At 47.3% G+C, this 70,789-nt stretch overlaps 3 protein-coding genes and 1 pseudogene across 4 annotated transcripts in view; 3 read left to right on the forward strand and 1 right to left on the reverse strand.

Moving 5' to 3' along the window:
• Positions 1 to 16,616, forward strand: part of LOC136662457 (E3 ubiquitin-protein ligase Topors-like) — a 20,344-nt pseudogene extending 3,728 nt beyond the window's left edge.
• Positions 16,617 to 19,337: 2,721 nt separating this feature from the next.
• EIF4EBP1 (eukaryotic translation initiation factor 4E binding protein 1) lies at positions 19,338 to 34,854 on the forward strand. The gene is made up of 3 exons (XM_066639533.1): positions 19,338 to 19,569; positions 32,118 to 32,288; positions 33,850 to 34,854. Exons 1-3 carry the CDS (start codon positions 19,425 to 19,427, stop codon positions 33,879 to 33,881), a joined length of 348 nt encoding a protein of 115 aa, XP_066495630.1. The 5' UTR covers positions 19,338 to 19,424; the 3' UTR covers positions 33,882 to 34,854.
• Positions 34,855 to 52,956: 18,102 nt separating this feature from the next.
• NODAL (nodal growth differentiation factor) lies at positions 52,957 to 60,164 on the reverse strand. The gene is made up of 3 exons (XM_066639557.1): positions 60,047 to 60,164; positions 53,810 to 54,627; positions 52,957 to 53,109 (listed from the first exon to the last, which is right to left on the reverse strand). Exons 1-3 carry the CDS (start codon positions 60,159 to 60,161, stop codon positions 52,957 to 52,959), a joined length of 1,086 nt encoding a protein of 361 aa, XP_066495654.1. The 5' UTR covers positions 60,162 to 60,164.
• Positions 60,165 to 68,240: 8,076 nt separating this feature from the next.
• ASH2L (ASH2 like, histone lysine methyltransferase complex subunit) overlaps positions 68,241 to 70,789 on the forward strand; it is a 28,654-nt gene continuing 26,105 nt past the window's right edge. For both annotated transcript variants that reach the window (XM_066639341.1, XM_066639343.1), the window contains exon 1: positions 68,241 to 68,399. In XM_066639341.1, coding sequence (XP_066495438.1) covers positions 68,254 to 68,399 — 146 coding nt within the window. In that variant the 5' untranslated portion in view covers positions 68,241 to 68,253. The remainder of the gene's footprint in view (positions 68,400 to 70,789) is intronic.

The raw sequence follows: 70,789 nt of genomic DNA on the forward strand, positions 1-70,789 counted from the left end.
CATGAGGTCTACACGAGTTTGAGAGGCAGTTTTATAGGCCCTTTATTCCTACACGGGAACGGTTCCCCATGGACACTGTTCAAATTCCGTTTCCTATTTCATAGGGGGTTGTTGGTGTTCAGCCTATCGCCTAGTCTCTACGGTTTGCACTTACTACAAATTGGTGCTGCATCCACTGCAGCCAGTTTGGGGCTCCCCGAAGAGACAATTCAATGAATTGGAAGATGGCGGTCAAAGGTGTTTCAGGGCTACATATGTAAGTAGCTGACCTTCATTGGTGTGGCTGCCTTGCAGCAGTGACCCCTTGGCTGTGACTGTTTGCTAACAGAGCTTGTTGGGCCTTCATTGGTCAAGGCTGCATGGCAGCTATGCAGTAATGCTTCTTCACCATGTGCGGATGCATAGGTGGGGAGTGTAGGTTCTTATGGGTTCCTGTCAGGCCCACATTTCAATTCGGCCCAGGGGTTAGCATGTTTTGGGGCTCAGGTCACTAATCCTTGCCATGCTGTTTTACATTCTGGTCAGTATTCAAGGGAGTGTCACTCCTCAGATGTTATTGCCGCTTTACTGACTTTTTTTTTGTCTGTTTATTGGCAGTTTCCTGCCTTCTGTCCCTGGAGAGAGTCCTCATCCATGAATACTCTATCCGTGAATACCTGGAATACTTCCAGGCCCTTTTCTGGGCCTGGAAGAGGGCAAGCACAAGTCGCCTTGGCACCCAGCTCTGCTTGGGTGGAGTGGCTCAAGTCTCCTGGGCTGCCAAGCTTTGGGGGCAACTGCTGCCCACATTGTGGGAATACCTGGACATGCATCTACCTCCTCATGTCCCTCTGATCCATCTTGGGGAGAACAACCGGTGCCAGAGGAGCACCATCTCCCTGAGGCTGCGGGTCCACAGGGATTTAAATACCATCAGGCATTGAATCCCAGGAGTCATTTTCCTGTGGTCCAGCTTGCTTCTCCGTAGGGTCTGGAGGGGCGCTTGCAACCCAAGGAGAGTTGATCTGGGCAGGTGCAAGTTGAACTCCTACTTGGAGAACTCCTACTTGGGGAGGGTGTTTTCTCAACTTGGGGGGCACATTATTCATCCAGGTATTGGACGGTCCTCCATAGATGTGATGGGGTCCAATTGTCCAACAGGGGGACGGATATGTTTTCATAGCAGGGAATTTGGAGCTTGTTGCTCGAGTTTGGGGCGGTGGTGGGGGTTAAGCACTAGGCTAACACCCCCCCCCACATGGCGGGTTTAGTGCGGGATCCAAGTTTGGTGTCCACAGCAAAGTCAGGAGCTGGGCCAGTACTACTCACATGATGCTTATTTGGATCAGTGAGGCTGGCTGGCTAACCCCTTGACTGGACTATACTACAACTGCACCTGGTGTGTGCTGTTCAGCTGCCTTGACCCTTTGGGATTGGCTATGATGGGAGCACTTGGTCAATGACCAAGTGCAGCCTGGAGTCAAGCTGCCTTGACTCTTTGGGGTGAGCTATGAAGCGCAGCCTGGAGTCAAGTGGTTTTATACCCAGGGGGAATTTAAACAGGTTATTCCCTGTCCCCACCTTGGGACCCACACTTCAGGGGGGTAGAGTTATCCCTGCTGCATAAAATAATTATTAGTTATGGTGGTGGCACAACTACCTTTAGTTGCCGCCCCCTTTAGTCCTCATTGCTCGTGCGCTGGACAAAAGGCACAAAATTTGGAGCACTGGATTGGCTGACGCCAGTTTGGGGCTTGGCTGCTGAGAATGGCTGGGTGTGTTCTGCCCAACCATCTTCAGTTTTGAATCTTCCCCTCCCGGCCTCCCAATGGCTCAGTCTGGGCTTAGCTGGTCGTCCCTCTGGGGGCTGGGTAGGAATTTTTTTGCTGCCACCCTGATTGGCTTTTGGCTGGCAGTTTTTTCACCTACCTCAGACCAACATGAGATGGTGTTGCTTCCCCAGTTCCCATACCTGGCTTTTTCCTCTTTCAGACACTTTAGGCAGGTAGCGTGCAGTTGGGTAGGCAGGAGACATGTTTTTCGTTGTACATCTTGAGGTTGACAAGATCACAGGGTAAGCCAGAATCACTCAGATGATGCCTGCCCGGTCGGTGAGATTGGCTGGCTAACCCCTTGGCTGGATTAAGCTAGGGCCACCCCAGGTTTTGCCTGGGGGGGGGGGGTCTGTGCTGTCCAGCTGCCTCAACCCCCCTTGTGGGGGTTTGCTATGATAAGCTTGCTCAATCCCTGACGGAGTTTAGCTTTAGTTGGGATATAACTCCCATGTTTATGGGGGAGGTAGACAGATAGTTCTGTTTCCCCCAGGTTAGATACCTGCATGCTGGGGGGGTTGGAGTTTTTAGTTGACCCCTGCTGCAGTTTGCATTTAATCATTAATAAAAGTGTCCCTTTATCCAAAGCCTCTGTCTAGTGTGCTTCTTTCAGGGGTGCACAGGTAGAGTGACCCAGTCATCCCATTGCAGTCATCTTGTGTCTTTATTTGGGCAGTTCACAGGTAATCCAGGCACAATCGTTATTAGAGAATGGACAAGAGAAAATCAGGTGGGGAAAGAACAAGGGTGAAGGAGAGGAGGTAAGATAGAGCTGCTTCCTCACCCACCTCTCTCAAGCACTACTGAGCCCAATCCTATCCAACTTTCCAGCAGCAATGCAGTCCCGATAAGGGAACAAGTGTTCCCTTACCTTGCCAAGGCCTCCATGGATGCCCCCTCCCCAGTGCAGTGCACACTCTGTTGGCACAGCTGCATCAGTGCTGAAAAGCTGGTTAGGATTGGGTCCACCGTCTTGAAGGTGGCCCCAGGTTGTCACTTGGGGTTTGCCATTGATCTCAGCGCTTAGCAAACTCTTGAATGAAATAAAAGAAACATTCAGATGCAAATATTAACGTCACTGCCAACTGGTTATGGAACTGTTGGTTGCAAGCTCCCTAGAATGAGTGCTGTGGGAAGGCACCATCTACGAGGTAGCATGCATAGAGGGGATAAGACAAGCTGGAGGCCAGAGATGAACCCATGCAGGTGTGGGAATGAGCCAGAGGTAAGGCAATTCAGGGGTGGGGGGCTGCGCAGAGGGGCCAAGAAGTCAGGCTGAGCCCCAGGGCTTAGAGCAGGGGTGTCCAAAGTTTTTGGCAGGAGGGCCACATCAGCTCTCTGACACTATGTCAGGGGCTGGGGAAAAAAAAGAATTAATTTACATTTAAAATTTGAATAAATTTACATATGTTTACATAAGTGAATATATTAAAGATGAACTTGTATGAATGAATGAAGGCCTTGCAATAGCTCAAGGCCTATATAAGGCCTTGCACAAAGCAAGGCTGGCCTTTTCTTTGCTGCCGCTACTGCATCACAGACATGAAAAAGCAAGCAGTGGAGGGAGCCCTCATCCCACAGCTCACGCAAGAGGCCAAACAGTCGCCCTCACTCTGAGAGCATTTGCTTCGGGGCAGTGCGGGCTCCAACAAATCTCCAGAGGGCCAGAGGCTCATTGGAGACTGGGGGTTCCCTGAGGGCCGCATTGAGAGGCCTTGAGGGCCACAAGTGGCCCTAGGGCCGGGGTTTGGGCACCCCTGGCTTAGAGCATCCTGGTCTTGGTGCCACCACTGGCAAAGAAACTCTGCAGAGCTTTGATCCTAACATGAATACATTGCAAACCAACTGCTTAGTGTTAAACTTCCTTCCTGAAATTGCTCATTTTTGTAAGGTCTCAAGTGCAGTCACTGTTGGGGGAAAAAAACAAGCATGCAGACAAAAGGCTGAATTTCGGAAGATATACACAGAGCATATCTCGAGTGGGCTTTAAGTAAATGGAAAGAAATTGTGACAAAGCTTAATTGGAACCAAGGCTCGTCCCCAAAATTTTGTGCTTGGGGCCAGATCTCTGATTTGAAACATGGGATATCAGTCAGAGATCCAGTTCCCTTTAGGCATGTCCAGAATTCATTTCTCTCTCTACTGAATGTTATAGAGACTGAGAGCAGATGTAATATGAATGTGGGAGGCTGGCCAGGAAGCCGCAAACCCCTCTTCTCTCTATGAACTCATTAAGTAGTCTCAGAGCCCAATCCAATTGGGCTTTAGCATCAGTGCTAAGCCCCAGCACCAGTGCTAGTAAAGCACATTTACAGCACAGCGGGAACAGGAAGTGCTGGCAATGGGCCAGCGCTAGTTGGCGCTGGGGCCAGCGCTGAAGGACGCTGGCCTGCAGTAAGTGGCGGCGCAGTGCAGCTGTTTCAGACAAGGGGGAAGGTGTCCTGGAGCAGAGGGAAGGGCAGAACGAGAGGAGGGCTTGGGGCAGGAGGGGTGTGGATGGACAGAGGCCTCCTCTACTGGATCCTATCTTCTGTGTTGGGCTGCGAAGCCCGACATGGAGCTTCTCAAGAGTACACTGGTAAAATAGCCAGCACAGACTTGAGAAGCCCCATTGTGGGGCCTGGGGCTTCCCCCAAGGAGACCTCTGGTGGCTTTTGCCCACCCTCAGGATAGAGCGGTAGCCATTTTATTTATTTATTTATTCATTTATTCATTTATTTATTTATTTATTTATTTATACAGGTATTTATATACCTCCTTTCTTTGGTGGTCAGATTTCTCCTCAGACTTTAATCCAAGGCGGTTTACGTAGGCAGGCTGTTCTAAACCCCCGAAGGGGTTTTTACAATTGAATAGTTCTAGCTTTCCATAGAACTCCTCATTCCAGCTGGATTCCTTCCCGGTCTGGCCTCTCTCTGGCCCTTCGCCTCCCACGTTCCACTTGACGGCAACTCCTCTCTGCCACCGAGGGTCAGCTCATCAGTATATCAGAGTGTCGTCAGTTCTTGGGCACTTCCGGTTGTTTCGAACTGGCAGCCTCAGATCTTCAGGCATACAAGGCGGCAGCTCTACCAACTGCTGTTCCTCCGATTGCCGGGAAGCATACGATTGGGCTTCCCGGTTGCAATCCTATACACACTTACCTGGGAGTAAGTCCCATTGAAATCAGTGGGAAATCTGAGTAGACATGTATAGACTTGTGCTGTTTGCTTGTAGAACTTCTACTGTAGGACTAGGAGAAGGGAATTCTTGTTCCTTCTTGTACTCACCTGGACGTGGCAGTGGAGGCAGGAGGGATATCAGTGAACAACATGAAAGTGCATGGTTGTTGCTTGGCTAGCTAATGCTGGTGCAAGTGTGTGCTGCTGGCATCGGTGAAAGGGGATAGTCCATCAGCAAATGGGCACTTGCTTCCTGCCTCCACCACTTCCTGATACTTGCTGGTAAGAGCAAGAATTCCCTCCCCCCTTAAGTGTCCCACAGCAGTAACCAGCTGTTTCTTCCAGGTAACAAACTGCTTCTCCAAGCTGCCACTGTCTCAGGCAACATACTCTCTCTCTCTCTCTCTCTCTCTCTCTCTCTCTCTCTCTCTCTCTCTCTCTCTCTCTCTGCCTCAGTCTTCCCAACTGCAACATGGGGACAAAAATACCAATCTACCTTATAAGGCTGTTGTAAGGCTCACATAAAATAAGTATATAAATCACTCTAAAATGACAGAATGCATTTTCTTCCTTACCAAGTCAGATATCTGGGATTAGAAGTATTTTCCTTGACAGTGTATTTGATTTCTAGGTAGGTTTAAGTCTCTACTCACTTTTTAAAAGAGGACACTTACCATTTAGTTATATGCACATGAAATAGCCCCACCCCAAAAATAATAGGAAACTGCCTTCTGAAGATCATTTACCTATTTACTTCAGCACTATCAACACAGACTTGACATTCAGGCAAGAATTTTTCTCTGCCTTATGTGGAGATGTGGATGATTGAAACTGAAACCTTCTACATGAAAGGCAGATGCCCTACCATTAAACTACTGCCCTTCTCCTGACTTCAGTTTGTGCATGAGCTGGGAAATGTGGTCCATGGGCTAGGATTCACCCCAGAATTGAACCAAGAGCAGAGTAGATTTTGGTTGTTATTTTCAAATCATTTTGGATCACCTACGCAAAGCAGTGAATTAAACTGAGAAATATAAAACGTAACTTCCCTGCGTAGCTGGTCATATGTTAAACTGTACATCAGTGTAGCCTGTCATTTCTAGTTTGCACCTGGGCACAATTGTTCACACGTTTCACTCCAAGGCATGTACAAACAGCATCCGATGTTGGTTGAACTACAAAACTGAACCCGGGTACACTCATCCACATGTTAAGGCATACCTGAGTAAAGAGAGTTGTTATATAGATACAGACTTTTGTATCACATATAAAAAGCCCTATAAATGCTTTCTTTGCCCCAAAAGTCTTGGTTCCTGGAGAGACCAAAAAAAATGGTATTTTGCATCTGTTTCAGTGACTCTGCTTATCTTCAAGACAAATCTGATTTTCCTGACTTTAGAGTGAGGCTTGACAAGGCATTTCGTCACATTTTCTTACCTGCTTCTTGTAGTCATCTGGGGAGCTTCCTTTGGAGCTGGTGCAAAGGTCCCATGGTGTGTTTCTATCTATCTAGCATAGGACCGATTTAAAACAAAGCCGATCTCGCCTCGACTCTTGCTGAGCCCAAGAGACAAGCAGCCTGTTGGAGGCAAGGCAACAACGAGGTGGTGTTTTTCCTGCCCATGTGCGCCCACCACAGCACTGAACACAACAGAGAATGCAGCCCCCTTATAAAGAGCGGTGATGTCACTCTGGGAGCTTCAAAATGCATAAGAAGCAGCCCAAAGGGTGTGTGGCGATTCGGTTTTTTCCACTCTTTCTTTCATTCACAGAACATGATTTCTGCAATAAGCAAGAAATCACAGCTGCTCGCATCACTTAAAGAGGCACAGGGGCATGCAGATAATGCTCCATTATCGTCAATCTTTTCAATCATTTGGGAAGCTGTGGGAGGTGTACACATTAGGAGGCCGTTTCTCCTGCAAGGTTTTTAAGGAGTATTAACATTGTCCTTCTATGTGGTCAGTATGCAATATGGGTTGAATGCGGTCCATCCCACCCCAAGTGTTTGAATTACAGGGGGCCAGAGGAAGCTCAGGCTCCCTGACCTTTTGCTGTGAACAGCTGTACTTAGTGGCTAAGCTAGGAGGTGGGACAAGAACCCCTGGGGCCTGAAGGAGCGCATCAAATGCCACCTTCTTATCAGGTGATGTACCGGTCTTCACTGCTGCTGCTCCTCATCCTCTTGGGCCATGGATTTGAAAAGGAAATGGGGTGTAGGAGGAAGTATGGAAGAGAGGAGTCTCCTCTGCACTTCCATTCTTCCTTTTCAAATCCATGGTGCAGGAGAAAGATCTACAGAGGTGGTGGTTGGCCATCTGAAATGACTACTTCAGCCAGCTTCATGGATGGCCAGCCTTGGACATAATTTTGCTAACACTGGGGGAAGCCAGAGTGAGATGTATGGATTTCATTAAGCTTCTCCCTACCTTTTCTCCCTGATTTGAGCACCACCAGGTCCACCTGGAGCACCAGGCACATTTTTACCAGTCACATTAAAGTCCTGGACAATGATGGGGAATCACCTTCCTTCATGACATGACAATGGGTTGAGAGCTTTCATTCACAGCCCCAGGAAAGCAAAAGGTCAATGCCTAGAGACAGAAAGATATTCTTTCCAGTATAAACCATCAGAGTAACCAAAGCCATTTTCAGGGGGAAGCCATACTAAAATGAATCCAGATGGTCAGGGTCACCCACAAATGTCTAAAAATTGCATACCACTATCTGCCTGAGAACCTTATCCAGGAGGGGAAGATTTATGAACAGCCAATACCTTCAGAACTTAAGAAATAGGAAGTGCCCTGCTAGGTTAGGCCAAGCGCCCATCTAGTCAAGCTTCTTGTATATCATAAATGCCTCTGGGAGCACACAAGACAACAAGATACCTGTATCCTGTTGCCATTCCCTTGCTTCTGGCATTAGGCCACCTTTAAAACCTAGAGGTTGCAAATGGTCATCATGCAGCTTTTCCTCCATCAATCTGCCCAATCTCCTTTTAAGGACAGCTAAGCCAGGTGCCATCACCACATCCTGTGGCAAGGAGTTCCACAGATTAATTACATGCTGGGTAAAGAACTAGTATTCTTAATTCTGGGTAAGGAAATACTAGCTTCAGAAAACTTCCAAGGCCTCCCGGAAATGTCTTTAGGCATGGCCTCAGGATTGCTTCTTTGGGGGTGTCTGGGACCACAACCCCATCTTGCATGGTCTGGATTTAACCAGTCAACCTTCTCCTGCACAAGGTTATGAGTCAAGAGGGGCAAGCTTTGAGTAAACAAGCGGTGGGATGCAGTTCCTCAAGCATCACAGTCCTCAGGCCTCACCAGTTGAAATTCAGCTGGACCGCACAAGGCTCCTGCTATATCCCCTAACTGCTGAGATAGCAACATCCAGTTTGATAAGGTTCCAAGTGATTTTATCTTTGAAAGTGCAAATAAGCCCTAATAGGATCACCTCACAGATCAAAATGGAGATGTCCCAGAACCATTCTGAAGAGTTCTGCTCTGTGACACCATCAGCGTCAAGGTCTGGTCAATGTCACAGGCGTTGCAGAAATAATGTTCTGTTAAGAGATGCCGCTGTTCTAATCCAATCCACTGCTGCTGTTACATGTTCTGTGATTTACTCGATCCCTGACCTGTTATACCAGGGATGTCAAACTTGTTTCATACAGAGGGCCAAAGCTGGCAATCATGGCGCCTGCTGAGGGCATGGTAGTGACATCATTAAGCAGAGAGTGACATCATTAAACAGAAGCAATGCCATTAGGCAGAAAATGACATCATTAAGCAGAGAGTGACGTCATTAAGTGGAAAGTGACGTCACTAAGTGGAAAGTGACATTATTAAGCAGAGAGTGACATCATTTGCTCAATCCTGTTATTATACAAAGGGCCAAAGCTAGCATTCATGGCACCCACTGAGGGCCAGGCGTGACATCATTGAACAGAGAGTGACATCATTATGCAGAGTGATGCTTATATCATTAAAGCTGGCATTCATGGCGCCTGCTGAGGGCCGGAAGTGACATCATTGAGCAGAGAGTGACATCATTAAGCAGAGTGATGCTTAGATCATTAAAGCTGGCATTCATGGCACCTGCTGAGGGCTGGAAGTGACATCATTGAGCAGAGAGGGATGTCATTAAGCAGAAAGTGACATCATTAAGCAGACAATGACCACCAAAAAGCACTTTGTTCTCACACAGAAACTCATTGGGTGCGAATGACAGAAGAGAAACTGAGTCAATATACAAAAGAGCCCAATTATCACACAGAGAGGGCCCAATTATAATGGGAGGGCCAGATGAATGGCTTCTGGGGGGTCCACCTTCGGTCCATGGGCCTTATGTTGGACACCCCTGCGTTGTACGGTGGTAAGAGCAAGTTGCACCACTTGACAATGAACCAAGAATGCAGGATGCGGCCTAGTCAAAGATGGCACCTGAGAGCCTGGAGGGCGGGGGACGGAATGCAGACCACATGCCCATAAAAGGCAAGGGGAAGCCTCATGGGGGTGAGGGGCTGCTTGAAGCCATCAAAGGGACAGGCAGGCACTTGGAGCAGGGCTTCTCTGCTGGGCTTTGCACCAGGAGCGTTGGCTTGTGCCAGGGGCTGCAGGGCCCCATTGGAAGCATTTTCCTTTTACAGGGCCCCAGCTTCACAGCCAAGGTCTGCAGAATCTCGGCCCGTGGATGCATGCTGGCCCACGGAGGCTGAACTCAGCCTCCGCACCAGCATGGGGAGGGAGTCTTGCATCGTCTGAGCTCGGCCAATGCAAGGCTCTGGGGTGGGTGGAGAGGAGGCAGGAGGAAGACGTTGCAGGGCAGGGGGAGGGCAGGTGGAGGGTGGTCCCGGTGGCGGGCAAGTGGGGAACAGGAGAACTGGGGGCATTCCAGGTGGGTTTATGGAGATAAGATCCAGTATGTGTGAATGCAGCTGGATCCACCCTCCCCCTAGCCGGACACACATCCATTTCTCCCCCTCCCTGCCCTGATCCTCCCCCTCCCCACCCGTGACTCAGCCCCACTGCCAACTCACTGGCACCAGCAGTAGCTACCACTTCAGGAAGCAAGGATGGGGTGCCAGCTATTTGCACCGGTGGCCCCACTCTGCATGTCACAGCTGTGGGCTGCCATGGGCAGGAGGTCTGGTCTAGAGGGTAGAGCCTCCATTTGCCTGAAGATAACATCCACAAGGTCGCCAGTTCGAGGCCACCGGCACCGTGCGACCTTGAAGCAGCTGATAAGCTGAGCTGAGCTATTCCATCTGCTCTGAGCGTGGGTGGATGGAGGCCAGAATGTGAAACCAGATCAAGAAAGTAACACCTGAATGTTGTGGTTCTTGGAAGATAGAACCTTCTTTCAATTGTAAAAATCCCTATGGGGATTTAATAAGCCTGCCTATGTAAACCGCCTTGAATAAAGTCTTGAATAAAGACCAAGAAAGGCCGTATATAAATACCTGTATTATTATTATTATTATTATTATTATTATTATTATTATTATTATTATTATTATTATTATTATTATTATTATGCCAGCGACCCCGGCCTTCCAGGGACAGAATGCATGTTCAGGCCACAGAATGCCCAGATAGGACTGGGCCATAAGATAAACGCTCTCTGACAAACCAGGGAACTCAATGTGGTCTATTCAGCAGGAAAGGAATTTCACATTCCCCAAGAGAGATTCATCAGAGCCAGAAATGGAGCATTGTCTGAAAGTGGTACAATGTTCAAACTATATAGGAGGCAAGAAGGGATCAGTAGCCAGAACAAGGTGGCATGGAGGTGACACTCTCCGTCCCCCGCAACCAGTGGTGCTGGGTCCAATCCTATCCAACTGTCCAGCACTGATGCAGCACCGAGGTAAGGAACAAAGATTCCTTGAGGAGGCCTCTGTGACTGCCCCCTTCAACACAGAATGCAGCCCACGCCCCATTAGCATGGCTGCACCAGCACTGGAAAGTTGGGTTGGATTGGGCCCTTTGTGAGTGACAGTCTGCTACCTGCAGCACCGCTGATGACAAACTGGGTCCTCATTCTTCTGACTTTTGCTCCCTGACAAAGGGTTGAAGACTTCTCTAACCACTTTCCCAGCACTGTCAATCATCCCTTTACCCCCCCTTTAGTACGAGCTGGCATAAGGGTCCTTGAATCCCAATGACAGCGAGCATCACAATCAGTGAACATTTGTATTACAAGCCCATGCCAGTGTTGCTCCATTCAAAAATGTACAGGCTTTGTGTGGCTCTCTAAATAGACTCCATCCACCCACCCACCCACCTCCTCTGCTGGACCAAACCTGTCATGTTGTGATTCACCAGCATGTCCATTCAGAAAAGCTTTCATTACGGCGCCCTTAATGTTTCCAATTATCTTTGTGCTGGGCTTCATGCAGTCAGCTCCTCGTACAGCTCTAAATGTGGCTTCTTGTGAACAGCCTCATTACAAAATAAATGCCTGGTCTGAGGTGTCCTTTGGGAAGGATGAGATACGGAGAGACAGACGCATGAAACACGACCTGGAAATAGAACCTACGGCTTTTACTGGGTAGACTTTGCTCTCACAATGAAAGCTTCTCTCTCCCAGGCACAGTCTTGGGCTTCTAGTCAAAGGTTATCAAGGACTTGCAGGTTTATTTTTGGTTGGATGTATTTCCCAGAGCTGATCGAGATTTTCCAATGTGCAAAAATAGTTTCTCCCCAAATGTGTATGGGATGACTCAAAAATCTGTCACAGCTAACAGAGCACATTTTTTCAATTTCTTTCCCCTCTTATTCCTCCCAGTTTGTCCCTCCGATTGTCATAAGAACATAAGAGCAACCCCGCTGGATCAGACCATAGGTACATCTAGTCCAGCTTCCTGTATCTCACAGCCGCCCACCAGATGCTTCAGGGAGTGCACGAGAGAACAAGAGACCTGCATCCTGGTGCCCTCCCTTGCATCTGGCATTCAGAGGTAACCCACTTCTAAAATCAGGAGGTTGCACATACACATCAAGGCTTGTAACCCGTGATGGACTTTTCCTCCAGAAATTTGTCCGATCCCCTTTTCAAGGCATCCAGGCCAGATGCCATCACCACATCCTGTGACAAGGAGTTCCACAGACTAACTACACACTGAGTAAGTTTCCCCTTACCTTTGGCTGAACCACTGTGGTGCTTTATCTTGCGCTGGATACAGCGCAAGCCTCCTGGCTTGCCTGTTCCAGCGCAAAATAGGATTGCGCCCCAATGGCCCATGATGCCAACCATTGAAAACAAAAAAGGGGAGAATCTGCTACCAGGGTAGGGTAGAGGATGGGTCTAATTGCAAAAAGGCAGGGCCCAGAAGGTGCCCCATAATGTGCTGAGATTAACCGTGCCATCTGTCCTTCTAAGAAAGAAGGAAATCAATGTGAGGAAGGCAGCCACCCCCTGTGGTGGATTCAACCATCCCCCGTGAAGCAAGTGGGGCTGTCATTCCCAGTCTGCCACGCCGCACTGCGGCAGCTTCAACACCCACACCGGAGCTCAGCAGAACAGAGAGTGTTGGTGCAGTTGCCTCAGCGACAAGGTCACACACACACTCTCCCATGGCCCATCAGAAGAAGGGCCGCCTGCACAAGTGTGGGTATCATTTTTGTTGGGGGGAAAGTGCCCAAAGAAGGGCACTTCTGGGTGTGTTGCAAAGGCTTGGGGCAGCCAACTCCCTTCTTATTTGGCTCAGCCGTAGGGATTGATTGGCCTTCATTGTGAGAGGTGTTACATCCTGAAGCAACATTCCAGGGAGTGAATGGCTAACAAAATCCACTTTGCATCCCATTCTTCCTCCTCTCCTGCTAGTTTGCTGGTAGCACAATTTCATCAAAACTTCTGCTCTGGCTCACCCTGCGGAGAGCACAGCTTCAACTGTATTCTTCCTCAGTCTTGGTATTTCAAAACCTACTATTATAACTAATTTGCAGCAACCGGAGTGATAGAGAGCTGGAGAAAAGTCTCTCTCCCGGGCTCCCTTGTCTGCACAGCCAGGGGGTTAAATAAATGCTGTCATTGTCAGCTGACTTCCCCCTGTTGGCAACCTTCAGTCTCAAAAGACTATGGTATTGTGCTCTGAATGGTGGTTCTGGAACAGCATCTAGTGTGGCTGAAAAGGCCAATTCGGGAGTGACAATCCCTTCCACACTGGGAGCAAGTACAGTCTGTCCCTGGTCTGTCTCCCTGGCTATGGGCCTTCCTTCTTTGCCTCTTTGCCTCTTTGCCTCAGTCTGTTGGCCAAGTGTCTCTTCAAACTGGGAAAGGCCATGCTGCACAGCCTGCCTCCAAGCAGGACGCTCAGAGGCCAGGGTTTCCCACCTGTTGAGGTCCACTCCTAAGAATTCCCCCAAGCTTTAGTGAATACAGCCCTGGGTTTTTCCAGTGGGCCAGGTGTGTGCCCTGTCCTGCCAATCATTTTGGCTGCTACATGGTGCTCACTTGATGAAACAAGAGGTTGGGTAGAGCCAGAGGGGTGGGGAGGGGGAGTTAAGATCCAACATCTGCTAGAGGCAGTTTATTCTCCTTGGATAATGTCAATCAGACTCTGAATAAAGCAGGAATGAGGTCCTTGATGGCCCGAGGTGCGATTTTAATATTAAATAGCTTAATGGAAGCTTATCCCAGGACAGAGGGTGGCATTTCACGGCAGGGCTATGCAAGGCACAGATCCTACCATGTGACATGTTGAGATCCTTCTCCTGCCGAGTGGAACTCTGATGCAAATGGAACTGCCAATCTTCCCTCGTTTTCCAGCTGAGCTTTGGTAGATCCAAGCAGAGCAGTGAGAAGAGACAGAGAATATGTCTGCTGCAAGCTTTGGATGAGGAGACTATCTCCTACTTAAGAACACAAGAAGGGCCCCACTGGATCAGGCCAAAGGCCCATCTAGTCCTGTATGTCATGGTGGCCCACCAGATGCCTCAGGGAGCACACAAGACAACAAGGGATCTGCATCCTGGTGCCCTCCCTTGCATCTGGCATTCAGAGGTAGCCTACTTCTAAAACCGGGAGGTTGCAGATACCCATCACGGCTTGTAATCTGTGATGGGTTTTTCCTCCAAAAATTTGTCCAATCTCCTTTTAAAGGTGTCTAGGCCAGATGCCATCACCACATCCTGTGGCAAGGAGTTCCACAGACCAACTACACGCTGGGTAAACAAATATTTTCTTTGGTCTGTCCTAACTCTCCCAGGACTCAATAAGAAAGAAAGAAAGAAAGAAAGAAAGAAAGAAAGAAAGAAAGAAAGAAAGAAAGAAAGAAAGAAAGAAACCCTAATTTCAAGTTTGACCAGCAGGCGGCGACAGAACCCACCCCCAAGGCAAGAAAGAAGATAAATGCACACCTTCAGCTGTAGATGTCAGCAAAGACCCCTTTACCAACTGAGAAGCCGCTTCTGGGTCTGGGCTTTGCTACATGGGAAAGGGACCAGAACTTTCACTTGTTTGTTTCCCAGGCTTCGCCAGACACTGATAAGGTTCCTGTTGCCCTCTGTTAAGACCTGGTTGGTGTAGGGTTGGAAACAGCAAGGTCCAGGTTCAAATCTCCACTGGGGGCTCACTGGCTATATTAGCCTAATCAGGTCCATGGCTGATCCTTTCATGGGTCCTGGTGAGACCATCAGACCGTGGCAGCTTTGATGGGGTGGCCTGAATGGGTACCATTTCATGACTACCAGTGGCAGGAGAAGGAAACACTTTAATAATGAAGATGGCCAAAGTAGAGTTGTTGTTGCTGTTGTTGTCTTAGTGGTTTGTGTGGCTGTTGGACGGACATGATGTTTCTGGGACTTTAAAACTTACTACTGCATCACTATTGCTAAAAATAAGAGAGCCACCACTTAAAAGATGAGCCCGTGCCATGCCATTAAAACATTACAGATGGAAAAACAGGGGTGCACTTAGAACACTCCCATTCCCATATTGAAGATCAGCGCTAGACCTGAACTCTCAACCCAAAAAGCCTGAGAGACAGCAAAAGATTTTGTGCAATGACTAGAGGTGGGAGAAAATGGTGATAACGAAATAAAAACACATGACACCACTTTCTGTACTCGCTTTTGAAAGAAAGAAAGAAAGAAAGAAAGAAAGAAAGAAAGAAAGAAAGAAAGAAAGAAAGAAAGAAAGAAAGAAAGAACCCGAAATCTGTGAAAAAATAAAACCATTTTATTTGGTTTTTTATTTATTATTTAATGGAGGTGCCTGGGTAATGACAGTGGCTGCATCTGCTGACACTATACTGTCTATATCCCCTACCTCGTACATTTTTTAAGCAATTATAATTTATAATGTCAATTTTGAATACAAATGCATAACACCGCTTTCTGCACTCTTGCCTTTGGAAAACACTGAAATCTGGAAAAATAAACCGTTGTCTCTCACCTGTAGCAATAAATGAGCCCCCCTCCCCACTTCAGCTCAGTTACCTGAGAACCTGCAAGAAATACTCACCGCTCTCTAGTAAGAAGACATCTCACTGCATTGATTCCACTCCTGGATATTTATTGACCTGGTGAAGAATCCTCTGTAACTCAAAAGCTTGTGTTCTCTTTCAACTACAGGGTGGTCCGCTTGAAGACCATCTTGCAAATTTACCACCTCCGTTTCCACACAACCAGCAGGAACACCATGGAAGGTGAAGGAGCTGACCGAGATGGAAGTTCACCCTGTACCATTTTGTCTCTGTCCTTGGCATGATCCCTTTGCTCTCCTTGAGAGAGATGTTGAGCAAGGGGCATCTGCCTTTGATTCTTCCCAGTCCTTTACTCTCACCTCAACAGGTGAACATCGCGGACAAGTGCAAGGCCACACAACAGAACCTCTTGTTTCTCTCAGACCTCCCAGGGGAGGAAAGGGTAGGTGTCACTCCCCACACTCTCACACTGCCCAGGGTTTCACACTTGGTTCTGGAAGCCACCCAGATAAGACCACCCTCAGACTGCCAGATCTCTCAAGGCTACATAAAGAAGGCTGGGCCACAAAGGTGACAGGGAAAGACTAAAGACCTGTCACTTGGCACCTGAGCAATACTTACAAAAGAAGGGGACTGCTGAAAAAATCATTAACCATTTTCCTTTGGAAAAACAGAGCTTTTGTTTTAGAAACTTAAAAGGGGGAAAGAAGATCACAAGGTGTCATCTGATTGACATGTCCCCAACTCCTTGCAAGCTTGATGTCATTGCTCCATGCACAGAAGCAGGCACAAGCAAGGAGAAGCATGGGAGCAGCTGTATTGGAAGAGACTGTATTGCAACAAATCAGCTGGTGGCTTTTCCATTTCATCCTCTTAGGGCAGTCCCTTTACTCTGCCATCTGACCCAGGGAGATCGTTGGTCTTGTCACATCCCTGTTTTGGCCTTTTTGTGGTGACGTTGACAGTTACTAGCATGACTTTTCCCTCTGTGTTTATATCAGTGGTCTTCAGTCCTCTTTGTGCCATGACCCAAATGAATGAATAATGGGATTGGGGACCCAGCATTGGTCTTATCCTCCCCCGGGACCCAATCCACCCCTGCCCCTGTTGTAGCCTTCTCTCTGCCCCTGTTATGCCCTTCCAGCCTTGTTCACTGTAACCAAATATTCTTATGAGAGAGCCGAAAACGTCCCCAATGAAGCCTGGCGCTAGTGAAAGCTATTTTAGCACAATTGCCAAGAACCTGAGCAGGACTGGGAGACCATCTCCTAGTTTACACCAGATGCTTTCCTCTTTGCCTGGTGGTGCTCTAGTAGTCCTGCGATCTTCAACCTTTTTCATTTCTGTAAGTTGCCGTGACCCCACAACCAAGACTTCGTGACCCCACTGGGGTCCCAGTCCCAAGGTTGAAGAATACTGATGCATAGGGTCCCATCAATGGACGTGATGCTTTATGCAGAATGAAAAGAAATAAGTCTCCACCCTGAGGAGCTTCCAATCAAGATATTGACACAAGGGAGACGACAGAGGCTGGGAAGGGGGATAGAGACCAGGGGTAAATCACAGAAGCATATACTGCTGTTTCAATTACACATAAGCCTGGTTCCCATAAGGAATTGTGGGGGGGGGGGAGATAAGGTGTGGTCTTCACAAAGAATGTGGGTTGCAAGAAGGAAGTGAGCAATGTCATCATGTTACAGAATCAAGAGCCAAGCCTATGCATGCCATCTGCGGGTGGAGTGCCCCCTGCATTGGCGGTGACTGCCGTAAAGCAGTCAGCACCAGACACTCCGAAAGCCTGCCACTTGACATGCTGCCAGCAATGCCAGTGGAAGGCCTGCGCATTCTTGCCCACTCCAGTGCTTCTCCCGCTGAGCAAGTAAGTCAGCAGGAGAGATGGGAACTATTAGCAGCTATCAGTGAGGCAGCTGGGGATTAAGAGAAGGGGCTGAAAAGGCTTGCAAAGTCATAACAGGACATGCCTAATGCGATCCACTTTTATGAGCAATAACAAGAGGTTAGCGGCACGACACAAACAACAACAGTTGAAGAGGCGCAAGGAATGTAAATTAGGTGGGTTTGAAGACCCACATATTTGGCCTGGCCTTTGGGGAGGGAGGCACTCCTTAGGGACCCCTTGTACACTTTTATGGTGCTGATATTTTGATCTGCTCATTTAATGGTATCTTTTAAACTGTTTTAATGGGTTTTTTTATGGTTTTAACAATTGATTTTAATGTGTAATCTATGTTTTTTGTCTGCAGTACACCGCTTTGGGTTATTAGAAAAGCAGTATATAAATCTAATAAATAAATAATCATTTAGGGCTAAGGCCATGTCTTAAGTGAGAGAAAGAGCACTTCATGAAGTGAGTAGGGCAGTCTTCTACTCAGAATCAATTCCTCCTGAGTTCAGTGGGTCTTACTCCCAGGCAAGTGTGTATAAGATTGCAGCCAAAGAGCCGTTATATGGCACTGGTGGCCAGGCTCAAACTACACATGACAATAATAGCACAATCCTATGCGTGTCTACTCAGAAATAAGTCTTAGGGCGCAATCCTAACCCCTTATGTCAGTGCTTTCCAGCACTGGCATAGTGGTGCCAATGGGACATGTGCTGCATCCTGCAGTTGGGTGTCACTCACGGAGGCCTCCTCAAAGTAAGGGAATGTTTGTTCCCTTACCTCAGAGTTGCATTGCCCTTATGTCAGCGCTGGAAAGCGCTGGGGTTTATTCCAGGAAAGTATGTCTAGGATTGTACCCTAAGCACCATACTTTGGTTATGATTGTTGGTCTAGAGAGCAGTGTCTCTCCACCAATGGTACTCATACCACTGGTGGTACTTGAGGTGATGTCCAGTGGTACTCAAGTGAACCCCAGTCTCCCACCGCATGGCAGTGAGACCAGCAATGCAATGTGACATGCAGCAGTAAGAGACTTGGCTCAGCAGGCAGAGCTCCAGTGTGCACTTTTCACATGCTCGAAGAAGCCCTCCTATCTGCCCTCATTCCAGTGTTTGTCGTGTTGCATCTGCCATTTCAAGGAGTAACTGGTGATGACATCATTGCCAGTTACTTCCAGTGGTACTTCCAAAAGGTGGACCATGCAAATTCTCAAAACACTGAGAAGTACTGGTCTAGAGATATGATTCTCACCTTGAGTGTGAGAGTTCTTGGGTTCAGATCCTGAACAAGCCTCTGAGCAAGTAGCCCTCTGCACATCTCCTGATGTCAGAGAAAGGCCTGCTGGAACATTGTAGGTCTAACTTCTAGGAATGAATTGCATAAGGTTCAAAGTTCTGCAAGGAGTTATCAGTGAATGAGCAGGTTTCACAGAAGGCCTAAACATTTGTTTTTCTACTGATTGTGTTGTTTTTGTAACCTATCAGACAGCGTTATCTGCCAAAGCAGCTGAGAAGTATAGAGATAAGTTGCTAGGAGAGGCAATTGTGAAGGATTGTTGTATTGAAATTTGCTGCTGATTTGCTTTAATCAATCTATTAATTAACTCTACAGTTAATCAAGTCTACTATTAATGAATTAATTAATGCTTTAATCAATCTATTAATTAACTCTACAGTTAATCAAGTCTACTATTAATGGATTAATTAATGCTTTAATCAATCTATTAATTAACTCTACAGTTAATCAAGTCTACTATTAATGGATTAATTAATGCTTTAATCAATCTATTAATTAACTCTACAGTTAATCAAGTCTACTATTAATGAATTAATGCTTTAATCAATCAGACTGCTAAAAGAAGATATAGTTGTTATTCTCCTCGTCATAGTGCACAGGGCAGGGCAGAGCTTGCCCACAGCCCCCCAGGGGGATTGGGACCCAGGAGTCCTGCCCTGTGCCTGCAAGCAACCCCTGCTGACCTCCCCGCCTACAGTTCCCGAGGTGCTTTGCGCGCGTGGGCGCGGCGAGGGAAGGGGGCGGGCTGGCGGGCAGGCGCGCGCAGTCCCGGCCAGGAGCAGCAGCTGTAGTCCCGCGCGCTCCCTCCCGCCGCAGCAGCGATGTCGGCCGCCGGCTGCTACCAGACGCAGAGCAGGGACATCCCCGGGCTGGCCACGCGGCTGAGCCTGGCCGAGGGGCCCCCGCTGCTGCCCGGGGACTACAGCACCACGCCCGGCGGCACCGTCTTCGGGACCACGCCGGGGGGTGAGCTCTGGCTGCCCCCAGACCAGTGTCTCTGAGCATGTGCAGAGGGCCAGACAGGGCTCCTTGCGGCAGCACTCGCGTCTCTTCCTTTAATGGCCAGGGGTTTTGCCTGTGCAGAGTGCTCCGAGGCATGTGCAGAGCGCCCTCCTGTGCTCAGCTCTTCATTCTTTCCTTAATTGTTGGGGGCTTTTGCCTGTGCAGAGTGCATCTGAGCACACGCAGAGTGCCCACTTGAGCAGGGAGAGTGGAAGGCCTGCTGGGTTGCTGCATGTGGTTGTGTCGTGTGTGTCTGGAGTCCAGTTCAGCGCATCAGGGTGCAGGAAGGCCAGAGTGTCTCTGAGCATATGCAGAGGGTCTTCGTGCATGAGGGAGTCTGGAGGCCAAAACAGGGCTCCTTGCAAGGCAGGACTCGCATCCGATCCTTTAATTGTTGGAGGCTTTTGCCTGTGTAGAGTGTATCTGAGCACACACAGAGTGCCCTCTTGAACTGAGGGGAGCCCTGCTGGGTCACTTGAGCTTCTCTTAGCATGTGCAGAGGGTCCTCCTGTGTGCGGGGCATCTTCAGCCCGAAACAGGGCTCCTTGCAAGGCAGGACTCAAATCTGTTTCTTCCTTTCACATTTCATTTAATTGGTGGAAGAATTAGCCCTAGAAGGGTGCATCTGAGCACATGCAGAGTGCCCTGTTGAGCAGGGAGTAGCCCTGCTGGGTTGCTACATATGAGTATGTGTGTCTTGAGTCCAGTTCAGGGCTCTTTTGCAAGCAGGGCTTGGACCTGTCCTGTTTTTGAAATGTTCTTCAATTAGTAAAGTGATACAAAAGAGCCTCTGAGCTCCTCTGGAGTCCTGATGAGCATGTGCTTTAATTGCACCACCACCACTGTCCTTGTCTTGCATTTGGGGTTGAGAGTGGAAAGACTCTGAGTCAGGGAATAGTACAAAATAGTAGAAAATAATTACAAAAATACCAATTTGTAAACTGGTATTGCTATTCCAAAATCCAGGCACTTTGTCCTTGACTTTATTGTTTTTTTAAGTGCAGAACCGAGCAGGCAACCCATTTCAGACTGCAGAAGGAGCACTTGGGAAGTGTGAACAGAGTGTGAATACAAGGAGCACTTGTGTCGTGTTTTCTATACTGTTGGCACTGGAAGGTCTTTTGCTCATTCCCACATACTGTACAACAATGTACAGGTTGTACGTTCCCTCTCTGCGGTGTGCACCTGTACAGAAATTGTTGAAAAATGTCAGAGGCCAGCCTTATGGGTAGCAGTGAAAAAAGCAAGAGGAAGCATATTTATGCAATTATTCCAAAATCCAGGCAAATCCAAAACCCAGGCACTTTCCCATCCCAAGCAGACCAGTTAAAGGGTACTCAATCTGTACATACTGGTAGTCATTGATAGACTTGTCCTTTGTGAATTTGTCCACTCTCCTTTTAAAGGCACCCCACATCTTGTGGCAGTGCATTCCACTGGCTAATTCTGCTCTGTGTGAAGCATTGCCTTTTTTTGTCCACTGTCAATCTCCGGCCAGTCAGTTTCATTAGCTGACCCCAGGTTCTGTTATTATGTGAGAGATAGAAAAACTTATCTCTTCCCCCCCCCCCAATAATCCCAAATGCCTCAGGCTGCAATCCTATACCCACTTTCCTAGGAGTAACCCCCACTGAATTCAATAGGGCTTACTTCTGAGTGGACATGCATTGGATTGGGCTCTCAGTCATGTTCTATTCCCCATCCCTTACAGTACAATCCTATGCATTAAGTTCAGTGGGACTTACTCCCAGGTGTCAAGGATTGCTGCACCCCTGGAAATCCCATTGAACTGAATGGGGCTCACTTCTGAGTAGGCTTGCATAGGAATAGGCTGTTGGCCACATTTTTGTGCGTGTGTCAGCTAACAAACCTCAGGTGCCCTGATCACTTTCTTTGCCCTCTCTTCCACTTTCTCCAGCTCTATAAACTTCCCTTTACAGTGTGTTTGGGGCTACTGGGGTGCAGAGCAGTCTGGGCTTTGTAATGTATATACAAGAGGCAGGGAGGGATTGAAGTGGACTGTGTATTGACAGTGGTGGTTTTTGGATCAGGGCTTGTGTTTAGATAGGAGCAAGAAAAGAGGATCAAGTGAGATTAGATCTTTTTCGAACCAGCTATTTGGGGACTGTTTGCCTTGCTCCGTGCTGCTTGTAGTGTGAGACCAACTAATTTGCTCTAAAAGGGAATTGGAATGGCACTGGAGAGGGTGTCTCCATTGAACTTGAACTCCATTGAACTGGGTGTCATTGAACTGGAGAGGGTGTCTTTCTGGAGATTTGGGAGGTGATTTTTTCCTAATGTGGGGAACAGTGGGGATTGCATATGGAGAGGGCAGTAATTTTCAAGGCTGAAGATCCTTTGGGTCAGATGTAGCCCGTGGAAGCTCTTTTTCCAGGCCATGAGCTTTCCCAACACCACCATCAGCTGCTTAGCTGTGCTGAAGTGTCACTGCTGAAAGGGCAGTCCACACGATAGTTGGACTCTTCCATGTCTTAAAAATATAATCAAGCATTGTGTATTTTGTCTTCTGTCATTTCTAGCTCATAAGTTGCTAAGTGAGAAAAAGTTCTTTTATAATGACATCACTTCCTGCTTAATGACATCACTCCCGGCCCTCTGCAGCCATTGTGAATGCTATTCAGCCCACTATATGAAAGGGGTTTGACACTCCTGCTCAAGAGCCATGTGTTTGGTTGTCACAAGGAGGGGTCAATCCTTCCAGTGCACATGAGCCACCTTTCCAAAGTTTCTGTGTGCAGATGTTTCATTATCATATGGCTTGATCAGAGCATGAGAGCTGGCACAGCCTCGCCTCAGTCCGTCGCCTCTCTGAGCCCATGCTGTGTAGAAGACCCATGGCTGTAAAGATATGGGAAGCAGGCTATATACATGCTTGGAATAAAAAATGTGGTGTTTTTGCCAGTGTGTAGAAAAGGATCTGATAAATGCTGACATTGTCATTCCAAGGGGTTTGTTTTTGCAGAAAGGTGGTGTGAACTCTGCAGCTGCTTATTTAATGACTTTGCCGCTGAGTTGGGCCAAACGAACAAGGCCTGCAAAATTAAGGAAGCGAGGTTTCTAATTTGACTAATATTGGTTAGCATGCCATTGTTTGGGCTTGATGGCAGTGCAGGAAGCATTGAGGTTTTGGTTTTGCTTAAATGTTGGCAGTCCTCATCTGAAATGGGTCTGTCACAAGGTTTTGACATATTTTGAACATAAGTAAATCCCTGCTGGAGCTTCCTGTATCTTACAGTGGCCCACCAGATGCCTCATAAGGACATAAGAACAGCCCCACTGGATCAGGCCATAGGCCCATCTCGTCCAGCTTCCTGTATCTCACTGCGGCCCACCAAATGCCCCAGAGAGCACACCAGATAACAAGAGACCTGCATCCTGTTGCACCTCCCTGGTGCCTCGGTGAGCACACAAGACAACAAAATCCCTGCGTCCTGTTGCCACTCCGTTGCCCTGGCATTCTGAGGTAGCCTACTTTTAAGACCAGGAAGTTGCACATGCGCACCATGGCTTGTTACCTGTGATGGACTTCTTTCAGAAATCTGTCCAGTCCTGTTTTGAAGGCACCTAGGCCAGATGCCGTCACAGCATCTTGTGGCAAGGAGTTCCACAGACATGGACTTTTCCTCCATCAGTCTTCCCCTTTTAAAGGCATCTAGGCCAGACTCCATTACTACAACTTGTGGCAAGGAGTTCCACAGACTAATCACACTCTGGGTACAATAATATTTTCTTTTGTCTGCCCTAACTCTCCCGACACTCAATTTTAGTGGACATCCCCTAATTCTGGTGTTGTGTGAGAGGGAAGATTACATCCTCCTCTCCACTCTATCCATCCCCTGCATAATTTTGTATATCTCAATCATGTTCTTTCTCAGGCGTCTTTTTTTTCTAGACTGGATGTTTTGCACAGTTAAAAATGTGTGATATACCTGCAAAGGCAAAGTTAAACTCCCCCAGCATGGATTTTTGTACCTGGAAGTCTTAATGCTAAGTGTTTGAGGGAGCAGTAGGTATGGCTAGCTTGAATATCCTAGTAATGAACATGCTGTTGACTTTCAGCAGTGCTTGAGAAGAATCTGGAACATGCAGCCTGTGTGCAACACCTTTCTCCCTGCCGTGTGCATTGCACCTGCTGTGGACATTGGTCAAGTATTGGTGTGAGAGGTGCCCAGGTGCTGTGCACCTTTCAGGGATCAGGGCACTGAACGAAAGCTCTTGAGATGTGGGGCAGGGACAGACATGCCCGGCTCTGTTTGTTGTCGGTTTGGTTTTTAGTCCGGCGTGATTCCTTGGCAGCTATACAACCCGCTTCATAACAGCGCTTTGTGCTCTTGTGTTGTTGCACCACTGAAACACGTTGGGTGTCTTAGAGCCAAAGTATGCGTTATGAAAAGGCTCTGCCGTGTGCCAACGACAGAAGTGCTTTAGCTACATGAACAGCACTTCTGTGACCATCCGTATTAGGTGCTGTCGCATCTCCCATGCGCAAGCTTCTGGGGCACTTCTTTGGACCCCTCCCGGTCTGTGCAACTCTGAACAGAGTTCAAAATGTGAATCCACTTTTCCATTTCAGTCCTGGAACGTGCTGGAATACCTAGCATGTATGCACTGCTGAAACAGAGACGCCTGCGTTGGCTCGGTCATGTCGTGAGAATGGATGATGGCCGGATCCCAAAGGATCTCCTGTATGGAGAACTCGTGCAAGGAAAGCACCCTACAGGTAGACCACAGCTGCGATACATCTGCAAGAGGGATCTGAAGGCCTTAGGAGTGGACCTCAACAAGTGGGAAACCCTGGCCTCTGAGCGGCCCGCTTGGAGGCAGGCTGTGCAGCATGGCCTTTCCCAGTTTGAAGAGACACTTGGCCAACAGTCTGAGGCCAAGAGGCAAAGAAGGAAGGCCCATAGCCAGGGAGACAGACCAGGGACAGACTGCACTTGCTCCCAGTGTGGAAGGGATTGTCACTCCCGAATTGGCCTTTTCAGCCACACTAGACGCTGTGCCAGAACCACCTTTCAGAGCGCGATACCATAGTCTTTCGAGACTGAAGGTTGCCAACACTCATTGTTGGAGGGTGTTTTGTTATTTTATTATATCTCTTGTTAAAAAGAAATAGTTGCTAATTTCTGTTACCACTGGTCATTTGGTGCTAGCCAGAATTGCACCCCTGTGGTCCGAGATATATTCATAGGTGGTTTTATCTCTTAAGCACCAGTTAAGTTGACTTGTAAACACCGTAGAACGAGTGCCATATGGGCTTATAATGCTTTGCCTGCTGCTAGGCGACATTTCAAAAGGGGACGGATCAGATGAAAGCTTTCTGTCCCTGGCAGCCACAGAGAAGGACTTGTGTAATCGCTGAAAGTGTTGACTGCACACTGGGCAGAATGAGCCCGGGTGGTGTGATTCTCCACCCCCTTATGCTACAGGCTGCATCAGCATGTAAGCAGAGGAAAGCTTGCAGCCAGGTTGTCTCTCCCCCCACCCCACCCCACCCCAAACTCCTGAGCTATCAACAGTGGCTGGAAGTCAGAGCTCGGAGGAAGTGATTTCTCTTTGTCCTGTAGAGTTTGGGCTAGCTCCACATGCACTTGATAGAAGATGATGCAATCTTATGATAAACACGCACTGCTGTTGCATGTGTTATATCTTTCCTACAAAGAGAACACATCAGGGTAGTAAATGGCGAGAAGTTTGCACAGATATCATAAAGATCATGGCAGTTATCCCCTGGGCCTTCTCTTTCGGTAGACACACATTGGGAAGCCACAGTTAGGCACAGCTTCCCGATGCAACCAGGTAATGTGCTACTAGCAGCACATTCTTGCACATTATATTGTGGGCACAGACTTCCTGTGTTTTTTCTACCCAGGGAAACTCCTTCTGTTCCTTGGAATCGCCTGTAATGTGTGTGAAACTGGCATAATTTAAGCCAGTGGTTCCCAAACTGGCTCGCAGAACATCTGCTGCCCTATGCAATGTTTAGGATTGCAGCCCTAAGGGGGAGCCATGATCAGTGGCCCAGAGTCAAAAAAAAAGTTTGGGAACCACTGGTTTAAACCCTTCCTGGCAGGTTGGTCTGGCTTCTGATGCCATGATAGGATGGCTTTTAACAGTTCAGGACTGGGATCCTGGAAGGGAATGTCACCTGCCCTAGGTACCCCATTCAGTCTTTGAGATCTCATGCCAAAAACCTTCTGACTGTTCTGTCAGGTTGGGTGTCAGTTGCTGAGAGAGAGATCCTGTGCAGTGGCCTCAAACTAGCGGAAATCTGTCACCTGACAAGGAGATCAAGGTTGAGCGTTGGGTAATAAAGATGTATATTTTTTTCAAAGAGACCTTCTGTAGTCAACATGCCTTTGCTTCTATGGCGTTCCATTGACTGGAGTTCCATCTCAATTTTATTTGGCTTGTCTTCCTGCCTCGGGCACCGTTATATCAAAAGTTGCACATTTCCCATGCATGAAATCCTGCTGTTGTAATCAAACATGCTCATGGAAGAGTCTTGAGTGAATGAGGCTTGAGTGAAAAGAGACCAGGGATGTCACAAAAGCCATTTTGGAGTTAAACAAACTATGACAGAGTTTTTCAAACTGTGTGTTGGGACCCAATTTATGTTGGGTCCCACAACATGGAAAGATCAGATCACTAATTGCCTTAAGCCCCGAAGCGGTTCAAAAACTGGATGCAGGTGGGACCTTGGTATCCACAAGGGATCTGTTCTTGGACCCCCTCCTCCTCCTCCTCGGGTACTGAAAATCACAGATAATTAAATACACTGTTTTGGCACCTTAAGCCTTCCGGAGGTGACTGGAGCTGTTTCAATTTAAAAAAAAAAAAAAAAAGCTAGTTCTGATTTCCTGAGAGCCGTTCCTGTGTATTTTCTTGTCTTTTGTTCTTACAGCAACCCTGTGTATGGTAAAGAAGTAGTATTATCCCCATGTTGCAGATAGGGAAGACTGAGACTGAGAGCAAGTGGCTTATCCAGTGCCAGCTAGTGAGTTCATGGCAGAGGCAAGGGTAAAACTGGGGATGGGGTTGGTCCCAATTTACAACTCAGTCTCGTATACTGCAGCCCTATACCATATACGCTTACCTGGCCCCATTGAACTTGGTGGGACTTACGTATGAGTAGATAGACACAGGATTGCATTGTTAACTACTTTGCAGCACCTGCTCTCCTCGGTAGGGTTCAGTTAAGGCAAATGGAGCCTATGCCAAAGCAAACATTTACAGTGGATCTTGTGATTCTCTTTGCAGTCTGATATCTCCTTCTGACACTGGAAAGCTAAGAAAACACACTAGTTAAATATTCCCTAGAGCAGCGGTTGTCTGCTGAGACCCACCTCACCCTCCTGTGCTCCCTCTTGCACCGCAAAGCATTCCTGAGAGCCATAGGAAGCTGCTTCTGGGTCACACCAGGCCTGCAACCCATTCCATTGACCTCTGTGGGCCCCAGAATGCCACAGGGATGCAGGGCGTTCTGGAGCCTGCCAAGGAAAATGACTGCGGGTCAGATGCGACCCAGAGGCAGCCTCTGGTGGCCCCCAGTAATGCTTTGCAATACAACAGGTAGCATTGGAGTGCGACCCATAGTACGTAATGTTGCAACCCGCCTTTTGAGAAGTGCTGCCCTACAGCGTGGGTTGGCAGCCCGCAGGCCGTATCCGATCCACCAGCCACTTTCATCCAGCCTGTGCGGAACTTGGCGTGGGAGGCCAAGTCGCCATGCCCGGGACAAGGAATGGCGGGACCACCCATTCGGACTCACTGAGTTCCTGTACTGCTGCACATATCATGTTTAACAGACAGAAGACTTAACTGCTTGCCTTTAAAAAAATATATATTTTATTGATATATTTTCATCTCATCTAAATGCAGGACATGTAGTTCTGCAGGATTAGGCGTTAATCGTTGGATTTAGTGTTTCCAACATTCCAGCTACTCTCCCCCACTCAAGCCTCTTGTGCTTTTGACAACATCCGAAGCAGCAGAAATGCAGGTGGAACCTGTCTTGTGACTTCATCTTCCTGCCAAGCTTCACCTGCGTGACTTGTTTATAAAGCTTTGCTAAAAAGCCGTTTCCATAGGTGGGAGTGAAAGGAGGTGGTAGTATAGAAAGGGTACAGGGAGTGGGATAATAGCAAGAGCAAAGAAGCATGAAGTAGGAGGGGGTATAGTTAGTTTTGAAGTCCTGGGAGATGCCAGGCAGTAGAGTGTAGTGGCTACAGCTGCAATCCGAAACTCCCTTTCTAGGGAGTCTCATTGAACTAAGTGGGACCTACTTCTGCGTAAACATGCCTAAGCTGGTGCTGCAGGAGTCTTGAAGCCCAGGCTGCATATGCGCAGTAAAACTGGAGGAAGTTGCACCCATGGGTGCCAACCACTGGGATTTGTAACCACACACTCCATACCACTCATGTTATCCATGGAAAAAATCTATGCCAGTCAATCATCCTCTGGCTGTCTTTTTTCCAAGGACTCAAAAACCACAGGGAGCTCATAGCCATGTGAGTTTCCAGCCATACATTCAAATCGCACAGATTGATTCTGAACTCATGGATTAAGAAGTGGGGGAAATGGCATATTTTGTTTTCACATTTTTAAACCGCTCTTCCTCCAAGGAGCTCAGGGTGGTGTACGTGGTTCCTCCCCTCCTTTTGTCCTCACAACAACCCTGTATGGTAGGTGAGGCTGAGAGTGACTGACCAACCCACAGTCACCCAGGGAGGTTCATGCGTGAGTGAGGATTTGAACCTGAATCTTCGAGGTCTGACTCCTGAACCACTACACCATCCTGGCTCTCAGGATGCCATTGCTATATCAGTTGCATCACACACAATCTGTGCATTGCATTGTGTTAATAGCCAAGCCCATGTATGTAAGCAAAGGGCATTATGTTTGCATCTTGTTCATATTGTGAGTTGCCCTGGTTCGCCTTTTGGCAAAAGGCAAATTGCTAATTTTAAAAAAAGCCTCCAACCTCTGCTGTTCCCAAATTGTGACCTGGGCAAAAATAGGGGGTTAGTTAACACCCCCTTGCAGTGGTGCTAGCAATTATAACCTTTGACTTTCTCAGTGGCTTGCAGAGTTAAGAGCAGTAAAGAGTGTGTATTACTCATGCATACTTGGGGGTGGGGAAGCTGACATGACTCTGACTCTTGTTGCCCAATTGCAACATGGAGTTCAGCACAGGGAAGTGAGAGCACCGTGGACTGACAGATGTGTCCGCCTCGATTTCTCCAAGGGGGGGCTGTTGTTTTCACTGTGTAACTGACATTGGAAGCTTGCCTCTCCCAGTGCAACATCTCGACTCCACGGCTTTGTTTTCCGCAGATATTTCTCAGTTATCCTTATCATGCTGATGTGTTGGGCCCGGGCATTGAGCAAAACTTCGGTGTCTCAAAAGAAAATAACTTTGCTGCGGATGCTTTATATCAAGCAGCAGAGTGGACAGAACGGCCAGCACTCCCATGGTCCCAAGGAACATGGAGATTGAGCATGCAGCAGACCCTGGAAAAGTCCAGGATTTGGCTTTTGGCAAACCCATTGCAGGCAGATGCTTGAAAAGCACAGTGGTTGAGGGGATTTGAAATATAGGCAGTTGTAAGGATATATGAAGAGCCCTGCTGGATCAGGCCAGAGGCCCATCTGGTTTAGCTTCCTGTATCACAGTGGCCCACCAGATGCCTCAGAGACCATCCAAGACAACAAGATACAGTACCTGTATCCTTTACTACCTTGCACCTTTCTGAGATAGCCTATTCCTAAAACCCGGAGGTTGCTAATACCCATCATGGCTTGTAACCTGTGATAGACTTCTAAAAAATCTGTCCAGTCCCCTTTTCAAGGCATGTAGGCCAGACATCATCACCACATCCTGTGGCAAGGAGTTCTGCAGATTAAGGGCACTTTCAGTAAAGAAATATTTTCTTTTGTCTGTTCTAACTCTTCCGACACTCAGTTTTAGTGGCTGTTCCAGTGGTGTGTTGAGAAGGGGGAAAAGTTCCTCTGTCTATAATTGTGCTGCTGTTTCTTTGGATTTTTTTTTGTAATTGTAACTCATTTTGGACTCGCAATCCATTTTTGTAAAAAGGAAAGACCAGGTAGGCATTTAATTTTAGAATAAAGCAAACCTTCCAGCCTATTAGCTTCACGTACCCTGATGCCAAGCCTGTGGTTGCGTCAGCCCACTGTGGGATTGTGAGCCACTGGCTGCATAACTTAGCAGGGCAGTCCTCTGCTGACCCCGTTATGAAATGTCCTTGTCTTTTCTAGGAAAACCAGCCTCGTACTCCAGCAGCTTGCTGCACCAACTGCCAGGGCCCTGTGCGGTCTGCCGGCCTTGATTAACTGTTGTTTAATGTTGGGCGTCGGTCTGAACCGGCGGGTGGCTCTGTCAGTTTAATGCCAGCCTCCCGCTGAATGGAAGTTTGCCAGTACTGTAATGTTTTCCAGGAGCTTGAAAACAGCAGAACAGCTTGAAAACAGTGGTTCCCTAAAAGTGTGTGTATATGTTTGGCTGCTGTGAATCAATGACCATAGACCAGCGATTCCCAAACTTTTAGCACCGGGACCCACTTTTAAAAATGACATTCTTCCAGGGACCCACCTACGTTTACGAGACTTTTTAAAAAAAGGAGATCTACTGTAGAAAGAAATAATATTTTTATTTATATAATAACCAGGAAAAAAAGATGTATAGACATTTAATTCCCTATATTTACACATGCTTGCAAACTGCAAGAGCTCCGCTCTCCTTGTAAGCTGCAGGAGCTCAGCTCTTTGCAGGGCAGTTAGCAGCTATCTGATTTTTGAATAGCCTCAGGGTTTGAGGCAGTAACTATTGGGTCTTTTCATTGGAGAATCTGCTCAGCTGCTACAGGGCCCAACAAACATCAGGTTGTGACCCACCAGTGGGTCTCGACCCATGGTTTGAGAACCACTGCCCTAGACTGAAACAGCTTTTTCATGGGGAGTTCTCCCCACCTGTTTTTTTAGTAGATCCTCCACCATCTCCAAGCAAGAGTGTTGGGGGGGGAGGGGGGCCACTTCAGAGCATTTTTTTTTACAGTACAATCCTGTGCATGTCTGCTCCAAAGTAAGTCCTATTGTGATAGAACTTGATAGAGGATAAACCTTGTACAGGTCCATCCTCCCTATCCATAGATTCAGGACCCATGGATTTAATACGCCGTGGATTCTGAACCTGCAGTGGGATTGCTGAGCTCCCGGACACGATCGGCGATGTTCCTCAGTCACATCCAGGGTTTTTTTTTTGAGGTTGTGGGTAGCATTTTTGCAGAGTCAAGCCAGGCAGGCCAGTGCCACGTGGATACCAGCGCAGTGGGTCTCAGGTACCACTTGCCATGCTGTGAAGTACCACTGATCAAAAAGCACTGCCCAAGGCTGTCAAAGGATTAAAATGAGACCTAATTCTAGAGCAGTGATGTTGATTTGGAAACATTCTTGCATTCAGCCCAAATTTGGAAGCCTTATCGCCACATTCCTCCTCTCCAGGGTCCAGCTTCTGGAAAGACTTGTTATGGAAATGTGCAGCTGGAGTGGGACAGCACTGGTTGGCTAGCTCTAGGGACATCACCAGGAAATCTTAATCTTTCAAAAGCTTTTGGTTTCCCCCCCCCCCCTGTTAATGTGTTTGCTAATGAACAAACTACATGTGGCAATGTAAAATATAAAGCAGACATCCTGCCTGAAAAGCATGGGGGGAGTGGAGCAAGGCGGATGGCTGACCCAGTATTTGATTGGCTGATATGTAGGTAATTCAAGCTGTAAAGCTAGGAGAAAGCCAGTTCCTGTCTGCAGCTGTGGCCACTCCTATATTATATCTTCACTCTAAGAGCCTGGATGTTTTTGCTGTGCCACAGCTTACAAAACATAGGACTACATATAGGGCTCCTCCTAGTGGCTCCTGTGCACAGTCATTGATACCCTTGCAAAGGGGTGGTGGGTATGTCCAGTTTGGGCCACACAGAGAATTCTTTGTGCAAGTGAGGAACGTTTGGAAACGATTGAGCATCTGATGGTGGATCCTCCTTGACCTAGCTTGAGTGCAATGAGGGTTTTGAGAAGCAAGGATCCAAAACCTCTGCTGTCCCAATTTTCTTTGCATTGCAAAGTATTTCATTTTTCTGAATCCCCTGCAAGCTGTATTTGAATAATAGCAAAGCATCTAAGGCAATGTTCTTCTACCTGTGAGTTGCGACCCCAGTGGGACAAAAACAACCCCCTCTGCCTGTTTTGACAGATCCATGAAGAATTATCATGAGCTGGTGGATATGCTCAAGGGTGGGGGACGGACACAATCGCAGGTAGTGGGGACCCCAAGCCGCAGAATGCAAGAGGTTCAGCCTGTGACATTTCTGTATTACAGCAGGCAGGTCCCCCCCTCAGCTATTTGGTTTCAGATCAGTACGTTGTTCCTTCACCCCAGCATATCCCCTAACTACTTGTGGCTGTCTCCATCCCAGGTACGCGTATAATTTACAACCGACAGTTTTTAATGGAGTGTCGCAATTCTCCGGTTGCCAAAACACCACCTTGTGATCTTCCTGACATTCCCGGTGTCACCAGCCCAAATGTGGAGGAAATCCGGACTGAAACCTGCCATGCCCACACCGAGGAGGAGAAAACTGGCTTGGGTGAGTGATTGTCTACGACAGGGGTCTCCAAACTTTTTGGCCAGAGGGCCGCATCAAATATCTGGCACGGTGTTGAGGGTCGGAAAAAAAAAATTTAAATATAAAATGTATTTAAATAAATTAGAGATGGAACTTAGATGAGTGAATAAATGAATGGATGGGCTCATTCATTCAGCCTCTCTGGCCCTTGAACACCCTCCAGATGCAACCAGAGCGTAGTTCCTGTCATGTTTGGCCAAGTGGGCCAGAGGCTTTCAGGAGACAAGAGGCTGGCTGTGGGCCAGATAGAGGTTTGCCACATGCCACATCTGGCCCCCGGGCTGGGGTTTGGAGACCCCTGGTCTATGACATCTGTGGCATTTATGGATCATCTGTGGAATCTCTGCTGGGCCCAGGGCAGGTTGCCAGGCCTAAGGAAGCCAGGGGGCAAAATCCCCAGGGTTGCAGGGGTTCCGGACTATGACGGAACAAGCTGTACAGTACAAACAAATGAATTACAAATTTAGGGAGGGGTGGCCCAATCAGAATCTTGCTCTGGGCCCAATACCAGCTCTCAGCAGCTCTGTGGGATCCTCAGATCTTATGTATCCGTCAACCATGTAGGAGAAGAGTGACAACTCAGGGATAGAACACATCCCTTGCATCAGGGTTTTAAGCCATTTGGAGCATTTGCTCCCATTTGTGCTATGGTAATCTATTGTCAAATACACACAACACACTGCAATGGACATTTTGAATTTTATTCTACACACAAAATTTTTTTTTTTTACAGTCACTGAAACAAGTGGTTTTGTAGCTATTTACTTTTCAAGGGTTATCTACCCATTTTGTTTGTTGACTTGTAGGCTTACACGTATGCAATTTAATATTAAAATGTCCTTGGATCCATTTGGACCATTAAGTGCACAATTTGATCACTTTCCATTCTACCATAGAGATATAAAGTCTATACTAAAGTTTGTATTTCTGAGATTCTGCAGACCTTGGCTGGGAACCTAGGGTCCCATTTCCAGTTGGGCCGCACAGCTCCTAAGGCTGCCCCTGCCTTGCATGTGAAAGGTCCCATGTTCAATCTTGGGCATATTCAGGTGGGACGAGAGAGAGTCTTTCGGAAGCCCTGAAGGGCCGCTGCCTCTCAGTGAGGACAGTTCTGAGCTACATGGACCAAGGTTCTGCATGGACCTAGGCTCTGTTCCCAGAGTCCTTGGGGATACTAAACCCACAGATATTGAGATCTCCAGGAGGGCCCTCAGAGGATCTCCGGACATGATTGGCAGTACCTTCTGGTTGCATTCAGAGGTGTTCTGAGGCCCATGGGGACCTCCTTGGGTCTCAGAAGGTCTGCCAGAGGCCTCTGAAAGCAAGTGGCTTTCTCCCAGTATCCACAGCATCTGCGGTGAGTCAGATCCACAGGTATCGGATCTGCGGTTACTGGAGGCATATTGTAGTCTGTAAACCATCTGTATCTTCTCCCTTCTTGGGATTGCAAAGACAGGTAGAATTGCTAAATGTGATTATATCCTATATTATAATTTATGGGCATTTTTTGTCTCTCACACAGGCGAGGAAGCCCAGTTCGACATGGATATCTAAACATTATCCTTGGGGGGAAAAAATGGTTCTTTCCAAAAAAGCAAAAAAAAAAAGGCAAGAAGTCAGCAATGCTTCCAAAACCGGTGAGGCTTGTAGGATAGCCCACACTTTGCAACACTTTCCAGGAAGGAAGGCCTGTTAATATTTTCTGACTGGGAGAAGGAGGAGGAAGAGTCGACTTCCTGTTGCACCAGGATTGAAAACACTGGCAGATTTATCTGTGTGAGGCTGCTAGTGGCGGACAAAAGCATGAGAGAGATGAAATGCTTCCTCAATTCCTCCAGCCAACACCTTTCTGTGCCTTTTGTTTATTCACAAATATTAGTGCTCTTAAGGCAAGGGGCTGGACTGCAAGAGGAGAAATAAAATCATGCTGGATTTTGGGGATTAATAATTTAAAAAGGGTCTCTTTTAAATGCACTTGGCTCTTCTCTTTTGCAAAATTTCTGTCGGAACACCTTTACAAGAGATTGGGGAGTAACTTCTCTTAAGCTTTATCGTAGTGCTAAGCCAACATTGATAGTTTGATAACTGTACAAATAGGGCAGCAGAACAGGATGTGAATAGAAAAATCCTTGATTGATCACTCAGTTTTCCCCGGTGCTCTAACTGCAGCCAGGACCCCCAAATGGTACAAAGCAGTGGACTGATGAAATTGACTTGCTCACGTCAATTTCACCAGTTGACTTCCCAATTCTAGTGGGGTTTCATTCCTGAACTCCTTTTCAAAAGTTCAGGAAATGTGGGGGTGAGTTTGAGAGCACACAGTTCAAGGAAAGTAAGTGTTTGAACATTTAAGAAAAACATTCTGGGCTTTGGGAACGCGGTGTCATGGGAGAGCAGTTTACAGCCTTCTGCTAGTTTTCTTTTTTTAAAGGGCTACATGAATGCTCAGGCAGATTGTTACATTATGTACACATTCTTCACTGTACTTAAAGTAAAAAAAAATAATAATAAAGGAAATGAAAAACTGCTCTGAGCTTTTCTGCAGTGTTTTTTTAGCATCCGTGACATCACATGAATGGTCCAGTAGATGCCTGTCACAGTCACACATGCATATCTAGGTATACTGGCTCTCTGAGTGAGTTATGGATGTCCCGGTCACAGACTGCTGTGTCAGTGCATTTATGCAAGCTCGGTGCATTTGTGCAGGTACAGTACATCCTTTGATGACACTTTCATGCGTGTCATCATGCCACGATACAGCTGGACTCACAAGTACCTGGCTGTTTCAATCTACATACATCTCAACTTATGTACAGACCTCTGGAACCTAACCTGGATGTGTGTCGGTGACTTACAGCACAATCTAAGCATGCATACTCAGAAGTAAGGCTCATTGATTTCAATGGGACTTGGTCCCAGGCAACTGTGTATAGTGTTGTAGCTTTAGGGTCAGATCCTACCCAATTTTCCAGTACAGGTGCCCCTGTGCCTGTGGGGTATGGACTGCTTCCTGTGTTGGGGACACAGTTTTAGAGGCTTCCTCAAGATATGGGAACTTTTGTCCCCTTATCTCAGGGCTGCATTGCAGCTGCACCGGTGCTGGAAAGTTGGATAGGATTGGGCTCTTAGCCTACTGCAGTATTAGTCATGTAGGTAGGAACCAGATTCTGCCTTTAATAGGTGCTGGTTGTGATACAATGATGGATTGGTGGGGGGGGGGCACCAGTGCAAAAAGAGAGAAGAAACTTCAAAGGGACACTGGAAATGTTTTGTTTCGTCTGGTGCAGTTCAAAACACCACCAGTGACCAGCTATTAGAAAAGACACTGTGCTGGGGAGAAGAGGGACAATTACTCTCCCCCTGCTAAATAAAGAGAAGCATCAATTTTTAAAGTGTGCCTTGTTACCCAGTTAGTACCATCCACTATGCCTAGAAGTATTGCTTTAATCCGGGGGTGTCGAAACTTTTTTGGCAGAAGGGCCATCACCCCTCTGACACAGTGGTGGGGCGGGGCGGGGGGGGGGGAAGAAGACTTAATTTAAATTTCAAATTTGAATAAATTTACATAAATGAATATATTAGAGATGGAACTTATATGAATGAAAATCTTGCAATAGTTCAAGGCCTATAAAAGGCCTTGCACAAAGCAAGGCCAGCCTTTCCGTAGCTGCCACTACTGCATCACAGCAAGGAAGCAAGTGGTGAAACAGCAAGCAGTGGAGGGAACCCTCATCCCCCAGCTCACGCAAGAGGTTGAACAGTCGCCTTCACACTGAGAGCAGTTGTGTCGGGCCAGTATGGGCTCCAGCAAGTCTCCGGAGGGCCAGAGGCTCATTGGAGACTGGGGGCTCCCCACAGGCCGGGGGTCCCCGAGGGCCACAATTGGCCCCAGGGCAGGCGTTTGGGCACCCCTGCTTTAATCCATAGGATAACTGGTGAGACCCACTGGGTAATGTAGGTGGTAGAATTCCCAACTACTCCATGCGAGGCATGGTCCTATTTCTTGAGTCAACCCCTGCCCCTTGTACAAAGGTTCATTTGTGTAGTGAATCAGGAGAAAGATGACCTCCAAGGTCCAACTCTTAACATTTTGTGGTTCAAAGTCTATGCTAAACTTTCTTTCAGTGTTCATTCACTGCCTGCAGAGAGGGCCTTTTTAGCATGGGGAATTCTTCTCAAACAAGACCTGCAGCCCAAAGAGGAACAGCCAAGAATTTTGCCACCGTCTCTTGCTACCTGTCTCCTGTTAGGTGTCCTCTGTTCTGGCTCAGGGTAGCTTTCAAAGTTAAGTCAATAAAGCAGAGATAAAGTAGAGTCTTGGCCTTTGAGACCTGTCTCTGCTTCAGTCTGAAATGCTACGTCAGGCTGCAAAACCGATTTGGCCACAGAGCGTGCTCAAATCGCCATCTCCTGCATTTTAGAAAATAAACAGGTCGACGCAGAGGTTTGTTTTCAGCCTTGATAATCTGTTGGGCGAACTGAATCCCCTGCAAAGAACTTCGAGCATTCACTGAGATTTGCTCCTGTGTCAGCAGCATGCATAGAGTTGCAGCCTTACCAGGGAATGACAAGTTCAATGAGAAATTGCGCCACCTATGTGGTTGTTTGACTTTACCAACAGAATGGGAGCTAATCCGAATTAGTTTGATGCACCTGGTCCCAGGTTGAAGCAGAGCATTTATCCTGGGGAGGGGGGGGGGGCTGTGTGTCTGAAGTGTTGATTTCATCTGAAATGTTTGCATTTAAATGCATTAACAGTGCATCACTCTCACTCTGAAGAAGGACTTGCTAAGTAAAGGTTGCCAACTTCAAAACAAACACCTGCTTTTAAATGCATCTGAGGGCTATGGCCCCATCCGAACAAAGAAATGAGCATCAAGAGCTAAGCACATTGACTACCAATTTGCTTATTTTTGTCTCCCAGACATCATTTTAGCACTGCTGCTCCTTTCAGAAATCACAGCCTTGCCTCAATGTGTGATTTGTGGGCACATGAAAAAGAAAACTGGGCAACCAAAATTCTTGGATATATGGGAATGTAGCAGGGGCTGGACGGGCAAGTCAGAGGCAAACAGATTTGTTTTCAGATGACAATTATTTTTAAACCACAGCAGTGCTTAATTTTTTTGGGTTACAGATGTTCCTTTGTACAGAAAGCAACAGCTGTCTCACAGCACTGCAGTGATGTGCAGCATGATTTAACAATTTGCACTATGTTGTTTTAATTGTGATGAATCTGCAATCCAGTTCAGAGCACAACTCTTCTCTTAAAGTGAAAGTCTCAAAATAAGAACATAAAGCACTGATGGATTAGGCCAAAAGCCCACCTAGATCATAGCAACATATAATGTTGAAGCTGAAAGGTGATTAAGAGGTCATCTAGTCCAACCCCTTGCTCAGTGCAGGCAACTGCTACAGCATCTCTGGCAGGGGGCCGTCCACCCTCTGCTTGAAAAACTCCAGTGAGTCCACCATTGCATAAAACAGGCTGCTCCAACAGAGGACGATTCTCAGGAAGTTCTTCCTCACGTCTAGCGTGAATCCACTTCAGCATCGTATTCCCTACAGTAGCCCACCAGATACCTCTGGAAAGACCACCATGAAGCAGAAGATGAAAGCAACAGCTGTCTCCCAATTTCTCCCCCACAACTAGTATTCAGAGGCACCCTGGAGGTACCCTGACTTGTAGCCACTGAGAGATTTTGTTGTCACACAAAATCCCCCCCCCCCCCGTTTGTCTAATTCCCTTTTAAAGTCAGAGAAACAAATGGCCATCGCCACATCTCGTGGCAGTGAATTCCACAGACTGATTATGCACTGTGCAAAGAAGTGCTTCTTTTTGTCCTAAATCTGTTGCCCGTCAGTTTTGGTGGATGCCTTTAGTTCCACTGTTGTGAGAGAAGGAGAAGAACTCCGCTTCTAGAATCCTAGTATTTAACCTCTCCAACCAATACAATCAGGTCAAAGTAAATACTTGGATTTAAGCTGGTTCAGTCCCCCTGAGCCCAAACAGCTGTAATTCGGCTTAGATTGTTTATGAATTGGCTTGTTAGTAAAGCCCCTGTTTATGGAGCAATCCATATGCTTGGATGGTCCTTGGGGGACAGAGTATTTTAAACCCTTCCATGTTGAGCTGCCACCTGCCCAAATTCCCACTTCCAATAAGTGGTTAAAGGTACAGGCACTCTGTACAAACACAAAAGCACATAAATTTATATAACACACAAAAATACATAAATTTATACTTAGTAGTATAGTATATAATAATTATAAGTATTATTATTATTACCATCCCTTTTTCCTATTCCATATCATAATCTGTCAGTGGACTATTGTGGCAAGGCTTTTATTATTATTTTTCTTTGTCAGTTTCTTGGTTTAAATTTGCAAGAGGAAACGAAACATGCCTGATTTCCTACCAAGTATGCAGGAGAAGCTCAGTGACCATTAGTGATTACAGCCTCACAGCCATGTTAATTCATTATGCAATGTGTTGAGAAGCTCCTGTCACAATTTGGGCCCCTCCTTCCTAGATCAGCCTTTTCCAATTCCTATTGCACAGCTGTTCACCCCGGCTGTTTTTGATTCATCTTTCTACTAAACCCACCTATTGAGGGTCTATATTTCACCTCCTGCATGTCATCTGTGAATCCTTATGAGGAAATACATTTGCTCTTCTTTAACCCATTTCTGCCCAGCCCACAGGTGTACACGTTTGATCCCTGTTGCGTACATGCAATGTTGGACAGAAATGGCTTAGTTGCCATAAGACGCTTTGTTGATATGGTGCAGTGCATTCCAGATTTGAGCAGCTAGAAAGGAAGATCAAGAAAGATATGGAAGCCACTTAGTGCAGAGGTGCCTATTCCACAGAGGTTAGTAGAACTGATGGACACATATTTTAACACACTGCCTTAAAAAAAATCTGCCTAATCTGCTAAAAGATGCTAAATCCTTCACAGGTATTTGTTAATGGCTCACCTTGTTTTATGTCTGACAGATACCCAGGTGTTGATGCTTAATGCATGCAATCTGAGCCTTCAGGCAATTGAAATTCAAGTCCCTGTCCCTCCAATGGTGTTACCTGAGAATACACAAAGAGTCCTGTCCCCCCTTCAGAACTATATGGCACTTTTGTCAGTGGTTCTTTATGGCAATTATAGAGTACTTAGAGGATTGGCCTGTGTGAGCTTCTCTGAATGTCTTTAAACATGATTGCCTCTTTTCCTTTTTTTTTTTTTGCCAGGCTTGTTTCAGCATTGCAGTGATGCAAAGGGCTCCATGTTAACCTTAGGGTTGCCATCAGTATTAATCTGGAATCACCGAGGTCACTTACTTTGGACGTCACTTTTCAATATTTCCTTTGGAAAAAGATGTGGGAAATAATTTTTACTTGGGCTGCAATTCATCAGCGGAACTCCTTGCCACAGGATGTGGGCATGGAAATACATCGTCACTCCACCCCACTGTTTCTTTGGCTATAACTTTTGATAGAATAGAAATATTTTAATGTGGTTTGTTTCAATGCATTCTGCATGAAATTATGCATCGATTGATACAGGACTGTTGGCAACCTTCAGTCTCGAAAGACTATGGTATTGCGCTCTGAATGGTGGTTCTGGAACAGCGTCTAGTGTGGCTGAAAAGGCCAATTCGGGAGTGACAATCCCTTCCACACTGGGAGCAAGTGCAGTCTGTCCCTGGTCTGTCTCCCTGGCTATGGGCCTTCCTTCTTTGCCTCTTTGCCTCAGTCTGTTGGCCAAGTGTCTCTTCAAACTGGAAGAGGCCATGCTGCACAGCCTGCCTCCAAGCGGGCTGCTCAGAGGCCAGGGTTTCCCACTTGTTGAGGTCCATTCCTAAGGCCTTCAAATCCCTCTTGCAGATGTATCGCAGTTGTGGTCTACCTGTAGGGCGCTTTCCTTGCACGAGTTCTCCATACAGGAGATCCTTTGGGATCCGGCCATCATCCATTCTCACGACATGACCGAGCCAACGCAGGCGTCTCTGTTTCAGCAGTGCATACATGCTAGGGATTCCAGCATGTTCCAGGACTGTGTTGTCCAGAACTTTGTCCTGCCAGCTGATGCCGAGAATGCGTCGGATGGCATTATTCCTTAAAACTGTGATTTTAACAATTTGGCCAGTGGTGGTGTCGTCGTCCCCCCGTGCATGTCACCAGGTTCAGCCTGCACCCTCTGCAGCCCCCTGGTGATGCCACTGTGTACCCCACATTCCTTCCCACTAGGAAACTCAAATCAGCTTACAAAGCTCCATTAAAAACAGTCCATACCATTCATGCAGCAATTATAAACTTCAGCAACCAAAAATGTCAGCTCTACAAATGCTTACTTTGGTAATACACGTGAAGTGCTTTGCAGAATGAACTTTCCAAAAATGAAATATTATTTGCAGGTTAGTACCAGAGTTGGACTAGTGGTCCAACCATGGGAAGTGCCAGCAGAACATACATATTGCTGGTGAAGTTTTCTACGAAGCACTTTGCAGCAGCACAAACTGCCTGACAGGGAGGACAGAGCCATCTTGCATGCACCAGCGGATGTCAGGATGACTGCCAGTGCAAGTAAATCCAGCACAGGGAGTGGGACAGGGCAGGGGTGAGCAGGGGATGAGTGGATTGAGCATGGGAGGGCCCAGAGCAAGTTCAGCAGCATCTGCTGAATCCAAACCCCCTTCCCCGGCCTGATCCACCTGCACAGGTCAATGTGAACGCTTGCAGGTGATATCACTGGCATAGGTCTGAGATGACCCATAGAAACTGCTGGGGCTAACCCCAGGGTAAAGGGACAAATACCTTAAAAAAAAACTCATTTAAATCAAACTACAAATAATTGCCACAAGACCCAAGAGCAGAACAGCAGATACCTTGTAAGAAAAGGGCTGAACCTGTAAAATTCAGATGCTCTTGTTAAAAGGCTGAGGTTTGTCTACAAAGAAATGTCTTCAGGCCCCATCAGAAAGCCTCTAAGCTTGGAGCAACTTGTAGATTTCCATAAGATTGTCCAAACAACACAGTCCTGGAATGAGCTGGAATCCCTAGCATGTATTCACTGCTGAAACAGAGACGCCTGCGTTGGCTCGGTCATGTCATGAGAATGGATGATGGCCGGATCCCAAAGGATCTCCTCTATGGAGAACTCGTGCAGGGAAAGCGCCCTACAGGTAGACCACAGCTGCAATACAAGGACATCTGCAAGAAGGATCTGAAGGCCTTAGGAGTGGACCTCAACAAGTGGGAAACCCTGGCCTCTGAGTGGCCCGCTTGGAGGCAGGCTGTGCAGCATGGCCTTTCCCAGTTTGAAGAGACACTTGGCCAACAGTCTGAGGCAAAGAGGCAAAGAAGGAAGGCCCATAGTCAGGGAGACAGACCAGGGACACACTACACTTGCTCCCAGTGTGGAAGGGATTGTCACTCCCGAATCGGCCTTTTCAGCCACACTAGACGCTGTGCCAGTACCACCATCCAGAGCGCGATACCAGAGTCTTTCGAGACTGAAGGTTGCCAACGTGGTGCCACTAATGAGAAGGCCGTGTGCTGGGATCACATGGCTGTGTCTCCTCAGAATCCATTTGAGGGATCATGTGCTTGACCACTGCCCTGTAGGAAAGCTCCCTGCACATAGAAAACTAGCATATTAGGGAGGATAATTCTAAACTTGCTTTCTGTGCTGGGAGCTTGGAAAATCTGTGTTATGAAGAGATGATCCTTGTGATTGAAGAGTTGGATAGCCCTTCAGTCTGGCCATGCTTCTGTGACAAAGCCTCTTCCCATGGCTTGGTCTGCAGTGGGTCAGCCTGCTGTTCCTTTCCCTTTGACGTGAATCCACAAAGCAAACTGCTTTTGTCTCCCTCTCCTTTTCCCCGTCACAGTTTCTCTCCAAAGTGCACAGTTGGTTGTGTAAACAGGCAGGGGAGAGTCCCCAGCTGTTTGCTGCTGTTCAAGGAAATTCTCCCAGCAGCTGTCATTTTCTCCCCCTCTTGATGGACATCCAAGAACTGCATTTTCTCATTCCTGGCAGTCACACTCTGGATGCCCCTGTTTCGGGGACAACCTAAAACCCCCTCCCTATTTTCAATCCTGTGCTTGATAGATGACTGTCTCCATTGTGTTCCTGCTTTGTCCTTCTGGGAATGCCTGGTTAAAATGCGGTTGGTGTGAGTCACTGTTCTTCAAGTCTTGATTCTCTTTCTTGGCAACATGTCTCCAGCATACAGGGCTGGCCCATCCGTGCTGTCACCTGTGGCACTCAACCTCAGGCATCTCAGTGGATTGGTGTGGGGGGGACGGGACACAACTGTCCGGCCAGCTGCCTCCTCTGACACTCTAGCCCAGGGGTGTCCAAAGTTTTTGGCAGGAGGGCCACATTGTCTCTCTGACACTGTGTTGGGGGCCTGGGGAAAAAAATAATTAATTTACATTTAAAATTTGAATAAGTTTACATAAGTTTACATAAATTAATATGTTAAAGATGAACTTATATGAATGAATGAAGGTCTTGCAATAGCTCAAGGCCTATAAAAGGCCTTGCACAAAGCAAGGCTGACCTTTCATTTGCTGCCACTACTGCATCACAGACGTGAAACAATAAGCAGTGGAGGGAGCCCTCAACCCACAGCTCACGCAAGAGGTCAAACAGTCACCCTCACACTGAGAGCAGTTGCATCGGGCCAGTGTGGGCTCCCACAAATCTCCAGAGGGCCAGAGGCTCATTGGAGACTTGGGGCTCCCTGAGGGCCACATTGAGAGGCCTTGAGGTCCGCAAGTGGCCCCAGGGCCAGGGTTTGGGCACACCTGCTCTAGCCCACCTTCTCTCCTTCACATTTCGTCTTCTGCATTCACGCAGAGGGCCAGGGTGCCTCTTGCTGAGCCTTGCTCAAGGCCTTGCTGAGGTCTTCGCTATCCCAATGTAATTGAAATCAGAAGTTCTGCACTTCCAAGTTTCATGGCAGTATGCAAGGAGCACAGTAAGGGTTTGTTGTAGCTCAGAGGCAGCAGACCTAAGACAGCTTCAGGTGGCGTTCCAGGAAACGCCACCCCTGCATACTGGAGCCAAAACTTCCTGTATCTGCACCTTCTTGTTGACCATGTCCAATCCTTTGCTTTCCTCCAGAATCTAAGACAGCTTGTCCCCTCCATTTTTCAAAAGGTCATGTATTCCAAAGTTGCAGAACGGTGTCCTTTCTCCCACTTTCATCGTCATCTCTTTTGCACCACCAGTTTAAAAAAAAATGCTGTGAGAGGTGTGTAGAAGGAGCAGGTCAAGCAGATTCAACTGCTCTGATTACTGTAACAGGAATACAGGGCTAAAGACAGAGACCAATTGAAACGGCTGCCTCCCATAAGCACTTATGACCTCATATACGACTCTCTCAAACACACCTGCCGCAGTGCATGTCATCTCTATGACAGTCCTATGTGTCAAAGCAATACTGGGATCGTGCTGTACATCTCAATGCAAATGTTGGTCCAGGAAGTGGCATTGCTAAGGGGTGTGGGCCACACCAGGTGATGCGCATGGAGGGTGGTGACACCACTACTTGCCAACATTTTAAAAATCTTGGTATTTTTGAACACCCTTGTGTTGTATATCATTTGATGCATAATTTTATGCAGAACGCAATGAAACAAATCATGTTGGAATGTATCTATGCCATCAAAAGTTACAGTCAAAAAAATCAGTGGGCTGGGGCAATGGTGCATCACCACACCCACTGCCCAGGGCATTGCTCCACCCACTGTATGTATGGGGATGACGTGCTGGCCTCCTGTATGGAGGTGACACAAACCCTTGTGCCACTGGGTCCAGGGCACAAAAATGGGAAGAAGACAAATTCCATTTTTGAGAATCAGAAGGCAAGGGATCGAGAACAAGATTGCTGATACCATCGTGCCCTTATAAGATCTGTAGTGCGGCCACATTTGAAATACCATGTACAGTTCTAGATGACCGGTCTCAAAAACAAACTGGAAAATGGGCGAAGATGGGACAACCAAAATGATCAGGGGCTGGAGAGCCTTTCTTACACGGAAAGTCTACAGCACATGAGGCTTTTGAGCTGAAAGAAAGGGTGGCAACAGGGAAAGGAGAACGCCCCTGAGGCGCATAAAATGGCGCATGGTGTGGAGAATGAGAAGCCTTTTGTCCCCCTTGTTCACAATGCCAATGGTCACCTAGCGAAACAGGTTGGTGAGCGACTTAGGACAGGCAAAAGGAAGCACTTCTTTCCCACTGCGCATGATTAATCTATGGGATTTGTGGCCCATAGATGTAATGGTGGCTACTAGCTTAGATGGCTTTAGAAGGGGATTAGACAAACACAGAGATAGGATAGGTCTCTCAGTGGCAATTAGTCATGACGCCTACCCGCTTCTTCCAGGATCAGAGGTAATTTGCCTCTCTGATTATCATTTTCTGGGAAGCAAGGCGGGGGGGGGCTAGGGCTTGGGTTTGCTTTCCTGTTCATTTAGTGCGCTTCCCAGCAGCAGCTGGTGGGTCACTGTAGGAAAGAGGATGCCTGACTAGAAGGGCTTTTGGCTTCGCCCCGCAGAGCTCTTCTTATGTCACTTAATGCCTCCCCCCCCATAAAAATAATTAAAAAAAAAAAAAGATAAAGGGGGGAGCATACAGTCTTTTCCTGTCCCTCGGGTGCCCCAAAGGGATATGCAGGGAGATCAGGTCACCTGATTCAGGTGCAAGGTAGCCTCATAGTTGAGTATGTGCTAGTAGGGTGGGATGGAATTTGGCTTGTTTTGATGGAGCCACTGCACAAGCCCCCATCTCCCCCCAACACATACACAAGGAATGTGGGTTCAGTCCCTCCTGGAAAGTCTGCTGCTAAGGTGGTTCCTCCTCCTTCCTCCTCCTCTGTCCCTGCGGAATTACTGGAGGCTCCCAGTGTGAAACACTGTCTGAATATGCAGTAATGCAGGCTGCTCCTGGCTCAGAGGCAGGCCCCAGGGGTGAGAACCAGACACAGCTTTGTTTATCTGCAGAGGCAGATGTGGATTGAGACTGATCAACCCTGTGGAACTTGGTGGATCTGGAGAAAGGAGGCAGTGAAATTCCTCCTTTCTTTCCCCGGGGATGCCTGTCCCACCTCCTTCTTTGCCAGCAGCACAAACAGCACAAGGAATTTGGGATTGGAATCAACTCTCTCGGTTGTGATTGAAGTGTGTTCACGTTGCAAGTGGTGGTGCGTCCATTCTGACATGCAACCATCTCAAAATGAGAAGATGGTCCATGCATAAATGTGTCCCTGCAAACTGGACTTAGAGGCACTTTTTCAGGGTAGGGGCTCTTATATGGGAAGGGGAGAGAGAGACCAACTGTGCTGATTCAGGCCAGCATCTCATCTTTTAGGACAAATTCATGGAGGGGCAGGCAGGACTGGCCATTCTGGTGCCTGAAGCAGTGGACCAGATGCTGGTCCCTGTTACAGGGTCATATAGTAGGCTCCCCTCCACACTTCTGCTTTGCTTCTTCCTTTTTCCAGTCCAGGGTGTGGCAGGAGGAGCAACAGCCGGGGGTGGATGGAATTTGGTGCCCTGCCCAATCAGTTGCCTGAGGCAATAACCTCAGTTGTCCTTATCGATGACCCAGTCCTGCTGGACAGATCTATCAATGGCTACTAATCATGATGACCGCATGATCCTATGTCAGGATGGGTTGGAGGGGAGTCATGGCAGGAGATGTACACCATTAGTCTCTTGCTTGTGGGCTTCCCAGAGGCAGCTTGCTGGTCACAGTCAGAAAGAAGCAGGATGCTGGGGTGGTTCTTTGCCTGATCCAGGAGAACCTCTTCTTCGGTTCCTTTTCCAATTTGCTAGTGACTCCTTTGCAGTCCTTTGGGACTCTAGCCTGTACAGGGGATTGCTCAAAGAGCTCTTTGGGGAAGGGAACTCTTCCATGTATTTTGCTATGTAAGCAGTTCTGTGAACCTTTTGCTTCTGTTGAAAAGTGGTACATCAATATCAGTACCCAGAGATGATGATGATGATGATGATGATGATGATGATGGCAATAAAAAAAAATCAGCCCACGCACCAGCTAGAATGGCTTATGACTTTGGACTGCCTTCATTTAAAAAAAAAAAAAAATTGAGGAGTGGCAACGTGATAGAGGCAAACAAAAGTGGAACATAAATATTACCTTAACTAGAACTGGTGCGATCAATGGGTTCAGCGATGGTGCCTGAGTGTTCTGCATCCGCCTCCTCTTTTGGGGGCATTAAGGGCAAGATTCCCCATATCTAACCAGTTTTGACGATGCAGTGGGTAGTAAAGAAGGGGAGGAGGAGGGAGAGCTTACTTCAAATGGGAATTTGCATGTGCAAAAGGAAAAAAAAAAAAGGAGGGCTGAATTTGGCTGGTATTTTAAGGGCCACCTTGGCTCAGGCTGAGCTGAGATGATGATGATGATGTATATATTGCTTTTCATCAAAAATTTATTCACACAGTGGCTTACATAGCCAAAGAAATAAAGAACTGGTTCGGTGTCCCTCAGAAGGTTCACCATCCCCCCAAAAATAATAACAATTTACAACTACAGATCTACTATCCCTGTACTTGGGTGCACATTTTCACATGAATTAGTGTACCCAGGTCCATTTTTACAGATCGACAATCTCAGTGTCCACAGGTACACTGTACAGAGATTGTACCATGAACATGGTATGGAACATGGAATGGAACATGTAAAAAAGTGAACCCAGATACACATACTCACTTTATTTGCACCCAGGTAGAATTCAAGGTGCAAACCGCCCAAGGGAGGATCTGACTTTGTATACAGTACTGGGAATGGGATGCAAAGCATGTCTATAGGTGTCATAGCTGGGGAAAGCATCCACAGCTTGCGAACGTATAGCAGGGCCTACGGGAAAACCATGCAAGTTGGCTTCCTGTGACAGTTCCACCGTGTGACATGACCCCTAACTCAACTTTCTCACTTCTCCTTGGGACAATTAGCTGTTTATGAGTGCAAATGATCAGGCCTGGTCTGTCTTCCCCTCCACAGTCCATTGCTGAGCCACAGAGAGGTGTCTGGATTCCCACCTCCCTTGATGACAAGGCTCTGGAGAGGCAGGGGCTTCGTCCCAGTTCCACAAACATCCACTACACAAAAGGATCCCAGACTTGAGATCAAAGGGCATGACCCCCTGCACAGTCAGGGGCTTTAATCTGGGGGATGGGGGACATAAAGAGCTCTTGAAGGAGATGGAGGGAAGAGAATATATCCTTCCAGCTTTTGCTTGGTGGATTTTACTACGCCTGTGGATCAGGCAAGCAGAACTCTAACTGTCTCTGTTTATCAAGGACAGACAGTCCATGTTCCCCACCCCCCAGTCTCTGCTAAATCACTCTCTTCCTTTTATCAATATTTTGCCTTTTGGAGAGTTTATCTTTTATTTTTTACTGTCCCTAATAATCACTCTCCCCCACCCCTCTTCTATCTATAGTTTTGCCTGTTGGAAATTAAAATGTGAATATGAATTTCTAAAGCTGTTATGCTTCAGGTTCCCCCCCCCCACACACACACACACCATCCCAGAATATCCCAGACTATCTAGAACTTAAATATCTTCAGTGAGATACATCCTGTCAATTGACACAGTTTTTCAAACAATGTTGTTTAGGTTTTTTTTTTATGTACAGATTGGGCATCCCCACTGGCGTAGCTAAGGATCATGTACCCCGGTGCCAAGCTCAAAATGTTGCCCCGGAAGTGATGTCACAACCAGAAGTGATGTCACACCCAGACTTTTTTAAAAGTGAAAATTGGGAGGAACCCACCTCCTCCCCCTAGCAGCTCACCACCCACTTGCTCTGCTGCCTCACTCCAGTTAGTGGCATAGCTAAGGCATCTATCTGCAACCTGGATTTTGTAGCCCCCCTTGCATGACAAAATCAAATTTAATTAAGTAAATACATAAAAAGTTATTGGTTCCATGCTGAATCATAATAGCATCTCATTGGCACACAGAACAGTCTCATAGGTCAGTTTGGAGTTAAGCAAATCCACTTTTTGTTCCACAAGTCAGTTGTGTTTTCATTTTCTGGTTAATTGGCCATAACTTTTGATAGAAAACAGATATTCCAGTGCCGTTTGTTTCATTGCATTCTGCATTAAATTACCTTTCCAATGATATATAACTTGATGGTATTATTCATACTTACCAAGAGTTTCACAATTTTGGTCCCTAGTGACCTAGTGACTAGTGACAAGCTCAGCTTCTTGTCCTTCTAAAGCTTGATGCCCTGTGCAACTGCTATTCTCTGCACCCCTTAGCTACACCACTGGGCATCCCTTATCTGGAATTTTGAAATCCAAAATATTCCAAAAACTAACTTTTTTGACTCCTATCATGATGCCACAGGTGGAAAATTCCACCCCTGACCTCATGTGCCAGGCTGTACAAAATGCACAAAGTTCTTTAAAATATTGTATAAAATTACCTTCAGGCTATGTGCATAAGGTGTATATGCAACATAAATGAATTTTGTGTTTAGACTTGGGCCCTATCACCAAGTTATCTTCAAGTATCCCAAATTTGGAAAAGTCCAATATCCAAAACACTTCTGGTCTCAAGCACTTCGGATAAGGGATGCTCAGCCTGTACCCCTTTTCCCACAAGTACCCACCTTTAGTGGGTACAACCACTGCCACCAGAGAGGGCAGCTCTGCAAAGGAGCGGGTGCATTGCTCCCCCCCCCGCCCATTGGTGTTTCATTCTGCACCCTCTTTTTCCCAAAGGTGCCTGCTTTGAAAGGGTAAGCAGTTACACAACCCCATCTTTTCCATTGGTACACCACTACCCCAGCTATGGTCAGTGCCAGATAGGGGCACGTGCTGCCTGTCATACTGGGAATTACCACTAGGGGTGCCACTCCTACTGGTGAAAAGCATTGATCTGAAAGATAGTTTTTGTTTTTTGGTTGTTTTGTTTTGTTTAAATCCGTAATAGACAGCAACATTTGGCACACTGGAAGCCCAATCCATGTCTACTCAGAAGTATTCCCCATTATAGTCAATAGAGTTTACTTCCAAGTAAGTGTGGATAGGATTGCAACCTGCCTCAGGTCCCAGGCGGTCTTGGATCAGCCCTTTGCGGAGATTCCATCTAGCCACTTTGGCATTGATAGATCGATTGCCCTTTTGTCCCATCCACTTTTAAAAAGGCATTGAAAACAGTGGCCATCACCCCTTCTTGTAGCAGTGAATTCCATAAGTTAATTTTGCATAGCACGAAGAAGTACCACCTTTTTTGGCCTGTCCTGAATCTAATGCCAGTGGGTGTTCTAGAGAGAGAAAAATAAATCCCCCAATTATAAAATTGCTTCCTTTTCCTTCCCAATTTCCTTCATATGATACATTATTGAAGTGCCTTTCCACAGCATTTTTTTGCCCAGGGTAACAGAGTCCCTATATCATAATAATACCTGGAATTATTTGCATTGTATACTCTGAGTAGGCAGGGCACATGTATTTGTACGGTCTTGGCAACCAGGACGTTTGGTGCTGGCCACTCAGTCGAGGGCACCACTGACAGCAAAGAAGAGGTGTCCAGGATGGAGACTGAGGGCCTTGCTCAGGAGTGCAAAGAGAAATGCAAGCAGCCTCAGATGTGGCCAGGGGAGTGGGGGTTAAACCACCCAGCTTCCTCCTCCTGCCTTCACACATGCTCACAGAAGGCCCTTAAACTGAAGTGCCCAAGGACCCAGTACAACCTGGCACCTACACAGATTTTTTTTTTACCTAAATAAATCCTGTGGGTACAGCCAGGATGGGACCTCTCAGACACCAAGAGGAAAGGATTACAAAGAGAAGATGCCACAGTTGAAAAGCCCCTGCTCCCAGGTAATGTCAGAAGAAAGACCTATAAGGAAAATACTCTAGCTCAGGGGTGTCAAACTCATTTCATACAGCGTTTGGGGTGCCTTTTGAGGACCAGAAGTGACATCACTAAGCAGGAAGTGATGTCATGAAGCAGATGATGGCCAGAAACAAGCACTTTGTTTCTGAAACAACAGATGATGGCCAGAAACAAGCACAGGGACCACAGGTAGCCACCCTCACAAGGGCAGATGCCTACCCTTTACTGAGCACCTCATTGGCTACTAGGGTACCTTTATACACTAGCAGCTCTGGTCTCCACCTTGCCTCTTCCTGCTCTTGCCCTGGTGTACATATAGCTCCCCTCACAGACCCTGATCCTGCCCTCTCTGCTGGCAGGTTGCCGAGGCTGTCTGGCCACATCGTCAGACTGAAGACTTCTTTATTCAGGAAAGCTTTTGAGGTCTTATAAGGGCGGCTTTTATAAATTATGTCTTTTACTGCGTGCTTTTAATCTGCTGCTATGTATTTTATCTTGTTTTAATTGTTTTTAATTTTTAATGTTTATTTGTATCTTACTTTGTTTGTATTTTAAATTGATTGTTAGCCGCCTTGGGTGCCCTTCTGGGAGAAAGGCGGAATACAAATCAAATCAAAAAATAAATCATCAGCCCATTACGTTGTAGGAGTAGGGCTGTCTATGACCCAGGTGCCTTGCAGTGGGCCTGGGGGTGGTTGTTGAGTCGGGCACTGATTGCAATAGCAGGCTGGGCTCACCCCAGTTGACCTAGCAGCAGCTGTGTTACTATTCCAAGGAGGAGGTTATGCCCGAGCCACCTGGAATGGGCCTAGGCAGGTCATGGCAAAGACCACCAACTGTCAGGGGCTCCGCCGTACGGTGAGGACTGCCCCAGACAGTATTCTTTGCTATAATTCTTACAAGGACCCTGCAAGGTAAGTAAATATGATTATTCCCATACTGCAGAGGGCAAAGACCGAGGCAAAGCTGCCTATGGCTATTTGGTGAGTTTGTGGCAAAGGTGAAATGCAAAGCAAAAAAATTCTGAGTCACAAGCCAACCTCTTAGCCACTGCGCTACACTGCTTCAAAACGGGGTCGCTTCAAAAGTTCCCCCCTTTTTATATCTATCTCAATTCTGTCCCAGCTCAGTCTTAGTTGAGTTTTTTTTTTTTTTTTATTGAACATATGCATTTAAATCCTATACATGGTTTGCAAAATCCCTGTTACCGAATGTGTGTGAGGCTGTGGCAAAGAAGGAAGCGTGTTTCAAATTTGATTTCATTCTCGCTCAGGATTTGGTTTGACTGAACAGTTAAATAATCAAACAAGGGAAACAAACAAAGCTTGGGCAAAAAAAAAAAATGATGCATATATTGTTAAAGGCAATCATATAGATGGAGATTCACCATAGGACAAGCTGTAAGGATTCTGGGTACTTTTAAACATTCCTGGCCTAATCCTATCCAACTTTCCAGCACCAATACAGCCACAGTTTAGCCTCAAGTTAAGGGAACAAACATTCCCTTACCTTGAGGAGGTCTCAGTGACTGCCCCACCACCACGGGATGCAGCACATGCCCCGTTGACATGGCTGGATCAGTACTGGAAAGTTGCATAGGACTGGGCCCTCAGTCCCTAGTATAGGTTAAATTCTGCCATGCTCTAGCCAATGTGGACTAGACTTAGGCCACTGAGAATAAACAAGGAAGAGCTTTTGAACCAGCAACAATTGCTAGGAATTGCAGTAAACTCTTGACCCACATAACACAGGTTGGACAGGCATTTATTTGGGTGGATACACTCGGATAAATTCATGAGGCAAGAGATTCTCTCTAGTAGTCATGCTGAGCTATGATATCGAGTTTCGAGTCCAATGCTTCCAGCAGAATCCCCACTGGGGGAGAGGATCTCTGGGTATCCTTCTGGGTAGGGTGTTGATGGTTCTGTGATTCCAGACATGATTGTGCTACAAAGCCATAGGCTTCCTCCTTCCCCATGCCTTCAATTCTGGGATTTCTGGCCACCTCCCAGTTTAGGGGCTCCTTCCAAGGAACACTGCCAGAATTCCTTGAAACTGTTGAAGGTTATTGAGGCCAGGGTCTTCAGAATCTGGCACAAAATGTTCTCCATGAAAAGACAGGCATGCACCTACCTTCCCAGCAGTTTCCATAAAACATATCATTAGGTTATACACAAAATACAGGTCTTTCAGGTTATAGTGCCCACTGGTGGTGGGACTTGGTGAAGAGCTGTCGGTAGATAGCTCTTGTGGAACAGATTGCCGAGAGAGGTGGTGAATATCTCCCTCACTGGAGATATTCAAGCAGAGGCTCGACAAGTACCTGTTGGAGATGCTCTAAGAGGATTTCCTGCCTAAGGCAGGGGGTTGGATTAGATGACCCTTTCAACTCATATTTATATTCTATGATTCTAGACACCCAAGCAAGGTCATGTGGCTTCAAACGATCTGTGGGGACCTTCTTAGGAGCACTGTAAGAGGCCACTAAGAAAGAGGTGTCCTGACACCTCCTCTACCCCTCTGCCTATCCCACCTTCCATTAGGAAGTGAATTTTGTGGCTAAGTTCTCAGAGGGCCCAAGAGAAAGAGCTTGATCTCCTTGTGGTGGGGACTCTTATGTTCATCTACAGATGATGGCCTGCCCCTCTCCCCCCGCAAGAGGGTGAGCTACTTCAGGTCCTGGGACACTGATTGCTGGAAGTCCCAATAGTCAGTGAGTCAAGAGCCACGCACGCCTTCAGTTGCAGCCACATTCCTCGATGATCATGTCTTCATGGTGACGGACCATCACTTCTCCTTTCTCATAATACAGCATAGACAATGGGCTCAACCTGACCGGGGCACAGGCTGGACAAGGTACTCGGTTTGGCTGGTATAACTTCAACAAACTCTGTGAGGAAGAGGGGGAAAAAATAAAAAAAAAATTTAAGAGGAAAATGTACATCTATCAAAATAATAGAAGCTATTTGGAATAGGGAAAGGTCTGGTTAAAACAATGCATGGGACCTAATCCCCTTTGAAAGAAAGCCTTTCAACTTTCTGACTTGCCCTGGGGGAGTTTTCAGGATCACCAAACCTGTATCATTCTTAAGTGATCCTGTAAAATTTTCACTTCCATTCTCCGCTTCCGTTTTGAATTCTGGGGGTGGCAAAGGCAGGTAGATAGAATTGTGTGGCCCTCCCTAACCTGCCAACTGCCTCAGGCAACTTCTTCAGTTGGCCTCCAGGATGAGCCAGCCTTGCTGTTTTAGCTTTTGTAATGTTCCCCTTACCTATTGTTTTTAGAAGGTGATGGAAGGGCATGATTTAACTAAAATTGGAGGGGGTGCAAAGCACTAAGTTTTGCAGGGAACCTCACTGTGCAAATGCCTCCGTCACCGAATGGCTCAGACGGGGAAGGGCACTTGCATGCCATGGCCTGGCTCCATACAAAGCTTTGCAATCCCTCTCGCTATCCATTGAGCCACACCACTGAAGAAGAGCAGCATTTGTAATGCTCCCTCACTCGGGCAATAAGAAGGTCTTGGGCCAGCTCTGTCTCTGCAGACCCACTTCCATGCAAAACACATTTTGGAATGTGCCCCTCTGACCTGGATATATGCATGATTTGTTGGCTTGAAGGTCTCATCCACAGGCGATGGGCACTCCCCTGCGCACCGGTAGGCATTGAACTTCTTGGGGTACACGATCCAGTCCCCCCAGTCCGTCTGCTCAAAGTCCACTATCATGTCCACCCTCTTGCACAGGGAGTGGCCTTCATTTCCAAAGTGGGCCAGGGGGATTTCGTTCGCTTTGCCCCTCGGCTTCTGAGTCTTGTGCCGGCGGTGCCGGCGGCTTCCAAGTGTGGTGGAGGTGTTGTTGAATGTGACGTGTTTGGACAGTTCCACAATCCGAATGAGACTCGGACCCCGGGAGAGCTCCACTGGTGACTTGTCTTTGGAGAAGACGACCAACAGCACCCTGTTGGTCACACTGTGAGTGACCACGTGCTGTGACTGTTGGAAGACATCGTGTCCCCATTTGCCCTGCGCTCCGCGGGCTACCCTGGCACCACTGATCTCCGATTGGGTCCCCTCCTCCTGCTTCTGAGCATCTGAAATGTCCCCACCAGAGGGTACCTCTTGGTGAAGCCAGCTCCGGAGCATGCTGGTGACATTGAATACTTTCCAGGAGGAATGACCAGAGCTGGCAGAGGTACTGACAAAAGAGCCAAGGAAGAGCTTATCTGTGCAGGACCTGTTCCCATGGCATACTTGGTTGTGACTGTGGTAGAGGTGGACAGTGGCGTTCTTGGCCTGGGAGAATGACAGCAGGTGAATCCGGAGTTCCGCCAGCCTCACTTCATGGCTGCTGGGAATGGACGTCATGTCAAAAGAGAAGTCCCAGTGATCCCCAAACTGGGAGCAACCTAGAAGGCAACAGAAAGCCACTGGTGGTAACGAAAGGGGCAAAACAGTAGTCTTATGAAGATGTTATTCATACCATTCAAAAGGATGCATGGGGGGGGGAGCAAGAGTGCCCTGATAACCCCCCCCTCCCCATGCCAAAAAGCTCCACTTCCAGGCACCATAAGCACAGCCACCAAATGCTGCATTTAAGGAGAGATCCTCCCCCTAATTGCCAGTGTGGTGTAGTGGTTAGAGCAGAACTTCAGGGACCTGGATTCAAATCCCTTGTCAGCCACAGAGCTCTCTGGATGACATTGGTCCAGTTGCTCTGAATCTGAACCTAACCTATTCCACAGGCTGATGTGGGAATTAAAGGGGAGAAGAACTGGACGTGCCTTCCTGCGCTCCTTGGGGGATGCACGGGCTATAAATGCATTATATAACCACAGAGAGCATCTTTCCCTGTCTACAGCATTTACCACTGCAAAGGTTGTATTCGTGGGGGGACTTACTAATACACTCTCACTCCCTCCACCATCAGTCTGTTCAGTGATAAATTACGTAGCCAGGGAGAGGTGCTCCTGGTGATTGTGGGTTCAATCCAAGACAGGGGGGTGGGGGAGAAGCAGTGCAAGTTTTGGTGCATCTGTACAAACCCTTGGCTGGGACATAGTCATTATCTCTCAGCTTAATCTACTTTGCAGGGTTGTTGGGAGGGCAAAAGGAACCATGTACAACACCCTGGCTCCTTGGCGGAAGGGAAGTATAAAAATAGATAGATAGATAGATAGATAGATAGATAGATAGATAGATAGATAGAAAGAAAGAAAGAAAGAAAGAAAGAAAGAAAGAAAGAAAGAAAGAAAGAAAGAAAGAAAGAAAGAAAGAAAGAAAGAAAGACTTCCTTGGTTCCAATTTCATATTTGCTACAAACCTCTACATGGATTTAGGTGTATCTCCCTCCCAGCCTGTTCTTTAGGGCTGTTCAGAGTATAAAGAGATATCTTAATCCATACTGAGCCCTAAGGATGAAGTTGGAAGGAATCTAACAATGCACTCCTATGACTTCTGCACAATGGGAAATAGATCCCACTATATTCAATGGGGCTTACTCACAGGTAAGTACACACAGAATCACAACCTAAGGGTGCTACCAAATGCAGGCTTCAATCCAGTTGAAATTAGTCACGTCTAAGAGCGCAATCTGAACTGGAACTTGAGCCAGAGCAGATTTCCTGTGCCGGCTCCCAAGTGTTGCAAACATGCCACAAAGGTACATTTGCTCCGACTCGGGAGTTGGCTGGGCCAGCAAGGAGGCCCACACCGGCTTGGCAGAGCTGGATCCAGCTCCTGTGCTGGCCTACTGGGATATATTTGCACTGGGTGAAGCAGGGGTTGGGAGAAGATGGCATTCTGGGGGGTGGGGAAGAGATGTTTTGGGCAGGGGGAGGACTGAACGGGAGGTGAATTGGGGCCAGGAGTGGGGTGGGATCAGCATGCCAGATTCTAACCCCTACTTCGGTGTCTTGCTTGGATTTGCTCCAGATAAGCTGGTGCAAATCCAAGTAGCCTCATAGGACAGGCTGGGGCTTGACATGGGGTAAGGGGAAAAATATTCCCTTATCCCAAGATGACCTCCAGCTGCCTCCTAACCTATGATGGGTACAGCACAAGCCACTAAGGCCTGGCAGATTAGGATGAGCTGTAAGTGGTTTTAAGGGCACTTACATCACCAGAAGGCCAGGCATCAAAGGCCAGGCGCTGCCAGGGTGGCTCTTGAACCCTAATGGTAATACTCCCTGCTCTCCCCCCCCCCCTGCAACCTGGCACCAGCACTGTTAGTCACAACTAACTTTTGCCAGCCGTGTGGGGTTGAAACATTTTCTTACAGCAAAATTACAAAGGATAAGATCACAGGATCCAAAGCACCAACAAGCTGGATGACATCACTGTGATCTAAATGATACCTGCCCCTGAATGTTATCTTGTCATTCTAGCTAATTGGTTAATTAGGTTACGGATGTTCAAAGAGCAGAGATACTCGGATCTCATTAAAAGGCAATGCGATTTGGGCTCTTAACACCCACCATCCCATTAATGGAATCCATCTAGTCCTTTGTAGCTACAAAGGGTATTAGACACTCATTCAGGACTTCAGAAGTTTGCTTATCAGCTTTTGAAGTTTGAACAAAATACCAAAGGGAAATCAATTGGCACTATTCATGTAAAAAAAAAAAATCTATATACTTTTCTGCCTCAGGAAGTTGAAAAGATTTGAAGGGCAGGCAGGGAAAAATGGAAGGATTCCCCAGGATGGGGAGGATGGTTGGCCTGCTTCTCAGGATGAATACTGTGGCAAAAGGTTGACCAAACTGGTCCCAGTTATGGGCCAGGGAAGGAGCAGCTAGAGGGAGACTGCTTCCTCTCTCCCTACAGATCTACATCAACTATCAGTTACCTGGACCTGCAAAACCTGTACAAGTAAAGGGCCAGTGGGGAGGAAGACTACTGAGTTGTGTGTCTCCCTTTCTAGAAGGCTCCTTTAGGATCGGGAACCCCCTTATATTCCTTTATCATGCAAACTTCCTTAAGAACATTCTGCTGAAAAAGTGGGACAGGCTCATCCTCCTCTACTTTATCCTCACAACAACCCTAGGAGGTAGGTTCTGGGATGGAGACAGGCCTGGTCACCCAGGGAGCTTCATGGCTAATTCAGGTCTCAAGCATGGGCCTAGTCTAGCACTCCAACCATTAGTATTAGATTTTTAATACCATTAGTATCTAGTATTATTGTTATTATTATTATATAAGACTTCATCACAGCCTATGCGGGGCTGGTTATATCCTGCAGTTCAGGATCTAGCCAAGATCCTGGCAATCACAGAGATATCTTTGTAGGATCCTTGCTTTTCTAAGCAATACTGGGTTTTTTTGGAGGTGGTGTACTTTGCTCAAGGCCAAGAATGCCAAGATTTCCAGGTATTGCTCCAAAGCTCTGATGCTTATTATTGTTGCATTACATTACAGCATGCCAGCTCTGGAGAGCTCAGTTTCCCTGGTGCAGATGATGCAGTAGCTCAGAGGGGGAACACCTGCTTTGATCTAGCATCAAGAAAGGTGCCCAGGGAATGGACTGTTGAGCAGGTCAATTTTCAGCCCAGCTTCTCAGCTTTCCTCACTACTCTACCTTGTAAAAAGATTCTGTGAGGTTCTCATTCCATAAGAACATAAGAACAGCCCCACAGGATCAGGCCATAGGCCCATCTAGTCCAGCTTCCTGTATCTCACAGCGGCCCACCAAATGCCCCAGGGAGCACACCAGATAACAAGAGACCTCATCCTGGTGCCCTCCCTTGCATCTGGCATTCTGACATAGCCCATTTCTAAAATCAGGAGGTTGCGCATATACATCATGGCTTGTACCCTCTAATGGATTTTTCCTCCAGAAACTTGTCCAATCCCTTTTTAAAGGTGTCCAGGCCAGATGCCATCACCACATCCTGTGGCAAGGAGTTCCACAGACCAACCACACGCTGTGTAAAGAAATATTTTCTCTTGTCTGTTCTAACTCACCCAACACTCAATTTTAGTGGCTGTCCCCTGGTTCTGGTGTTATGTGAGAGTGTAAAGAGCATCTCCCTATCCACTCTGTCCATCCCCTGCATAATTTTGTATGTCTCAATCATGTCCCCCCTCAGGCGTCTCTTTTCTAGGCTGAAGAGGCCCAAATGCCGTAGCCTTTCCTCCTAAGGAAGGTGCCCCAGCCCTGTAATCATCTTAGTCGCTCTCTTTTGCACCTTTCCACTATGCACTATGCACCTCTCTTTTGCACCTTTTCCACTTTCCACTATGTCTTTTTTGAGATGCGGCGACCAGAACTGGACACAATACTCCACGTTGGGGGAGGTTCCAGGTTGATCATCTGTTGCCTGGGGACCTACAAAATCCTTGAGAGTCAACCACATAAATCAGTGTTCTTCATCCTTGGGAGTCGGGACCCCAGTGAGGTTGTGAAGTCTCAGTTGTGGGAAGTGGTGGCAACTTCCAGGAATGGAAAAGGTTGAAGACCACTGGATTAGAGCACCACTGGGTAAAGCGGGAGGCAACTGGTGTCCCCTTTCAGATCCCAGTGTCCCAGTCCTGCTCAGATTCTTAGCAGTGGTGCTAAAAGAGCTTTCACTACTGCTAGGCTTCATGGTAGCTTTTTCTGCTCTCTCTAATAAGAATATTTGGTTACAGTGAACAGTTCTGGGAGAGCACTATAGGAGTGGGGATGGGCAGATAGGATCCTGGGGGCAGGATCGGCAGTGGGATCCCAAGTCTCATACTTTATTTATTTATATATTGGGGTCGTGCAATATATATATATATTGGGGTCGTGTACAAGGACATCTGCAAGAGGGATCTGAAGGCCTTAGGAGTGGACCTCAACAGGTGGGAAACCCTGGCCTCTGAGTAGCCCGCTTGGAGGCAGGCTGTGCAGCATGGCCTTTCCCAGTTTGAAGAGACACTTGGCCAACAGTCTGAGGCAAGAGGCAAAGAAGGAAGGCCCGTAGCCAGGGAGACAGGCCAGGGACACACTACACTTGCTCCCGGTGTGGAAGGGATTGTCACTCCCGAATCGGCCTTTTCAGCCACACTAGACGCTGTGCCAGAACCACCATCCAAAGCGCAATACCAGAGTCTTCCGAGACTAAAGGTTGCCAACAACGTATTGGGGTCATGGCACAAAAATGGTTGAAGACCACTGATATAGGGGGTTCTGGGTTCAATGTATTTCCCGGTATGGCAATTGACAATACTGGACAAAACTGACAGTGGTCTGACTCAGCCCAGGCAGCTGCCTTCATACCTAGAAGAAGCTACAGTCTGCTATTCGACACAGACACACCTGCTTGCTCTTAAGATGAAGCCCTCCCAGGTGAGAGGATTTTCCTTCCCCTCCCCCCCCCCCAAGGAAACCTGCCAAGTGAAAGTTGGACAGAGCGGCAGGGGAGAGATTCCGCCAGTCTCTGATGTGGGGCTGCATCCCAGGAAGGCCGCCTTAGCCTCCCTCTCCTCCTCCATCCACCCCCCCCCCCGCAGGACCCTCAATAAACAAGAGAGGCACTTTTGTCCTGCCAAATGTCAAAACATTGAGATGTAGATTGGCCCTCCTTGGGGGGTCCCCGCTTCACAGACGTCTGAGACCACCATCCCCAATCCACAACCTGGCGAGCGGAGAAAGGGGCTTCCTTAAGCCTGGGGGAGGAAGGGGGGCTGCGAGGGGGACTTCCTTAAGCTGGGGAGAGGAGGGGGGGCTTCTAGCTGTCAAAGTGCTCCTCCCCAGACCCAGCTGCAACAAGGCACAAAAAAGACACCAAGAAGCTCCCCCAAAAATGGACCCGGAGAAAGAAGGGGAGGGGGGCAAAGAAGGACCCCCACCCAGGCAGGACTTACTGCGAGCCACCAGGCTGAGGATGCAGTCGGATTCCTGCAGCGCCGAGGCCTCCGCTGCGGGCTGGTCCCGGTGATTCCCGAGCTGGAGGGACCTGTAGAGTTGCATCATGTACATCGGGTACCTGTGCGCCGTCTGGAGGTGCCCGGATGGGCTTGGAGGGGCGGCAGGCAGTCCCTCTGGTTGGGAAGGTCCCTCTTCCTTCTGCTGGAGAAGCTGCGAGCCGGCCAGGCGCAGGAGGGCGAGTGCCCAGCACAGCAAGGCAGCCGCGCTCCGAGGAGGCATCCCTGCGGATGGTGCGCGTGAGTGTCCCTCGCAGAGAGCCTCCGATCGTCTCCCCTCCGCGGTCTCCGGCTGGTCCTCTCCTCTCCGCGCCTGCCAAGGGTCGCTTTTTATACCTGCTCCGGCCAGCCTTTGATCTCACCCAGCTGTCAAACGGGCCCTCGGCAGCTTCTCGCCTTCCCTCCACCCCCACCCACGCCCCATTGAGCACCAACCCGAAGTGGGATGCACCCTTCAAGCGCTTCTGCTCGGAAAATGAGCCTGATCCGGACGGGGGGTGAGCCACGCGTGCCCGCAGGCACCAGCACACACACCGCCACCCCTTTCCTCCCTCCCTTCCCCAGGCTCTGATGCCTTTAATCTCTGACACTTTGATGGGGAGGGGGAGAAATCCAGAATGGGGTGCCAATGGGTCCCCTGGCAGGCTCTGATCGCTTTTAATTGGGGAGACTGAGTTGTGAAAAGGGGACTTGAGAGATGTGATTTGTGTCTACATCCAAAATTCATTCATTCATTCATTCATTCATTCTCTCCCTCCCTCCCTCCCTCCCTCCCTCCCTCTTTCTTTCTTTCTTTCTTTCTTTCTTTCTTTCTTTCTTTCTTTCTTTCTTTCTTTCTTTCTTTCTTTCTTTCTTTCTTTCAGTGGGGGGGGGCAGTAAAGAGGCCTCCTCAGGGAACATTTGTTCCCTTACCTCGGGGCTGTATTGTGGCTGCATAGGCGCTGGAAAGTCAGATAGGATGGGGCCCAAAGCCTCTTTCAACCCCTTTAAGGTTCACCCATTTATTTCCACCTAAAGCTTTCATGGTCTCCAGTCCCCTTCATCAGATGTGTGGAGTCCAACTCCAAGCATATACCTGCCTACTGGGGACTTATTTCACTTTGTGCAACTGGTGAAGTGAACCTAAAGCACCAAGACACTTACACTGAAAAAGGTGAATTCTTCTTTAGGAGGCTGGAGGGCTCCTTAGGCTGCCATGGCAACCCCTATGGAAGCTGGGGCCAAAATAAACCTGTTTCCTTCCAGCATGGGTAAAGCCTGTGTTCTGACCACTCAGACCCAAGGAGAATCTTTTGCAGGCAATGAAATGCTAAATTACTGTTTACAACAGTGTTTCTCAAACTGTGGGTCAGGACCTACTAGGTGAGTCGAGAGCCAATTTCAAATGGATTCCCATTCATTTCAATATTTTATTTTTAATCTGTTAGACTTGATGCTATCATGGGATGTGACTGCATTTGGGGAAATTTGACAGGTTTATACTTTTAACAAGCTACTATGTATAGTCTTTTAACAATGATAGTAAATGGGACTTACTCCTAGGTAAGTGTGGGTAGGCATTGCAGCCTAGGATTGTGAAAAATTTCCCTGCCTGATGATGTCACTTCCAGTCATGACATCACTTCTGGTGATATATATATATCTTATATATCAGTGTATGTGACTGTATGGATCCAAGACAATCTGTGAACCGTGTTTTGGAGATTATGGTGATTTGTAAACCGATTTGCCAGGTATGAACTACAAAAGGTCAAATTAGAGCCCAATCCTAACTAAATGACCGTGCAGCGATGAAGAGGCGCCAGCATGGGTACACTCCATCCCGCAGGAGAACTTTGGCTGCTGGAGGTCAGGGGACATTTATCTCCACGTCCCAGGGTAAGCCCAAGCAACCACAATGGATCAACTCAAGGTTTGCACCAGCAATATTGCTACCGCCAAACCTGCTTCAATCTGTGCACCCCCACCCCATTGTATTTAAGGGGAAATATATCCCCTTGCCCCGGGGGAGACCCCTTACCCCGGGGAGATCTCTAGTCACCTCCTCAGCTACACTGGATGTAGAGCAGGTCATGTGACCTGGCTGAACCACCATAGTTTAGGATGGGGCTGTACCAGTATTTATACACTGCTTTTCAACAGAAAAATTCTTGTATTTTCTATCAAGAAAATCCATCTGTGAGATGGTTTACAGAGAAAATCAAATAAATAAATGGTTCCTTGTTCCCAGAGGGCTCACAATTTCAAAGACTCAGAAGAAGCAGCAGCAAGCAGTCACTGCAGGGGATGACACCATTATACCAGGGTGAATAGGGACAGCCAGTCTCCCCTTGCTAAGCACCAGAGGAGCACCACTTGAAAAAGTGCCTCTATGCTCAGTTAGGGATTCCTTTCCTTGATGAATGAAAAACAGGAATGCTCCTTCTTGAAATATACCACCTGTTACAGCTTTTGGACTTTGCAGCTTCCTAATTCCTGAGTCTAAACTTCTGTGAAAAGCTTTTTACTGCCACCAAGTGGCTTCATTGTTTTTTAAGCTCCCCATTTCCTTGCAGAAATGCCCTTGGCTGTCTTGTACTCATCACCAGATCTGACCAGCGCACTGCAATTTGTCTGGGCCAAAGCATGCGTTTAAACAGATGATACTGCTTTGTACTGAGTCTGAACCTTTGGTCAACCTACTTGAGCATTGTCTGCACTGATTGGCGGCAGCAGCTGCCCCCCCCCCCCCAAGATTTTTGGGAAGGGGCCTGTCCCAGCCTTTCCTGGAGATGCCAGAAACTGAACCTAGAGCCTTTTACAAGCACAGCAAACACTCTAGGGCCCACAACAAACACTCCAGGGCCCAGGGTTCAGTGTCAGATTAGGGCTGGAGTAAGAACTGCCACTCATAGTGCTATGGAAGGAAAAGGGGGTTTGCAGCCTTGTCTGCCTGATTACCTAGCTACCTACCTATCCAGTGGCCTCACTCAGTCTGATTAGGAATTCGTGCTATAACCTCCCACTGGTCCAGGCTCCTCTTCTTCTTCAAGAAGTTCAGGTACATGCATGGCTTTTGGGGATGTTATGAGGAATTCATGTCTGTAACTGTTTGTCAACCACCTTGGGTGTCCTTTGGGGAGAAAGGTAGAATACAAATCTAATAAATAAATAAATGTGCGCCTTACATCCACTGCTCTTGCACAGGTAAGTCGTGGCTCATAGCGAGGTCACGGGCTCAGCAGAAGAGATGGCAGGCTGGGTGGGGAGCAGAGGACAGGTGTAAATAGCTATGGTAAATACTATTTCAAATAATACACTAATTGAAGAGTCTCCAAACTGTGGAACTGTAGCCCACCAGTATGTCAATTTTTGGTAGGTCATGAAACTGACAGGACTGATTAGGCTATGTGCATCAAGGGTTAAACAAGCTGCTACTTGGGGGAAGCACTGCTGCCCAGTCACCATTATAGCCACAGAGGCTTGAGCAGCTGGAAAAGTGAAGCTTTTTTTTTTTTAAAGTTGGGTCCTGATGCTAAAAAGTTTGGGAACTGCTGCACTAATTTGAAATAAGCTGGGATTAAAAGGGAGGTGGGGGGGGGTCCTATATCTGCAATGGTTGAAGGCGACTACCTTACATCATGTCACGTAAGTGATTCTTTCTGAGATCCACACTGCAGAGAAGCATGAACTGTGGTGAGTATCTACACTTGGTGGATCTCACAACTGACTGAAAGATTTTTTTCAGCACCTTGGACAATGGACTGCAGACTCTCCCCAATGCACAGTGACCACCAATGTATAGCATTAAAGTCCAATGAAGGACAATTTGCTGTGGTGGTGATCACCCAGTCATGCAGATATTTACTCCTGAAGGAAATCTACTACCCTGTACCTCATCCAGTTTATACTGAATGAAATGTGCTGTTATGAACGAATTTGCAGTCGTGATTTGCACATTTCTGGACACAGGGTAGAGACTGAACAGATCCTCACCTGGGCCAAGGTGGGTGAACATGCTTGGAAGCATTGGATCTGATAATGAACCACACATGCACATCAGAGATGTGATTTTAATTTTAACATGGGATTTTAATCTCAATGATACCCTTATTCATTTTAATTGTGGGTCCTCCGGATATTGTTTCAACAGAAGCGTTGGGGGCTACCCTCCACTTCATCTGATGCTTAAGATGAAATCTTAAGTGGGCAGGTTAAAAGGCATATGTTGGGAGAGGAAGGGACCAAGTTGTTACAGGCCAAAGGCTATGGGCTGGAGGAGGTAAAATCAGTTATCTTTATTACATGCCAATTCACACACCAGTCTAAGAAAAGACACTAAAGAGGCACCAGCCACCATGCTAGGATGAATAGGGATAGCTGCCCCCACCCTGCTAAATCACCACTTTAAAAAGTGCCTTTCGGCCTAGTTGGCAGAGTTATTAAACTAGCCTACTCCACTTGGAAGATTGGATTAAGAAGGGATATTGTTTTGATGGTTTTAGGCTCATTTGATTACTTTGATCTCAATTCCCGGTTACCTGATTTCCACTTAACCTTGATCTCTTGAGGGCAAAGTTCTGGTTTCCGACCTGGAACGCTTGGAAATTAACTTTGTGCCCCCCCAAAAGGTGTCGAAGAGCTAATGTTACAATAATGGTTTTTCTCATTGACAAAGGTACTGGCCCGTGAGGTTGTCTATAGAGGCAGCCAGTGGTATCAAGTCAATGACCTTTCTGTCCACTTCATCTGTAAAATGGGTTTGTACTTCAAAAGGCCCTTTCAATAGTCGGCACTGAAGATAATGGGAGTTTTTAGTGACTTCAAAGAGAGCCTGGAGTATGAGTGAATTAGTGAGCACATAGCGCTTTGAAGTGAGAAGGGACTTTTTTTTAATGCAATCATTCCGATATGAAAGGTTGCTGTGTAAAGGGGCAAGTCAAATTATTCCTTAAGGGGGGAAAATGGTGTTTTTAAAATGTTTATTATCTGACAAAAATTCAAGGGAGGCGTTGCATAGACAACATTCAATAGTCAAAAGTATTGTGTTCTGAGAGATTATAGATCTAGTTAATTGAAAAGACGGGGGGCGGGGAGCTGAGATTGGGCCTGGACAGAGAAAAAAAGGTCCAATTTGTTAGTGATTCAAGTACTCTTCACAAGCAGGTCAAACTGTCCCCAGATTGTGATCTTCGGTTTAGCAAGGCTTGGGGAGGGGGGGATTGCACTGTAAACTCACGAGGACCCACATAAATCTAAGTGGATCTGTCTTTTACTTTCTTCCTTATTAAGATATTGTGAGCTGAGTGATTCAGCCCTGCCTTGTTTTGGGAAAAAAAAAAAATCTTTGAAATGCCATATTACCCCTACTATCAGAGCACCTTTAAAAGTGGGGGGTTCTCTTATACTTAGCAGGGGTAGAACAACAGTCCCTATTCATCCCAGCATAGAATCTCTCCCAGTGGCTGTTAGCTGGTATGTTTCTTTTGAATAGTGAGCCCCTTTGTGGAAAGACATTTATTTTGCTACATAAAATGCTCTGAGAAGGGGCTGAAAAGCAGTATATAACAGTAGCCATTTTGAAATACCCATTTCTTCTTATGTCCTAGGTGGTTTATGTTAGCATGTAGAAACTATAAATGTGTACATTTCTATTTCCACACCTCCAAATTCAACCATGGCCTATCAGCCCAAACATGGCTAATTTCAATGTCTACAACACTTCACTTTTGGGATTTGGACAGCCCAAACCTAAGCTTCCCTAGAGCCCAGCGCTACAGTGGCACCAAAATGGTGACCGCTATATCCTATGGGACCAGGGAAGCAGCGCCAGCGCCAAACCATGATGCCAGAAGAAACAGGAAACAGGCATGGGTGGAGAGTCACATATCAAAGCATCATCAGAAACACACACACACACACACACACACACACACACACACACACCTTTTTTAAAGTATTCACATGTTTGGATGATGTTTGGAGGATGTTATGTCCCAACTGGACATTGGGATTTTACTTTTGAGGGGTGAAATGCCCTCCAGTGCTGTAATATTCCCAGTTGGGCTGTAGTTGTCCTTCACTCTCTAATGATCTATCTCCTGCTTTGAGAGTAAGGAGTTCATTGGATTGTTCTGGATCCCACCCACCCCACCCCCCCATCTCTGTGTTGGAAAGAATCTGGAAGCTTCAAATCTGTGCTAGAAATTGAGTTAACTCACAATCTTTATCTTTCCAGAATATTAGAACAAGACAGGGGGCTGCAGTCATTTTGGGTCTCCATTGCCAAAGCAGCCCTGTGTGTGCACTGAATGTGTCTCACACCCTTCCAAATCTGATTTGTACCTGCAGAAAAACATTCTGAACTCCATCTCTTATCTGACAAACTATAGCCTGTTGGAGAACCTACAACATATCTCCATTATTCCATGCACACCCATCTTTTTTTGGCTTACCTTGTAGCCTGGTGGAAGAATCCTACAGGACTGAAATGCTTGCCCTTTGGTTGGCTTATTCTAATGAAGGCAATACCTAAAGCCCATTAATGAGAGGTGAGATTTGAACCAGGAAAGTCCTGATTCACACCTCAGTCTTTTACAGGGCAAGTCTACGCATGTCTACTCAGAAGAAATTCCCAATGAATTCAATAGGGTTTACCCCCAGGAAAGTGTGCATAGGACTTCAGTCTTAGCCTGTTGTCCTCCTGTACATACTCTCCTGGGAATAATCCTCACTGAACACAATGGGATTTATTCCTGAGGAGCCATACCTAGGATTGCATTGTTAGGCTGAAATCCTATACACATTCACCTGGAGTAGGGATCACTCACTGAAACCAAATGGTGCTGACTTCTAAGTAGTCATGTATAGGATAAGCCTGTGAAGCCGCTATTGTTTATTTGTTTGTGTGTATATTTAAAAGATTTATATACTGCTTTTCCCAAAATTTATATACTGTACTATATATCTATTTTATTTATTTTCACATTTTTATAATGGCCTCACAACAACCCTGTGAGGTTGGTGAGTCTGAGAGACAGTGACTGGCCCAAGGTCACCCAGGAAGCTTCATGGCTGAGAGGAGGTTTAAACCTGGATCTTGGGGGGGGGGGAAGAGTTGGGGGGGAGTTTCATTTATTAGTAGGATGATTGGGGGATGTGAGCCCCCCACCTGCAGTGCGATGTACCTTTGCCAATTGTCAAGAAGCTGATGGTGTGCCTTGACCATTTCAGTGCCTTTTTAGTGTGCCATGAGGGATAGATAGATAGATAGATAGATAGATAGATAGATAGATAGATAGATAGATAGATAGATATAAAGACTTCTACCCCACCTTTCTTCTGCTGAAAGTAGATCCCCAAGGCAGCTTACAATTTATAGATTTAAAAAAATGCAATATACAATAGAATAAAAAAAATAGTATATACAAAATAACAATAGAAAATAAATTGGAAATGCTATGGGGGAAAACACCAATTGGAGGAGTATAAAAATAGTCAAGGAACTGCTATAGAGACACAGAGGGCAAACACCCCATAGAAAAAGGTTGAAAACTGCTGCACTAAACCATCCTGGTTCTCATACACACTACTATACTAGGCGCCCAGCTTTCCAGCACTGGTGCAGCCGCAGTGCAGCCCCGAGGTAAGGGAACAAATGTTTCCATAGCTTGAGGAAGTCTCTGTGACTGCCTCCTCACCACAGGATGCAGTGCACACCCCATTGGCACAGCTGCACTGGCACTGGAAAATTGGATAGGATTGGGCCCTGAATGCTCTGCCAAACTTAAAAAAACAAAACTTGCATGCAGAAATGTAGCACTTTTCTCCCTGACATGCTACATTTCCGCCTGCGGGGATGTCTTTTTCCAATGGAGAAACTCCTTTCTCTCCTGTCAGCCTCCAGCAGCTGCATCTGTGCAGCCAAAGAGGGATCCACGTCTCAGTGCAGCTGCACGGGGCATTCTGAGGTCCACCATTCTGAGGTCCATTCTGAGGTCCACCCTCTCTGCCAGCTGGCCAGTGGCCTCAGCCAAGTTGGTGCTGTCCCTTTAAGAGAAGGGAGGGGCTGCTAGGAAGGAGGGAAAACTCCCGCACCACAGCAAGAGGAACAACATCTCGCGAGAGTTCAGGCGGGAAGTCTCGCGAGAGCCGGGTTCAAGCGGAAGATGGCGGCCGCGGCGGGGGGAGCGGGCACTCCGGCGCCCGAAGACGGAGGAGGAGACGGAGAATGCACTCCGCCGGCAGCTTCAGAGGCGGCGACTGGGGATGCCTCGGCCCTAGCCGAGCAAGGGACGGGGGACTCGGAAACTGGGTGAGGCCTGGCGCGAGGGCCGCGTCTGAGAGAACGGCAGCTTGCGCTCCTATTGGCTGGAGGGCCCGTCTCGCGCCGCACGCTCTGATTGGTCCGCGTTCCCCTGCGCCGTCTCTGATTGGTCGGATCTCTGAGCGTCTAGCGCCAATGGGAGCCGCCTCTTCGCTCTTGCCCCGCCCCCTCAGCTCTACTGTTCCAAGTGCCCAGATACCAGGAGCGTCTCCCCGCCCTGGAGCATGAGGGGCATTCAGTGCATTGGAGGGATTCATGCTGGGCAGGCACAGGGGCTTCCTCTCCCCTTGCACAGCAGATCTGCAGAGCCTCCAGCTGCAGGAGCAGTGCACCTGCACATCATCGACTGGCACAGGGACCTCTCTTCTCCTTGCACACAGTAGATCTGCAGAGCATCCAGCTGCAGGAGCAGTGCACCTGCACATCATGGGCTGGCACAGGGACCTCTCTTCTCCTTGCACACAGCAGATCTGCAGAGCGTCCAGCTGCAGGGGCAGTGCACCTGTACATTAATGGCTGGCACAGGGTTTCTTTTCCCCTTGCACGTGGTAGATATGCTGAGCCTCCAGCTGCAGGAGCAGTGCACCTGTCAATGCTGGGCAGGCACAGGGATTTCCTTTCCCCTTACACGCAATGTAGAACCTCCAGCTTCTTCACCTGCACGTTATGGACAGGCCCAAGGGTTTCTTTTCCCTTTACACACAGTAGATATGCAGAACCTCCAACTTCAGGAGTAGTGCAGCTGTAAATAATGGTCAGGCACTGGGATTTCTCTTCCCCCTGGACTTTTTCTCCAGGTCAATTCAGGTCTCTCAATCAATGACTGTGAGTTCCAGTAGATATGCAAAGCCTCCAGCTTCAGGAGTAGTGCACCTATCCATGCTGGACAGGCACAGGGTTTTGTCTTCCCCTTGCACTTTTTTCCCAAGTCAATGCAGTAGAAGAGGTCTCTCAATCAACGGCCATGAGTTCCGATAGATATGTAGAACCTCCAGCTTCAGGAGTACTGCAACTGTCAATGCTGGACAGACACAGGAATTTCTTTTTCTCCAGGTAGATTCAGGAGGTCCCTCAATCAGTGGCTGTGAGTCCCAGTAGATATGCAGAACCTCCAGCTTCAGGGGACAGATTCTCAGCATCTGTCAATGCTAGGTCATTAATTATTTGATTTTCTCTGTAAATCACTTTGTGAACCTTAGTTGAAAAGTGGTATAAATACTGTTAACAATAATAGGTTATTATAATAATAATAATAGGTCCCAACTAGTAATTAATGCCAAGTCCAGCTAAAGAACGGGCAGCTGTGATATGTGAGGTAATAATAGGTTAGGGGTCTTCAACCTGTTTCATGTCACAACTCCAATATATAAATAAAATATAAGACTGGGAACACCACTGTAGATCCCATCCCATCTCCTAGGACCCTGTCTTCCCACCCCCATCTCTGCCCACTCTCCATACCTGTAATGCCCTCCCAGCACAGTGACCAAATATTCTTATTGAGAGCAGCAAAAGTTATTCTGAAGCCTGGCACTAGTGAAAGCTATTTTAGCACAGTTTCTAAGAACCTGAGCAGGAAATGGACACAATCTCCTGGTACGTCAAAGCATGCACCAGACACCTCCCCTTTTACCTGGTGGTGCTCTAGTTCAGTGGTCTTCAGACTTTTTCATTCCCGTAGATTACCGCAACCCCACAACTAAGGTTTTAACTAAGGACCCCATTGGGGTCCCGTCCCCAGGGTTGAAGAACACTGTGCTTAGTGGTGAGGGGAGGGAGCAGGGAGGTCCGGGAAAGGAGCAGTTTATAAATCAAGGGGGAGGGAGTTCCATAATGTTGGTGTCCACCGGAGAGAAAGAGAAAAAGCAATTTCTTTGTGTCCGAGAGCTATAATTTGCTCTCTAGGGCTGGATCCAAATAGCTGCCCCCAAAATCTGCACGGATTATACAATAAAATGTGGGCTAAGGTCTCCACAGCATCCAAGTTACAAGTGCGCCGATGGTCAAGGAATGGAATCTTGCAGTATCTTCCCAGAGAAACTTGGGAGGGAGTGACATTAAATCGCAAGAAACCCTTTGGCACTCCCTCGGGAGTGTTGCTTTTGTGTGATGCACACAAAAATAGCAACTACATCATGATGGAGCGCAACTGTTTGTTTAAAATATTTTTATTCTTCCATCTAATCAGCAGTCCTTGAGATGGTTTACTGTAGTTAAAAACGCCAGTCAAATAACAGTGAAGCAACAATATGTTAACAGTAGCATTTGATTCAGCAGCTGTCCCAGATAGAAACACATACAGTGGCCTGATTCCTGAATGGAGGTCAGCTTTTGAAATTGGGCAATCTTACTTCTGCTGTAGCATCTGCACTGGTTGC

The sequence above is a fragment of the Tiliqua scincoides genome, chromosome 11 (assembly GCF_035046505.1).
Source record: "Tiliqua scincoides isolate rTilSci1 chromosome 11, rTilSci1.hap2, whole genome shotgun sequence".
Lineage (NCBI taxonomy): Eukaryota > Metazoa > Chordata > Lepidosauria > Squamata > Scincidae > Tiliqua > Tiliqua scincoides.

What these genes read in the sequence shown, in the direction of transcription:
- EIF4EBP1 (XM_066639533.1), top strand. Translation starts at nt 19,425, where the DNA reads ATGTCGGCCGCCGGCTGCTACCAGACGCAGAGCAGGGACATCCCCGGG. An exon ending in CTTCGGGACCACGCCGGGGG is followed by an intron (nt 19,570 to 32,117) that starts GTGAGCTCTGGC and finishes TCTCCATCCCAG; the next exon opens with GTACGCGTATAATTTACAAC. An exon ending in GGAGGAGAAAACTGGCTTGG is followed by an intron (nt 32,289 to 33,849) that starts GTGAGTGATTGT and finishes TCTCTCACACAG; the next exon opens with GCGAGGAAGCCCAGTTCGAC.
- NODAL (XM_066639557.1), bottom strand. Translation starts at nt 60,161, where the DNA reads ATGTACATGATGCAACTCTACAGGTCCCTCCAGCTCGGGAATCACCGG. An exon ending in CCTCAGCCTGGTGGCTCGCA is followed by an intron (nt 54,628 to 60,046) that starts GTAAGTCCTGCC and finishes GTTGCCTTCTAG; the next exon opens with GTTGCTCCCAGTTTGGGGAT. An exon ending in CAAATCATGCATATATCCAG is followed by an intron (nt 53,110 to 53,809) that starts GTCAGAGGGGCA and finishes TCTTCCTCACAG; the next exon opens with AGTTTGTTGAAGTTATACCA.